Consider the following 72089-nt stretch of genomic DNA (forward strand, 5'->3'; position numbering starts at 1 on the left):
CTAGTTATTACTAGTCATCCTTGTTCCATGACTACCATAGACACATAAGGAAGTGTGAAAGGTGTGTTTTCTTCTCAGGTAAGTAGATACTTGTAGCCCTTCCACTTCAACCCATCCAAGCTAATCAACCTTTTGCTCAGTGGAGATTAGATTTTATTGGTCCCATTAATCCACCTTCTAGCTCAAGTCATAGGTGGATTTTGGCTGCAATAGATTACTTTACAAGATGGATAGAGGTAGTCGTCTTAAAGGATTCTACAAAGGCTTCAGTTGTGGAATTCCTTAATGGAATTGTTACCAAATTTGGTGCTACTTCCACTATAGTATCATACAATTATAGGAGCTCAAATTTGTGCATGGGTGATTGATCATGGTATTTACTTGAGCACATCTTCCAATTACTACCCTCAAGGTAATGGCTTGGCTAAGTCATCCAATAAGAATTTGATTAGAATCATCAAGAGGACTATTGAAGATAATCAAAGGTGTTGGTACCAGAAATTGAAGACCACCCTTTGGGCTAACAAAATAACACCTAAAAGAGTGATTGGAAATTCTCCCTTCATGTTAGTATATAGAAGAGAAGCTAGACTTCCTATCTCATAGGAGTTTCTAGTTCTTGAGTTGGCTCATCGGTTGGAACTAATTGGAAATGATGCAATGTCTATAAAAATGGCAGATTTGGTAGAGCTAGAGGAGAAACAAAATCAAGCAATACAGACCTTACAGATACATTAGCAATGGATGAAGAGGAGCTTTGATAAGAAGGCTAAGGTTAGAAATTTCAAGGAGGGTGATCATGTGCTAAAGTGTGATGTAGACAGAGCAAAAAGAGGGAGACACTCAAAATTTCATACCTTATGGAGTGGTCCCTATGTAATTATCAGTTGCAAGCAAGCTAATGCTTTTCAATTAAGCAAGCCTAATGGTGAATTCTTGCCTATTCCAATCAATCGAATATATCTCAAGCCCTATTTCTAATGGAAATAAATGTTCATGTACATAGCTAGAGTATTTTTACTTCCTGTTCTTTCCTATTTTTCCAAGTGCATGAACACATTTTTTTTGTAATATAGAATTTTCATTCCAGTTCTTTTTCTTGCAAGTTACAGAGGTAGAAAGGCATGTTTTATGGCTTATAATATGGAAAAAGTGATAAAATTTATGAGTTTCATGGTGTCAGAGACTCTATAGCCCAATGGATCTTTTGGTGGCCATTGGTCATATGCCAAGCAGGTTTGCATTCCCCTTGAGTTGCCAAATTTTTTGGCCAAAACTACCTTCTTGCTAAGGATTAGTTTCAAATATTTGAACACACCCAACGGTCACAAGATCTAATTCTATATTTTAAAATCTTGGAGCCGTGACAAGAGGGCATGGTCCCAATCTTATAATAACTCATGTATCAGAGGATCATTGGGTGAATTAAGCAGTGATAAGATACTACGAGGCTCATGTTGGTCGAGTGGTCAGGTTGTCATAACATCATAGATGGTCAAGAGATCATAAGCCAAAGAAAGATCTTGTCTAATGTTATGATAGTAGGTGACCGTAAGATTGTAAGTGCCATGAGGATATGTTCCGACACTGTGAGGGTCAACGATCGTAGGATCACAGAGTTGATTTCCTAGGTCACCAATGCTACAAAGGTAAGGTTGATCATATGATCATAAGACTATAAGGTTACAAGCACAAGTGAGGACACCTCCCAAAGTCATAATAAAGGATAGTTGAACCATAATCGTGGGATCATAAGGATCATTGCCATGGCTGTCAATATCATGATGGACTATGATTGCAAGATCATAAAGGTCAAATTGATCATGCCTTGACAATGCAAGGAAAAGATAATGGTATTGTGACCTTATGCTATAGGTGTTAAGGGCCACTATTCTATTGTGAGATTGTATGATCTTGTTGCAATCAAAAGATCATAAAGGGAATGAAGGATGGGTTCAATGCTATGAGGTTTTGGTAATCGTAAGATTGTAGAAGTTAGGGTTATGAAAAAAAGGTGATATAAAGGGTTTTGATGATAGTCAACATTTGTAGGATCATGAGTTCAGTGTTGACCAAAACATATAAAGAGCTTTCACTTGCCAAGCTAGATAAAGAGGAGCTCCCAACTAATCAGGTAGCAGGAAAGGTACAGAGCAATAATTGAATATGGTTGACCTTTTCTTTCCACCTAATTTGGCAAGTTGATAACAAGAGAAACAACTCTTTGATGATAGATTCAATCTCTTGGATCTCTTGCAACCACTTTCATCATTCCCCAAGCTTGATAAATGCAAAAGAACACTCCATCGCTATCGGTTGATCCATCTACTCAGTCAGATAGTTAATGGCCATCGTTCTTATCCTCTTAGAGATTGTTTGGTGGATAAGTGATCTTCTCACATCTAGATTTTCATTGTGATCAGATCTTTTCTAGATTTGTAGTAATTATTCTCAATAAAGTTGATTGTAGTGGTTGAATTCTATCTTAGGGTGGAAGCTATCTAAGTTATGCTTACACTATAAAAGAAAATGTTGTACTCTTTCTTAGGGTTGGATCTTCTTTATTTCTCTGTTATTGACTTGGCATGCTACTGTAAATTCCCTCCTTTCCTCTAAATTATATGACATCATCTCTTATCTCCTTCAGCCATCGATGTATTGTGCAAGCTTTGTCTACCTCTCTTCGATGTATTGTAGATAGCTATGATTTGGATTTTTGTATCTCTATTGGCCTGTGAATTATAAGAAGTGAAGCATTTATTCCTTGTTTCACTCATGTGGTTGTTTGATCTGTATATAGTTAATAGATTAAAGAAAGTCTAAATCAATATATCTTTGGACTATCATGATAATGGTATTGTGCATGCATGGGTAGAGATTGGTCTGAACACCCTATTTTGGTGCATGACCTCTTTAGAATAGATTAGTTAGTTACTTTGATGTATCCCTTCTTCCTTTTCTCTTCAAGAATAGTTTAAGTACATCCTAATAGTAGAGGAATCCAGCCTTCTTCGAAGACTCAACCTCATAGTTCAAGTCCCACAACTTGGAGGTTGTTTCCATGTTTCACAAAGTTGTCCTTAAGTAAAAACTTTGGACAAGGGTGCAAGCTTTTGTGACAATATGACCCTTTGTAAAGGGTTGCCTCTTCCTTTTCAAGTAGAGGCATATCATAAACATAAATTTCATCATCATGATCATCATCACCTATGTTGGTACCAAATGTGTCATGAATCAATGCATTTGTACCATCATCTTCAAATGTGTTTTATGGTGCACGATCATCATCTTCCATGGGAACATTATCTTTAGCTTTGATATTCACACCTCCATGTTCCTCTACTTCTACATCCATATTCTATGTGTTGTGGTGGTCCATATCATGTACCCTAGGGAAGTTGGCCTATAAAAAAATTATCAACATAAATAAACAATGATCATGATTGTGTCATCAAAAGACTTGTTATCTCTATAAACTATTAAAATGGTATAATGAACAACTTACCAATGGATGATAATTGAAACCCCATTTAGCATGACCATAGAGGCCACAAGGCCTCTTAGCTGTTTCGATGTTAACTCTTCTAATCTTTAGGCCCTTGCAATTTTTGTAAGGACAATAACATTTTCCATCACCTCTTTGTTTGAAGTAAGACCACAATCTAGCAAGTGTATTCTTATTTTCTTCTTTACTTATATTATATGACATGATTTCATAGGCTATTGAAACTTTGGTCTATACATATCACAAACCAAGCAAAATGAGGCTGCAAGTACACTGTTCATCTTAGACCTAGTTATATATAGAACTTGAAATATTATTTATGAAATGATGTTTCAATATAATATACCAAATTGAAATTCTTGAACATTAAAAATTATAAAATGAACCAAAAATATTGTACCAAAACCACCTTAGACATTAAAAATAAGATCACTAATCTATATAAAAATAGTTTGACTCAAAGAAAATTATGTGTCAAGAACTATATCAGATTATCGAACGCAAGGGAAAGAAGAATAACATCATAATTAGACACTGAAATTAGAAGTATAACAAGCAACAAAAAGTTTGATTATGTAATAGGTCTATAAAAGATTCAAGAGCTTGGATGTACAAATTCCTATTATATCTACCTATTCAACCACTAAGCTATCTAACTCACTGATTTGCTAACTAACTTCATTATTGATAATTGAATGGATATTTCTCTTTTATTATTAAGCTAAAATACAATTTAAATCATAGATTTATAAGTAAATCAAATGATGTATTGGAAAAAAATTCTACTATTAACTCAAAAATATTATCAAGAATGATCAAGAAAAGAACAATACACATGATTAATATGATTTCTAATAGATTTTCTAAGGTTTGTTGTAGATTACAATGGGCACCAATATTGACATGGTCAAAAATTCTATGAGGGAGAAATAAGGTATTGCAAAGTGAGGGCCCATGTTTATGATGAGGACAACGAGCTATGAGAGAGAGAGAGAGAGAGAGAGAGAGAGAGAGAGAGAGAGAGAGAGAGAGAGAGAGAGAGAGAGAGAGAGAGAGAGAGAGAGAGAGAGTTACCATCAAAATGTAGAAAGCTATCTTAGTTTTTAACCAATGTTTCAAATATTATTCTAATAGTAGATCACATTTAGTATGATTTGAAACTTGAATTAAAATATTAAGACACAATCTAATCTAGAAATAACATCAAATTTATTTATTTTTTGACCAAGAAATATCATATCATTAACCTTAGATAAACTATGTTATAAACAAAAATCTATAATCAAGAAAACATATATGTGAACGACATTATTATATTTATAGAAATATAATAGGGTCATCATGTTGTTTGATGTGTTTAGGTTCATCATTTTGTTTGATGTGTTTTCCTTTGGACCCAATAAGATCATTTGGACAACCAATAAAGTCCATGAGTCAACATTAGTCAAAGGCCCTAAGGGGGAGGCCACTCTTCAATAAATTTCGTCAACATTTGGAACTACTCTACAATAATCATCATTTAGAATTTCTACATAATAAGTCCAAATGATTTTTATTCTTAATATTTGGAACTAATCCTTTAAAATAATAATTAGTTAGAAGTTATGAGATGATCAAATAAGAGGAAATAGTTGAGAGCTTAGATTGACACAATTTTTAGATGATCATATGAAGTGAAATGGGTGGGTGAGTAAAAAGAAACTAGAAAGATATTGTGTATAGATGAAGGTCAAAAATGGATGATTTTGGAGTACTCGATACACACACTCAACATTTAGATGCACATCTCATCATTAGAGATCAAATGGGTATGTGGGATTATACACACAGTGAACAATAATGAAGGGAATTGAACATACTATAGAGGTCTTGAGGCTCACACTTGTTCAGGTCCATTTCAGTATTGGCCCTTCCTATGAAACTATTGTCTCAAACCTTTCTCATGAGATAATGTATTATGAGGTCTTCGTCACTGGGATGGAACCTAAACCTAGGAGCACTTGTGCACCACTTTTATCATGATTGTGACCAAAGTTAAGAGCCTCCATTATTGAGTTATCTTCTCAATCTTCTGACTTATCCTTTTGTAAAATTTGATATTTGGGTTGTGGGGAGATGTTGTGTTGACTTCTTAAATGGGTGTTAGGATAGGTGGGAAAACATGACAGGATAGGATGTGTAGAGAGGCACAAATCAAAGGTTAATATCGATGAAAGTAAATGAATGTGTATACTATCATTAATGGTAGAAAGTAAGTGAATACAAAACTAGGTTGTAGGGGACCTTAAAGGAGTTCGTCGGGCTATAGATAAGATTGATAAAGGATTATATCAATTGTTTATTGTATGTAAAGAGGAGAGAGTGAAGAGCTTGTTGTCATAACACTACATCAAATCTGTGTGCAACTAAGAACTACATTGTTCAATGCTTGGTCATTCATGACTATTTATATTCTTACCCATCATGGAAAAATCCCATTTATTTCTCATCAAATCCCCCTATATTTATAAATGAAAACCCCACAAACCATAATTTTGAAATAAAAACATAATCAGGGTCAACAAATATATTAAATGAATATATGAATGCCATGGGAATGGAAATGTTGTATAGTTGGGTTAGGAAGTTTTGTTTGTGCTACAACTTAATGATGATAGGAAGTCATCCTAAAAATATTGGGGTCGTAAATTGTTCTACTCAAGTGTGACAAGAGTTACAATGTTCTTAGGGCATAACTTATGGTATTTTTGCATAGATTTTTAGCAGTTTCAAGAAATTTCATTTTCAAATAAGATCAGATTTCAAGCTAGAGAATTTCATTTTCAAATCACATAAATTAGATTTCAAATGATTTCATTTTCAAATCAACCAGGTTTCAAATAATTTGATTTTCAATTTATTTTTTGAAGTAGTACATGTCCTTACCCAAGCAATGTCGATTCACATATGAACTTGGTGCTCAAATCCCACGTTGGCCAAAATTTTCCTTTTCTGAGTGGACAACTATGAAAATGAATGTCTTTATCACTCTTTTTTGTTAATGTTAGCATGTAACTATCAAAATTTAGGTGTCTATGTTATAAGTAGATGGTATTCCAACAATATGAAGGGGTGATTGAAGTAAAAACCAAAATGCACCCCACCATCATAAATGAACATCAAAAATTTGGGCCAAATGCAGTAGTGTTTCAACTTGTTATTGTTTCTCTATTTATGTTATGTGTGTGTGGTTAAGGGGAACACCCTTTATTATTATCTTATATAAATTCCCTTACTTGGGGTCCTAAAGTGTCTTGTCCTTTATCAAGATCCATTTTTCACCTAGAAATGGCGGGGGGGGGGGTGCTAAAAGGGTGCATTCTTGTTCTCCTTCTCTCTTTTTGAAGACGGTATCTTTGTTTAAGTTATAAGCATGCATTATTGATTTAAGGATATATCTTTGTTGTTGGAAGTAGGTCTCCTTGATCCTTGTTCTCTTTTCTTTATGATTCCACCATAGTTCTATGTAAGTAGGTATCCTTGTTCTCTTTTCCTTATGATTCCACCATAGTCCTATGTTTCCATCATAAAGAGGAAATCATATATACTTTACCTCTGTATATTATGCAAATTTTTATTTGTTGATCCTTAAGGAGACAATGATTTATATTGGACTAATCCCATAAGCCACCCTTGAATACAAAAAATTTCAAAGTATCCTTAAGTGTTAATTTTTTCAGTCCACCCCTGAGCACAAAGTTTTTCAAGATGCTCCCAAGTGCAAAATGTTTCAAGTTTCCCATGTGCACAAAGAACTATCAAGGTAGAATTGAATAACATAATGTATTTTACTAGACTGTTGATTCTCCTTCCCTCCTTTGGGACAAGTGAAACTAGAATAACATAACTTGTTAGAATTCTGTCTCTCCCTATTCTTCTATCATGGACCACATAGCATAACAAAACTTTTCTAGCCTATTTGATTTACTCTCTCTCTCTCTCTCTCTCTCTCTCTCTCTCTCTCTCTCTCTCTCTCTCTCTCTCTCTCTCTCTCTCTCTCTCTCTCTCTCTCTCTCTCTCTCTCTCTCTCTCTCTCTCTCTCTCATAGCTATGCTAGTGGGTTAAATAATGGAGTTTTGTCTTTTCTTTGATGTGTTCTCTTGCTCTTTTCAAGTGACCACTTGTGCTTTTGCAATATCTTTAAATCAATTATATATTCATTAAATACATATATTCACTTATTTGATAATAATTTGAGCTAGAAAATTTGAATTTCTATAGCATTCTAAACATTTGAATCATGACTCAGTTTCTTATACATCCAAGTATCAATTGAAATGTTTTAAGTTCATATTGAATTATTTTGATGATAAATTTCCAACAATACACATTCATAATTTTCTTTAGTATAAATGATTCCATACTTCACCTTCTTGATGGTAAGCTAGAACACCGGCCATATAGCTACTGACAAATTTCATCATTTCCTCAGTAATTCCTAGGTGATTTATGGATTTCACTAACATGTGATTTTTTAGGTTACAATTCATAACATTTTCTTGGAGGAATTGTGCACTAGGGGCTTTGATATAACCTTTTCATTTACTAATTTCCTATACTTTAGCTTACACATGCACACAACATGATATATCACTAAATTATAAACACCTATGTGCTCTACAATTTTATGATTGTTTAAAATTGGCCTTAGTGTGTTTTCATTAAGGATTGCATATTAGGACTTCATTATTGCACTTAATGGATACTTATTCAAGTATAGATCTTCTAATCTCTCCAAATTTGGAAAAATTAAGGTAGAACCTTATTTCTAAGTGCCATCTTCTATTTTCCCTCCAATCATAAAATTTGTTTCCTCTCTCAGGCCATATTTGACCTTTGATGGCATCAAAATGTAATATTTTTGTGGTTTCACAATGCACACCCCATTTCTCCTAAGAAATGGGGACCCCCTAGTAAATTTTTGCTTTTCCAAACACCTAGTCTAGGGTCTGAGTCTTTTTAGGGTTCTATCTAGTGCTTGAGTCTAGCTTGGCCCTCTACCTAAAAAACCCAGTGGCCACAAATTGAGGAATTTGGATGATAATGTGATTAGAATAGGTAAAGGGGTGCACTAGTGTACCTAGCGCACTTAATGCACCCTTCAAGATGCACTAGTGCACTATTCATGCTGGTGTAGAGCACACTTTCTTGGAAGTGTGCACCTGCATGTGTGCGTATGTGCACACCTCTAAGAGGTGTGCCCTATCCCAGGCCTATAAAAGCTCGGGATCCCCCTCCCCCCTTATGCATTTTATTCTCTCATCGATTTGATGGCGCACCTCTGCACCCTTTGAGGTGCACTACTTTCTTCAATTCCTACACCCACACACAAAAACAAGTCTAAGTATAAAGGTACACACCCTGTGTGCCCACCTTGCTCACCTATCTAAGGTGCACAAGGTGCACATTTTTAGATCACTAAGCAAAAAGAACCAAATAACTAACACCTTATGTAAGGTGCACATAGGCGCACCTTACAAAACCTAAAGCTAAGACATAATGATAATGGTGTGTAGTTACACACCTTTCCAAGGTGCACAACTACGCACCATTTTTTGGGTTTTGGTTTTAAAGGCCAAATCTTCAAGAGATTAAGGTGATCTAAAAGGTGTGCATATGTGCACCCAGTTTCTATATGCTTAAGGCCCTTTGTAGGGAAAGTGCGCACCCTACTATCTTTTAGTTAGAAAGCTTGCAAAGTATAAAGAGTACACCTAACGCACCTTCAAGGTGTGCAAGGTGCGCTAACAATTGAATACCAGAGGTTTTTATAAGGTTTTAAAGTGTTTTGTGGGTTTTTAGGGTTCTAGGTCATTTTTTTAGTAATTAGGGTTTGTTTAAAATTGTTTTTTCCACCTTTTGGACTAATGTGCTTCTATCATGTGTAGATATAATGGCTTATTCATCATCCTCCCTCACAACAAAGATTGTCCAAAGCTAGTGGTTTTCAAGTTTTAGGGTGTACCATCTAAATCTCATTTCCAAGATGTGCATTTGGAGATCTAAGACACAAAAATGGGTCATATTGATTGGAATGCATTCCTAGTTCTCTACAACAAACCAAATGAGAGGTCTCTAATGGTTTCTACACTCATCATATCGAGATTAGTAAATGCAGCTTCACACCAAGTTGATAGCGACTTTGGCCAAGAATTATGTTTTAGAAGAGAGAGTGGTAAAAAACATAATGGGAGAGATTGTTCTTGATCTAAGACCTAAGAACATTGAGAAAGTATTCCATCTTTTGAGTGTAGACCAACATATAAGATTGACATACCATCAAGCAAAAAGCTGGTATAGATATCATGAAAAAGAGGCTACAAAAATTATTCAATCATCATGTTTGATTGATAGGACACCTATGGGAAGAAAAGCTGGAAAAGTAGATATGACAAGAGGTTACATGAAGGATGATATCAGATATTCTATAGTACTCTTGAGCAAGATCATGGGATTATTAGTAGCAGGACACTTAAACATATGGATGGTACACTTCATCAAAACCATCAAAACAACAAAGATGCCAATTGACTGGGCTATAATGCTTAGTGAGAATCTGGATGAACAGCTAGTAGTTGCCAAAATTGATCTAAGATTTTATATGACCTCATACTTGGTATGTCTATTAGTAGTAAGGACTATTGATTATCCAAGGCTATTTAAGAGGGGAAGCATGCAAGATGCTAATGCTTGGCCATATGTGGTATACCCCCAACTGGTGAAGAAGAAACTATCAGATAAAGAGTATCAAATTGTGAATGATGCTTTCTTTTTGCAATAATTAGATTCATTGAAGGTGATTATGTGAAAAGGATGTTAGTAGAGGAAACAACAAGAATTGTAGAAACAAGAGCCTAGTGCATCCAATTTAAGACATTTACTTACCTAAGGGTAGTAGGCTCAATGGTAAATCCTAAGAAGCTCCCTAGATATCCATCTGATAGACTCATTTTGCTAGAGATAGCAAGGCAACTCACATTTGCATATGGAAGAGTAAGGAAATAGCATAAGAAGACTTGGGTATGGCCCATCACCATAGGTCCTTTTGGGGTTAAGCAGAAGTAGGACATAATGAATTTTGACTCAAAATGGGATCAGTAACCCATGGAGGACTATAACTCCCCTCGTCCATGTTTTGACAATATTGGTAGAGTCTAATATTTGGTGGGAAATCAATTTATGCATGAGTATTCCATATAGGATCATTGGATAAATGTGATAGACTACTATTATATCTAAATCAAGGATTATTGTAGGATGACTCTTTATCTAGCAAAGAAGGTCTTGAAGGTTAAGGTCTCATTGAAATTGGTTCAACAAGACATAGAAGAATTTTTAGATCCTTTGTACAATCAAGATAAGATATTTGATCAACTAATCGTGAATGTAGAGATTGACAAGGAGGAGAATGTAGATATCAACTACAAGGCAAGACATATTATCCAATTAACCAAAGATTGGATCAAGAAGCCTTTCAAGTTAGACCCAATACCTAAAATAATTGTCCTACATGCCATAGCCCAACCAGTAAAGGGAAGAGGGGCAAAGGTTATAGTACCAACATTCATAGCCCAAACTCCAATTAGGTCGGAAACAATGTATCAACATGATAAGAAATTTGGATACTTCAAGGCATAAAAAGGAAAGAATAAGAGGAAGTGAGATTCTCCTCAACAAGCTAATCCTGAAGCTAAAGGGACTCAAGCCCAAGAGGAAACTCAAGACCCTAAGAATCAAGAGCTAGGAAATGTAGAAGCTACTCAAGTCTGGGACAATCTGCAAGGACCACCACCAGAACAAGGGCAAGGATCAAAAGAAAGAGTATAAGAAGTGCCTCCAATTGACCAAGAAGAAGCGTAAGAAGTGTCCCTGCCTAGTTAAGAGGCTTCCCCATCAATAGCTAAGAAAGCTAAGAAGAAAAAGACTTCAATAAGGAGAACTAGGAGAAAAAAGGTGATAAGAAGGGTTATTCTTATTCCCTCAGTTCTAGAAACCATCCCCAAAGGGGATGAAGAAGATGAAGAGGATGACTTCCCTTGAGTCAAAGGACTCATCTTGTTAGGGCCACAAAGGAAGAGCAAAGAAGGAGCTCCACTATAACATCATCATCCACTCCTACACAACCTATTTAGGTTACTACTTTAGAGGATAAGTGACAATAGTGGATTGAAGAGAATGAGAATCAAGGAAATGATGAATTTAATATGTTAGATTTTGACTTCATGCCTATGGACACTGAACTTGTTGGCAATAAGATAAGAGATACACCAACAAATCAGCCTTTGGAAGGAGATTGGATTCAATCATCACCTCAACCATAAGGACTTAAAGGTGCCCTACTATCACCAAGTCAAGATTTATCTTTCTTGGATAAAGGTTTAGCCACTCCTCTCCCTCAAGTCAATGAAGAATGGGTGCAACTAGTGTAGGAAGAAGAGCTACAACAAAGACCCACCAATGAAGTATTAGAAGAAAGGCAGATATATGAAGAATCTCAACAAACTTCCCAAGATATAGAGGCAAGGACTATGGACTCAACAAACACAAAGATGCCTTATGGAGATCCTTCACAAAAAGAAAGGACTCTGAAGAGGAGTGATAAGGGAAAGGGTCTAGCAAAACAAACCCCTCTTCATCTAAGTCTCTAATGGAAACTACTCCAAGATGGTTGAATAAAGAGGTGATGGTTAGGCATAAAAGGAAATTGTATTATAGTGAGAAGGAGGGAACAAAAGAATTAGTTGAAGCCCTGAAGAAACTTGAGCTACCTACAGGTGATGCATGAACATTAACCTTTATTATGAGGAACCAAAATCAGGACTTGTTCACTCACATTTCCATCCCTCCTTTACATGCAAATACTAAAGATTTGACCACAAAAGATTATCAGATTAAAGAGGTCTTGTTGGGAAAGCCAATTGTAGACACGGCTAAATTGATGGTCACCATAGGAATTAAAGAAGTATTTAACCACTTAGAAAAGGATGAGTCTAAATTTTTGAGACTTTGAAAATAGAATGATCTTCTAAGGGGTTATTTGCATGAAGTGGTTGGTTCTTTTGACCTTGACAATTTGGAAGATACCCTTGAAGTAGCTTTAGACAAGAAAGATAAAGAGAGGGCAGTTATATAGGTGGATCCATTTTTGAAGGCTTTTCATTTATGGCGAGAAAGTTTTGAGGAAAAGGGTGTGCAGATAATACAGGGGAACCTTAAGTTATTGCACCATATACAAAATAATGTGGAGAAACTAGTTGCTATTTGGAACCAGAATTTTGGATTGATGGACTAGGTGCATACCTGGGGAAATAACCTTCGAGTGTTGCAGTCAATAAAAGGTTAGAGGTATCATATGTTGATGGATATATATATGGGGGATGAGTTAGATAAGATCCGGATTGAGAAGATTGCAACTAGTAATAAAGTAATGGAGACATTACAGACAAATATTCATAAGCTTAAGGATTAAACCCAAGAGAAAATTTTGGAAGCAAAGAAGTATTATAGTGATGCGTACCTTGACTTTTTTTGAAGATGAGTCAAGAAATAAACTCCTGCCAATGCAAATAATTGTCAAATAGTTTCAAAAGATCTTTGAAGAAAATTCGACTGATGAAGACATTAGACAAGTATTTAAGACGAATGAGGCATTACTAGAATTAGATGTAAAGCTTGAAGACTTTGCAAAGACTCGTATAGAAGTGGGAAACTATCATAAAATAGTAAAAGAAAAGTATGATGCTTTGGATTTTTTGAGGCAACCCAAGTGATGGAGATAATAGAGAAATTCAAGAGAAAACATCTAGACATAGCTCTAGTATAAAGGAGAACAAAACCCAAAAGCTAGAATTTCAGTTTTGACACTCGGTAAAATTTTGGTTTTTTTAGCCCTGTCACTAAGGTGCACCTCTCCCAAGGGGGACAAGGTGTGCCTTTCCAAAGGTGTGCTTCTCCAAAGGTACACCAAAAGTTTTTGAAGAAGTTAGAGGTGCACCGATAGTTAACTAACAGTTCCAAATTTAGAGCTCTCCATGCACCAAAAATGCATTTTGACAATAGTTTAACTCCTACAAACATCCAGAGTAGGTTAAACTTCTATTTTTGGCATCTCCAAAGACTCCTAAATCATCCGATAGCTTTCTTCTTCTTATTTCCTCAAGCTTTCTTTGTTTTAAGACATGCAAAGGCTCATGCACCCATTAAATGATATAAACAAGGGTGAAGTCCTACTTAGCACCTCCTAGAGAGTCAGTTTGTATATATTTAGATCTGTTTATTAGTTTTAAGCATATATTTGCATAAAGGAATCTCTCAATCTGAACACAAATTGAAGAGACAATTTCCTATAAATTGAGGAATTAAATATGTATTCCAAGCCATTATTTTGATGCAATAATATATGTTATTGGTGCTCTTATTCTAAGTGTAGTGACTCTTGTTGGAGTGTATTATATTTTGTAGATGTATATTCATGGAGTGTAATGGAGCCAATGTTTTTGTTGTGTTATTTTGATTGAGCGATCTTTTAATTTTAGTTTTTGTCGTGTGTTTACAAATTCCACTAATGTACTTAGTTAGAGAAGAGATCACCTATTGTTCCTACATAACTTTTTGTCTCGCATGAGCACACTTTTTGTGGCCTTGTGATATGATGAAATGTGAAAAATCTTATAGTTACTAAATTCCCATTGATGATTGCATCACTGGAATTAAGGAAGCGTTGCTCCTATTTTCATTGGTTACCTACCAATCTTTTCAAAGGCTTAACTTACAGATGTATTGTTTCCATGGCTTATGTTCATTAGGGATTTATTTTTCAAGTAATTTTCTTAAACTTCTTGTTACCTTACCTTTGTTATTTTATTTACAAACACTTGGTTAATTTAAGATTTCATATAGTTGCATAGTTAAAATTGTATTCATTATAAACATAAAAATACAAAAAAAACTATTTCTTTTTGTGTGGTTTTTTTTTTCTTTTGTCAACGAGATAGCAAGCAGATTCAACATCTTATCTGAAATTGGTCAAACCAGCAAAGGCCTCCTCATGAACACTCACATTTATCTTCTATTGAGTGGATTCTAGTAGGTCACAAGATCGTCCAAAACCTTGGAGCTGATCCCATATTAGTTTTTCAAGAGAGGAGTTTGAAAGGATTCATGTCGTTAAGCATTGTGCAAAATGTTAGCTCAACAAATCCCAACATCATAATCAACTATTTGTTCTTATCTTGCATCTCCAAGTTTACCAAGATCCACAAACCAAATTTTAGATAGCTTTAGGTGTGACAAGTCACCAGTGATGACATGTCCCTAGGGTTTTGAGTCCAAATTTGGGGTAGGGCCTTGTCTTGAGGTATTTGTGGGATTTTTAGATTTATAGTTGGCCTACTCAATTCTATCTCCCAATTTCACTATAAAAGCAACCCTCACACCTCATTTGGTATGATGAAAATAATTGCAAGGTTCAAGCCCAAATTTGAAGACATCCCATGGAGTAATGGTTTTATATTGAAGGCTACATTTACCTCTATCAAAATTATATTCTTTCTCAAGAAATAAAGCATTCAAGACACCAATGTCAACATAATATTAGAGTTATGAATTGATCATGAGGATGGCTAAGATATTGGATTGTAATCTTCCTATCTAGGGTTGGGTATGATTCCTTGTAATTTTTACACTTGCACTTCATATTTACATGTTTCATACCTTTCAAATCCCATTTTCAATTTGCATGAACACAATGAACTAGATATCATTACTAACCAACAATAAACCTTGTTTATTTCATTTGCATAACAAATACAAATAACCATAAAATTTAATTAATAAGTTAAGTCATGGTGATATCCCAACAAAAGATTAAAATTTCCATTAATGTGGAATGTGTTATGAATGCAAAATTTTCCACTATGCATAAACACCTTTGCATTAAATCCACAATTCCTTTCCACACAAGGTTAAATAACCAAAGTCTTAAGAAAAGTATAAACACAAAAATCCATGAATAAATTAATTAAAGAAGCACCCATAAAACAACAAACCTGAGCTTGCAAAATATAGAGTAACATGCAAAACCATAATTGAAAGAAGCACCCATACAAAACCCTATGGTTCCTTCCCCTAATTTGGCAATAAAAGCTCACTTGGGTTTAAAATTGCTTGTTGAGGACTCAAAAAACCCATGAACAACATTTTATCCAATTCATGGAGCATAACTGACAAATAAAAGAGAAATGGGAAGCATTCAACAATGCTAAGAGGTAATTGTAAAATAAAGAGCAGTGTATTTCACAAACAAGTGAAATACCTTAACATCACCTTATGAGATAATGTATCCATGAAGTAGCAACAACACACCACATGTAAAATAGGAAATATTTGGCCAATAAACTAAAACAAATAACATTCATAGAAGAAACTTATTTTTTTCTTTTAAATTATCGTTGTATATGATGTTGTTTAGTTTGTTGGATAGCCACAACTATGTAGTATAGTAGCAGTAACTTTGGGGGAAGATAAAAATAAGGTGCAAATCTTCGTATGTATTGTGCCTATTGAAACAAACATACAACTAAGAATATCTAAACATGTAGTAGTGTTTAGGTGTTGAGTCCTACACTCAAGAAGATGTGTGTAGACATTAGTCCATGCACAAATGCTTGGAAAGTTGGCATGAAAAAATGAACAGAAAGGGATGCATAATCAATGTAGTTGGCTGGGAGGGAAAGAGAGACAATACACTATGAGTGTGAGAAAATGGATGTTGTAGGTGGAAAGATGCTCACTCATTGGACAACATGGAAAATAGTTACTTTAACATACTACACAATGACTAAGGGTGGCACAATGGCCATTCAAATGAACAAAACATTTCACTCCTTCTATGACTCAATCTTGTACACATAATAGATTGCATCGGCATACCATTTTTTAATGTATTTATTAATTTTCTTTTTTATATAATGATATTTAGTCAATAGGCTTTTCTTGCAAGGTTTCTCATGTATGACTAGCTCAAATACATGTCTTACATGAAAACTTTCATTTCAATGGTTTTGATGGTTTTTGTTTTGAATTAACCATACGTATGACAGTCGCACAATGATCAAAAATTAGAGAACGAGTGCAATTCAATTGGCGCATATCCAATGTTGGCCACAAACTATTTTTGTTTATGCATTTCCTCTAGGGACGAGCCATAAATAATGTGAATACCACAATACCATACCATTTCACCATCACTTTGAAGACAACTAAGCTCAAACAATATTTGGGATCATTTGGAGTTGTTGCTTCTTCACATCACTTCTTTTTCCTATCCATGGGGTACAAAGTATTGCAATTGGTAGTCACTGGTAGACCAGACCATGTGCCTAGACTTGAGGCTACTATTAACTTCAATGGAGAAGCATTTGAAACCCCGAACTACTATATTATTGTAGGGTCTTTCGCTGCTATAATTTTGAATGAGATGGGGGTATACAAGAACTTTTGTTATAGGCCTGGGCATCTTCTAGTCTTTACCTACACTATGGACCTATATGGGATAAGTTTCCAAGGTGAGCCTACAAATACTAAGAAACAAGAAGAAAAGAATGGTGCAATGGTTACTTGGTCTATGAAAATTCCTATTGCAGTCACTAATTATTAATCTCCTATCTTAAAGGATTATTTGACTACCAAAAATAAATTCACAACTAATATCAAAAAATAACACAACTGTAACTTCACCAATAAAATAGGGAAAGGAATAAGAAACCCAATGAAGACAATATTTTGGACATATCGTCCCTGGAAAAAACCCTAAGGGAAAAGCAGTTCTATAGATAAGGAATTCTATTAACTTTATCAAATCAAGAGATACAAAATTGCTTGCCTCTCACTAGAAAAAATTTGACAACCACCCAATTTCTCCCACTACTATTTCTCCACTCCTGTCCCCAATGCTATCACTGCACCCTTGCTAACACTGCAAAAATATTTTCTATCACTGCAAATTCATTTTCTAACACTGCAAATTCTTCTACAACTTGTATTCTCCAAATGCCCCTTAACCCCCTTATATACTACTCCTATTAGAAAACCAACAAATGAGGTTGATTCTCAATCGATGGTTGAGATTAAAACAAATTAACAACCCTAACCAAGTTGGTTTCTAGTTGCTTCTAAAAGTGGCCAATTAATTAACAAATATTTGTCCCAACTCTAACTATCTAGTTAGTAAAACAATTGCTTTCTAAATAATAGCTCATGGATGAGCAGTTGTCCAAAGATAATAAACTAACACTCCCTCTTAGCAAGGAAGTTGGTTTGCACAACACCTAACTTATCTCTAAAGAAGATGAAATTTTCCTTCCCCAATGCCTTAGTTAGAATGTCTACTAGCTACTCCTCTGTGGCTACGTGCTATAGTTGAATAAACCCTCATTGTACACAATCTCTAATGAAGTGATATCTGATGTCTATATGTTTAGACCTATCATGAAACATTGGATTCTCAAACAACTTGATGTGACTCTAATTGTCACAGTATATCACCGTAGTCTCAACCTTTGACCAAATAAGGCTACTAACAACTTTTGAAGCCATATAGCTTCACATGTTGCCATGCTAGCTGCTATGTATGTTGCTTCTGTTGAACTCAAAGCCACAAACTTTTGCTTCCTACTAAACCAAGAGACAACTCTTGATCCCAAACTAAAACAACACCCTGAAGTGTTCCTTTTGTCCATTGTACTACCTGCCCAATCTGCATTAGTATAGCCTATCAATCTGATACCTTCACCTTGAACATATTTGATCTCATACTCAATTGTACCACACAAGTAATGCAACATGTGCTTATCCATTGTCCAGTGCATTGTCTTTAGTTCAACCACGAACTAACTAAGAGAGTTAACTACAAATGTTGTATCTGACCTGGTGTTGACCAAATACATAAGTGTACCAATTAACTGCCTATATAAGGTGGGATCTACATCCTTTTCCCTAGATCTATCTACCTTCCTCTAATTCATTATCATGGGTGTAGACATGGCTTTGTAATTCTCCATCCTGAATCTCTTCAAGATTTCAATGCAGTATTTCCCTTGACCAAGGAAAATCTCTCCATCTGTCTACCATACCTCCATGTATAGAAAGTAGTGCATAAGCCCCAAATCCTCCATCTTGAACTCTTCTAGAAGGTTCCTCTTGCAATCCACTATGAGCCCTAGTGAACCTATAAGAAACAAGTCATCCACATATAGAACGAGAATGAAAACTTCACCCCCAACTACCAAGTAATAAAGGTTAGCATCTGCCTCACTTATCACAAAGTCTATTTCTTGCAAGTATGTATCAATGTGCTCATACCACACTCTGGGAGCCTACTTAAGTTCGTACAAAACTTTCTTTAATCTGCACACGTGGGTCTCTTTATTGTGTGCTACAAAGCTTTCCAGTTGCTCTATGTATACCTTCTCCTTCAATTCACCATTAAGGAAAGTTTCCTTGACATCCATTTGATGGATTTGCCATCCCATCTATGCTACAAATGAGATCACAACTCGTATAGAAGTATATCTAGCCACTAGAGAAAATGTCTCCTCATAGTCTATTCCCTCCTTCTGAGAGAAACCCTTTGCCACAAACCTTGCCTTGTATTTCTGGATGCTACCATATGCACTATGCTTTATCTTATAGATCCAACATGATCTAACTACTATTCTATATGTTGGTCTAGGTACAACCTCCCACACATCATTCTTGTAGTGCCTACCCGTAGTTTACTTTTCATATTATATTACTGAATTCTTTTAGATCAACTTTTATGGTTATGTGTTATGATTTAGTGGTATTTGGTTACCTGATTTGATTGATTTTATTTCATACTTAATTTACATATTTGATGAGCTACTTGATACTCAGTTATTTCATGTGTTCATGTTTATTACTTTTATGATGATGCTTTATATGTTCATATAGTGATTTTAGTTGTTTCATGATGATAGTTAGATGGATGATGTATATACATTTCTCATAGTTACTTCTCCCATACTTGCATGTGTATGGTGTACATGTATGTTTTACTTTATGTTTGACATTTCTGGTGTGGTTAAAGGAGGGAGTCATAGTCACTTGCTAGATAGGATCTACATGATGTACCACTCCTTTCCATTGCTTGTTTAGTTTATATATATGCATCTGTAGATGTTCAACTTTTATGCATATTGCAGGTATCGAGCATTGACTTCCCTGAATTGCTATGATGAGCATGCCCTATCATAATATCTCAATGGTAAAGAGGAGAGATAGTTCTTGACTCCAAATCCTAAACCTAAGCTAATTTTCCTAGAATACAAGACAAGTATCCGAGTTATTTACCTTTCTGAATTTGTCAAGTGATGTGAACTTGAGATTTTGACCCTTTGAGTTTGAATTCGTATCATCTTTTAAATGAGTTTTCCTATTCAATTTGTGGGTCTACTACGATTTTCAGTTATAATTAAATCAAATAAAGATATTATTAAATAATTTATTTTAACAATTTTTAAAAAATATATATTTAATTATATTTAATTAATTGAGAAATTAATTAAATAAATTTAAAGATTTAATTAAAGTCTAAATTAGGAGTAATTATATTTATTTAATTTAATAATAATTAATTTAGAAGTTTCATTTTAATAGTGAACTCTAAACAATATTATTAGTTTAATTAATAAATATACTTTCTAAATACATCTTATTATTTAATAAAAGAGAAAGAGAAAAAATTAAATAAAGTTTATTTTAATTTAAAATGCAAAAAGTTAGGCAAGAGCCTGCAATGCATCGGTAAATTGTGAGCCTCTCATCGGAGAGGTCTTGGGTTCGAATCTACTCACGATTAACACATAATAATAATGAATTTTAATAATAATAATAAATAATCCAGGCTTCGACCATTTAACTATCCAAAAAAATGTAAAAAGTTGTATGAAATTAAAATAAATTAGAATAATAAAGAAAAGGGGTTTGTGTGTTTGCAAAACCGAAACCCTAAGGAGAAAGCTCTTTATTAAGAAATTAGAGCTCATTTCTCCACACACAGGTTTGGAGGAGCAAATTTCAAGAAAAAGGGTTTTTCGAGGAAACGGGAAATTCTTGCAATCTTTGAGCATCTATCTAGTTAGCATCAGATTGAGCTTGGAATGTTGCTTGAATTGATCACAATAATTTCCCTTCATATTTCTCTTTGTCTTCTTCGCACTTATTTGAGAATCTTGTTTTGGAAATGGCTCTATTTGAAACCCTTGTTTTTGAAATCATTGTTCTTCATTTCAAAAACATCTATGGTTGAAATCAATATGAAACCCTTGATTGAGAAATATTGGATTCATAATTGGATCAATTTAGAAAAATTATAATTTGGGGTAGGGTTTAGAAAAGAAAATCAGGATTTTTTTTATGAATTCGATCAGTTGTATTTATCTTTCCTATCATATCATTGCTAGATTTTATTTTAAAAATATATATAATATAAAATTACCACAGTAAATAAATTATTGTGATAATTTTATATTAAAATAACAATTTTATTTTTACCCAAAAATCAGGTTTTTGGAACACTATCAAAATGTTGGTTTTACGATATAAGGGAGGGCATTATTTTAATTTTTAATAATAAAAAAATTAAAAGGGATGTTGGGGTCATCACATCCTCATCCCCGAGCTACATTGTAGCTTGGCTACGAAGGTAGCCAAGGCTGACGATTGTAGACATAGTTGCTATGGTAGCCAAGGCTGTTGCTAAGTGGCCGAAAAGCCTTAAATGTATTTGGATATACATTTTTTTTTTTTAAATTATTAATTAATTTTTTTAATATAGTTTTTATATAAATTAGTTTAACTAATATTAAATGTTATTAATAATTTTTATTATGTTATTAGATTAGTAATTATTGTTATTAATATATTATTATTTATTAATAATTTAATAGTTATTATTCTAATAATTTAATAGTTATTATTTTAATAATTTAATCATTATTATTTTATTATAATAATATTTATTAAAAGATTTGGTTATAAGGTTATCATTAAATTTGAAATATAATTTAATTTTAATTTAGATAATTTTTAATGAAGTTTGGTTTTATTAAATGATAGTTCAGTTTTATATAATAAAAAATGGGGTTTTATATTTAAATGACTTTTAAAGAATTGTTGAGTCTTTTGAGGTTCTTATGGACTTGAAAACTTTGTCTAATATGACACTATAAAGACAAGAAAACTTGAACCCTGTTTATAAACCAGACATGTATGTTTTCGAACCAAATGATTCATGAAACTACTTTTAGTGTGATGCATGGTTAATTTTATTGGGTTTGGGTTTGATTTAGTATGTTGACCAATTTTGGATGTTTACAGAGGCCTAGGAGTTACTATTTTATGATGTTATTTGAGATGTCGTGGTTTATGTTTTGATCTTTGAGATATGGATCAGTGTTTATTATTTGGTGACAATCTTTTATACCTGACCATTATGATGTATTCATGTATTTCTATGATGAGTTTTCATCAATTGCTTGTTAGTCTTCTCAATTGCTTGTATAGAACTAAGGTGAATGGTGTGATTTTCCTAGTGTAACCTTTGAGTTTTGACAGTTATCTTTTGGTGCTTTCAAGTTGCTTGTATAAGAATGAGGTGATTATTGTGATTTTCTTGTTGTAACCTTTGATTTTTGTATTGGTTATCTTTTGGCGCTTTCCAGTTGCTTGTAAAAGGCTGAGGTGAAAATTGTGATTTTATGAGTTGTACTTTTCATCTATGTGTATGTTGGGAAGTCGCTTGCAATGGAGGTCAGAGCCCCAAAGAGGTTGCTTGGGTAACCCATTGTAAGTTGTTTTAATAAGTGATAACATTTCATTGAATGAGTTTTAAATAAATTAATAAGAGTTAGTATTTTTCCTTGCCAATGCCTCAAGTGCTAGTATAGGCTAGGATGGGAGAGGGGATGATTGGTTGCAACCTTGCTTCGTTAGTATGCCTTGTCTGTACGAAAGGATACTGATTCCATATAGAGACAATAGGGGGTTGGAGTCTAGAGAGGCTACCAAGGTAACCTTAGAGTCCAAAGAGTCCATAGTAGATTTCCTACTGTCTTTGTTGCCTCAAGGCTTAGATGTTATTTGTGTCTTGGTACCCTTTGAGATAGATTTCTATCAGGTATTTCCTTAACCTAGATGCTGGTTATGACTTTTGGGATTGATATCTATATGAGACTTGAGATTATCTCCTCAACACAGTGGGAGTGGGCCGTTTAGGTTTCACAAGGTCAGGTGGTAGTGTTTCTTATACCATTGAGATCCGATAGCTAGATGTACTTGTGCAGTTGTTCCTTTCATTCTGATCTTGTGATTCTGATGGATGATTATATTTTGTTGATATTTGATTATTAGAGATCTTATGAGATGATGTATTCTATTCATGATGTGTATTCTTTGAGCTTTTCATACCTTGTGACTTGTACAAAAAATGATTATGCATTCTGGTTATGCCATGTGGCATCTAATGTAATTGTATATTATTTAATTGGATTCATTATTGTGGTTATTCTATGATGTGGATTTTGTTATGTATCAGATTTAGTAGTAATAAAACTTATGCATGTGATTCAACGTCACAAAACCCTTAAGAGATGAAATCTATTTATGGATTGTTTGTATGTATGTGAGTTATTGCTTCCACTATATTATCTCTTATTGTTTTATTTATTTTTTAAATTAAGAAATTTTTGGAAAATTTAGTGAAACTTTAGGTTAATTTCTTTTGGATTCCTTGGTAGGGGGTTGCAATTCTACATAATTGAGTTATACTCCTCAACCATAGCATCTTACCATACCTAATGTCGTACAACCCCCTAATAGCTGGAAGGTTCACTATCTACCAACTGAGTAACTAATGCCACATAGTTATTGAACTTGGTTGGTTGTCTTCGTTCTCTAGTACTCCTTCTAGGAGATCCCATAAACTCTTGAGTATCCCTTTGTGTCTCTTGAACCTCACAGTTCCTACTATCAATTATAGAGGATGCAATATCAACCTCTAAGTCTTCTAAATGCATTTCCTATTGCACATGTTTCTGTATACTCTTTGAATCTTCACCACCTGAGTCTATGATTGTACTAGTAACTGTACTTGAGCTTTGTTGTCCTGGACTAGGCCTTGGAGCTTCTTTTGGCTGCTCACTCTGATCATCTACTAGAAAATCTCTGGACCTTCTAAATGCCTTGTCCTCCATGAATTTAACATCATGTCTGACTATAATTCTTTGTTCCCTGGAAGGAAAATTCTATATGCCTTTGATGTTTCACTATACCTGACAAAGTACCCCCGCTCTGTAGTCTGATCTAACTTATATGTGTATCACCTAGAATATGACAATATGCCAAACTCCCAAATATCCTGAAGTGACCAACATTTGGCTTCTTTCCTGTGAAAGCTTCCTCTGGTGTCATCTTCCTTGGCACCTTGCGTGGAACCTTGTTATGAATGTAAACTATTGTTTTAGATGCTTCTACCCATAAATAATGAGGCATGTCCTGGTAATGTAGCATAGCCCTTGCTGCCTCCAATATAGAATGGTTCAACTCTTCTCCTATAGATTATAAGGAATAGTCCACTCTCCCTTGATTCCTTCCTTGGTATAGAACTCCTAGAAGTTATTTCCTTTGTACTCAGCTCCTTTATCTGACCAAAGAACCTTTATCTTCCTTCATATCAAGTTCTCCACAAGATCCTTGAAGTCTTGGAATTGACTAACAACCTCATCCTTGGTCTTCAAGAAGTATATCTAGGTCGTCCTGGAGAAATCATCAATAAAAGTAACACTATTCATATCCTCTAAGAGAACTTTTTGACATTGGTCCACATAAATATGAATGTACTACATCAAGAACACCCTCATATTTGGTGTCACTCCTTAGAAAAGATGCTTTCACAAACTTTCCCAACATGCATCCCTTACACACATCATCATGCTCTATGGTCACCTTTGGAACACCTATCACTATCTCACAAAGCAATTTGAGTGCTCCATGATAAATATGGCCCATCCTCCTATGCCATAACTCTCCAAGATCTCTAGGATTATTGTTTTTCATGAGTACCTTAGGACTATCAAACTACAACTTATAAAGGCAACCACTCCTAACTCCAATAGTTATGGGTGACTTCTAATCCTTATGCTTGATCAACACATGTGTCCCTCTAAAAAGTACATTATATCCCCTATCATGAAGGAAAAATGTAGAAATCAAATTCATTCCTAAGTCTAGCACATACAACACATCATAAAGTGCAATTATCTTTCCACTCTCCCTCTAAAATTGATCAGTCCCTTTCCCAACTGGTTTGAGTTTGGACAAGTTTCCCATTGAGATTTGGTTATTGGTGTTCTCCTCCTTATAAGTAGAGAAGTACTCTCTAACTCTTGTCATATGAAATGATGCCCCACTATCTGCGTACCAAACACACTGTGAGGTTGAGCTAACCATACAAGCTATGAGTGCAAACTCATCTTCCATTCTACTAGAGAGTTCTTTTGCACTTGTTAAAGTTGCCACCTACTTCTTTCCCTTCTTCCTTTTTGGGCAATCACTGACATATTGACCATACTCATGACAACCAAAGAACTTGACCTTAGAAAGGTCCTTCTTCTTCTTCTTCTCACTTTGTGAATTTGATCCTTTACTAGACCTCTTCTAATCTTTCCATTTCCCTGCTAGGGAAACATCTTCTTGTTCCACCTCACTTTTTTGACTCCTATTGGCCCCATTGTCAAAACTTAGTCTAAATTCCTCTTGAGTGAAACCAATCTATTGTCGATCCCAACTTGATAAGGTATCTCGTCCACTAACAACTTGAACAAAGATAGCCCATTGCTTAGTAAACCCATTTAGGGTTATTCTCATTAGCTCATCATTACTAGGGCTATCTCCAACAACTTATAACTCATCCTTGACAAGTCTAAGCTTGGTGAGGTAACTTGTGACATCTTCTCCTTGGTTCATCTAGGTATTCTTCAACTTCTCTCTAAGAATCATCTTCCTATTGGTGGTAGCATTCTGGTACATATTCAAAATGGCATCCCACATATTCTTCATTGTATCTAGCTTTGAGATATGTGGAACAATATGATCCTTGACACCATCAAGGATTATCCTCCTCACCTTGGCATCATCCTTCTTGTATGTTGCAAGTTGTGTCACATCTATAGGTACAACTACAACACTGGTAACATTATCCTTGATACCATTCTCTTCCAACAATAAAGAAAGTCTAGCCTTCTAGATACCAAAATTTAAGGCACCATCCAATTTGTCTCAATCTCTCAAACCAGTTAAAGTCATCTCAAGGGATTAAAGCAATAATAAATCTAAAGAGATCAATCTAGGTTTTAGTAAACCCTCAATTTCTTTACCAGGGCAAAACTCTTATGCCTTCAACACTATTCTAATACCATGTGAAAATTCCTATTGCAATCACTGATTATTAATCTCCTATCTTAAATGATTATTTAACTGCCGATTTTTTTTATAGCTAATATCAAAAAATAATACAACTGCAACTTCACCAATAAAATATAGAAATAAATAAGCAACATAATGAACACAATATTTTTAGACAAATCATCCTTGAAAAAATCCGTAAGGGAAAACCAATTCTACAAATGAGAAATTATATTAACTTTAGCAAATCAAGAGATACAAAATTCCTTTCCTCTCACTAGCATAACTCTGACAACCTAATTTCTCCTACTAATATTCCTAAACTGCTATACCCAACGCTCTCATTGTGCCCTTGCTAATATTGCATGACTATTTTCTATCAACGTAAATTCATTTTCTAACACTACAAATTCTTATACAACTTGTATTCTCCACATGCCCCCCTAACCCCTTATATACTACTCATGTTGGAAAACCAATGACCAAGATTGATTCTCAATCAATGATCGAGATTAAAACAACTTAACAACCCTAACCAAGTTGGTTTCTAGTTGCTTCTAAAAGTAACCAATTAATTAACAAATATTTGTCCCAACTCTAACTATCTAGTTAGTAAAACAATTACTTGCTAAATAATAGCACGTGGACAAACAACTATCCAAAGCTAACAAACTAACATGGCCTGCTATATGCTTTTTTCCATAAATATAATTTTAAAACTGTGTTAAATTGAATTCCTTGAGATGCACTTCTTATCACTATTGCAAAATTCTCTGGTTACCTTGGTCAATGAGAGAAAATTTGTTAATTCCTATCAACGAGGAAGATATTTCTAAGCCAAGAAGAACTAGATACATCTATATTATAGTTCCAGAAAAAGAATAAACATGACAAGATGACAAGTATATACTCTAAAGTTAAATGCATGAGCAAAATGATGGAATTGATATGATCATGAAACACCTTTGTTCCTAAGACCAAATACAGTCACTATGAATTGTGGCACAAGTTGAGGTTTTGTAGATATATGTAGTTATGCTACAGATGAGAAGACGAGGAAGGCTTCAATTAGACATCTTGCAAAAACTCTAATATTCTAATCTTTATGACTGTGGCACTGGTTGGTGGAATCAAAACAATCCATTTGACAATTATGACTGTTGTTGCTCATTTACTATCAGAAGTTGCGTAGTTTGCAATACCTCTGTTTTCAATCTAGGAAGCAACACCTTGCCAGTCGTATGGGTTTCATCGAATTGAGAATCTAAGGGTACTAGTGTCAATTCAACTCATTTGACTTCTCATAGGGGTTCTTGTCCAGAGTGCTATTACATCCTATGCTCCACGATAAAGTTTTTAGATCATGGTGCCCTTTATTGTTGATATTGCTACAGTTGGACTTGCTGTAAATATTATATCGCTTATGTCCCCCATTTTCATTACCATTACTGTATTTCTTTTACTAATAACTTTTCATCAAAATTGTTTACACTACATTTTATTTTGATATTTGCCCATATATTTTGTGTATCTTTCATCATTTGTTTAGGAATATACTTTTTTGTTGCATAATGCATTTTGTCTTTTTTATTATTTTTATTACTTTTAGAATTTTAGTGGTTCAATACCTTTTATTTAAGAAATGTTAGCCTATATTTTTAATATATATTATGAATGTTATTTTATGATTATTATCTCTATAAATTTATTTTATAATCTATTTTTAATTTAATTTGATATATATATATATATATATATAGTTTGTATTGTTGTTTTAATTTATGCATTTCAAATAAGTTATAATGAAAATATCTTCTATTTATCAATTGTTTTCCCTACATTGTAACATAAAATATTTTGATTTACACATTTCACAATAAATAGAAAATTGAAGATTTGAATATGTTAAAATTATTGATTATTATAGAAAGGATGGAAAAATCATATTTTTTATTGTGGTTATATAGATAAGTCTCTATATATAATTTTTTAATAAGATATATTCATTCTACAAACTAAATGTTTAGGTAAAATAATATAAAGAAAAAACTTAAACAAATTATTCATACATTATAAGGATGCCATCTTGAAATATATCTAATAATAATAACTTAAAAGTATTCAAAATAATGAATATCATTTCAAAAGGATAGTAAGCAATCCTTTAGCCTTTTTCATTCTTTGATTTGAGGAGAGATATAGTTAAACATGTAAAAAGAATGTAAATTATAATTAATATTTAATTATTTAAATTCTTATGTTAATTAAAAATTATTTATCATTACATTACAAGTAATTGAATTATTTTACAATTAATATCATAGATAATGTTAATATCATTTATTGATGAATGATCCTACATAATTAATTATAAAAAAATGTGTAACATATTATTTGTGAAAAAAATTGACAAGTTCGAATATTTACATATACAACATTTGCTAATATTTGAAATTTATTATTATTATTTTAATTGACACTTCCACAATATCATTTCTTTTTTTGATAATATTGTTTTCACTTCTACACCTTCTTGTGCTATAGCTAAGGCCCCGTTTGGTTACGGGAATACCGGGCGCGGAATAGGGTTTTCAGCGCCAAAATCAGGTTATGGAAGAAAATGGTGGCGTTTGGTTCATCAAACGCATAACCCGGTTTCGGGTTTCGTCTGCCAATTTCGCTCGAAAATTGGAAGAAATTTCTTCCAAGAAATAGGTGGAAGTTGAAATGAAAACCAGGTTTTGGGTTTTTATGAATGCGTTTGAATAAATCGTCGGGTCCGCCGAATCCGCCTTAGGTTTTTGGAAGAACAAATTGGGTTTTTTGGAAGACGACGGTTGTATTGTTTTTGTGCTCTGTTGTGCGAAGGCGAGGGTTTTTGGTTTGCTGCGTTTGTTGGGCTTGTGGGTTTTCTGTGGCCGTGGTTTGCGAGGGTTTCTGGTTTGTGGGTTTTTTGTGGCCGTGGTTTCTTGTGGCCGTGGCGTGTGGCTGTGGCATTTTCTGCGATTTCTCTTCTCCACTTTGAACAGCGGCGGCGGTAAACGGTTCTCCTCTCACACCCACCTTTGCATACTGGATTTTTTTAAGTTTTTTTGGTTCATTCAAACATAACTGTTTGTTTCAAATATGTTTTTAAAATAGTCAATATGTGCTCACTAATAAATTCGAGTATAGTGCTGTGAGAGATCAATACCAGTGAAATGAAAAATTAAACTTTGTAACAATTTCTGGGTGTTTGTTTTAAATCTGTTTAGCAAAATAGTCAATATATGTGGTAACTGTTTGTTTCAAATCTGTTTTTAAAATAGTCAATATGTGCTCACTAATAAATTCGAGTATAGTGCTGTGAGAGATCAATACCAGTGAAATGAAAAATTAAACTTTGTAACAATTTCTGGGTGTTTGTTTTAAATCTGTTTAGCAAAATAGTCAATATGTGCTCACTAATAAATTCCACTATAGTGTTGTGAGAGATCAATACCAGTGAAATGAACAACCAAACTTTGTAACAATTTCTTGCCAGTAATGAGTTCTAGTATGTTGTTGTGAGAGATGAATGAAATACCATTAAATAGAGCCAAGTCATAAACTTGTGCTCACTAATAAATTCCAGTATAGTGCTGTGAGAGATCAATACCAGTGAAATGAATAACTAAACTTTCTAATTGTTTCTTGCCAGTAATGAGTTCTAGTATACTGCTGTGAGAGATGAATGCAATACCATTAAATAGAGTCAAGTCATAAACTATGTATGAATCAACTATGTATAGATCAATGTCAATCATGGCTTTTATCTATACATAATCAATATGTGCTCAATATGTGCTTAATAATGAATTCTAGTGTGTGCTCATGTGATTACCTGTATATATCATAGTGCCAATCAAGCAAAACATGGCAATCATGGCTTTTATCTATACATAGTTGACCTATACGTAGTTTATCATGGTTCAAATCTGTTTAGCAAAACAGTCCAATATATGCTGTAACAGTTTGTTTAGAATCTGTTTGACAAAATAGTCAATATATGCTCACTAATGACTTTCAGTATAGTGTTGTAAGAGATCAATACCAGTGAAATGAACAACTAAACTTTGTAACAGTTTCTTGCCAGTAATGAGTTCTAGTGTACTGCTGTGAGAGATGAATGCAATACCATTAAATAGAGCCAAATCATAAACTATGTATAGATCAATGGCAATCATGGCTTTTATCTATACATAATCAATATGTGCTCAATAATGAATTCCAGTATGTGATCATGTGATTACCTGTATATATTATAGTGCCAATCATAATAGCAAAACATGGCAATCATGCTTTTATCTATACATAGTTGACCTATACATAGTTTATCATGGTTCAAATCTGTTTAGCAAAATAGTCCAATGAGTTCCAGTATAGTGATGTGAGAGATCAATGCAATACCATTAATCAAAGTGAATCATGCCAATGAAATGAACAACTAAACTATGGATATATCAAGTATGTATTGATCCATGCAAAATCATTCAACATACTTATGAGGTCATAAACTATGTATAGATAAAAGCCATGATTTCAAACTATGTATAGATCAATGCAGAAAGAAACTCTATTCCTATTGCCAACTATGTTACTTTTCATCTTCTAAAAGACGAGCCTCAATTTCAGCGGACCCGACGATTTATTAAAACACATTCATAAAAGCCCAAATTCAAGTTATAGTTTGTACATGTGTATGTGTACATACATACATGTGTGTGTATGTACGTACACACATACATACTTGTGTGTGTACGTACATGCATGCATACATACATGTGTGTGTCTACCTACATGCATGCATACATGTGTGTGTGTGTACGTACATACATGCATACATACATACATACATTCATGTGTGTGTGTGTGTACATACACACATACATACATGTGTGTGTACGTACGTATATGCATACATACATGTGTGTGTGTGTACGTACATACATGCATACATACATGTGTGTGCACATACATATATACATACATGTGTGTATACATATAGACAAATGGAATCAATATTATGCTTTCATTGGTATAGATAGATTACATGGAGTATAATGACACATTGTAATTTGTTCTTTATGGGCTTATGATCCTCGGTAGTTGGTACTCCTTGTTGTATTTGAATAAATAATTGACTTCTTAATGCAATGAGGCTAGCAAATAATCATGTTGTATCTCGATAGGTGATAGTTGATATTTCATAACTGATAGTGTTTAAATTGTCCACATTTCAGGTCACTAATGGATCCTATGGAGAGTATAGAGGTCCAAGGAAGCATAGTTAGGAAGACCACATACACCCGCATTCTCACAATTCTTTTTGCTTTTGTTGGCATAGCCAAAGTACTGGTAGCCCGAGAAGGTAGTCAAATGGGTAAACGAATAAGAAAAGGAAATTTCTTTTGTAGAGACATTATTCATTCGAATGAGGTGGATTGTCATGATCAGATTCGGATGAGTAGGGCAGCCTTCTTTTCTCTAGCTCGTATTCTGAGGCTGAAAGGAAGCTTGAGAGATACGATCCACTTGAAGTTAGAGGAACAACTAGTGATGTTCCTCCACACCCTTGGGCACAATCTAAGGAACCGCAAGATTGCCCATAACTTTGGGCACTCAGGAGAGACAGTCAGTCGGTACTTCCACAAGGTTTTGATGGCTATCTTAGCCCTTCACAGAGATTACTTCATACCACCTAGTCCAGGCACTCCTCCTGAAATTAGTGGGAAGGATCGTTTTGAACCATTCTTCAAGGTAAATCACACATTATTACAAGTTTATTGTCTAGAATGTTGTCCTTATCTTATTATTACTTGAGCATACATTTGATCAGTGTATCATATCCCACAGGATTGCATTGGAGCCATCGACGGTACCCATATTCCAGTGCGAGTTGATGTCGACATACAGGGTAAATATCGTGATAGAAAAGGGAACCTATCGCAAAATGTTATGGGTGTCTGCTCCTTTGATTGTAAGTTTCAGTATTGCCTTGCTGGTTGGGAAGGCTCTGCTGCAGATAGCCGTGTTCTAGCCTCAGCTCTATCTAGATCAGATCCACTTGTAGTTCCCCCTGGTAAGCCAAATCACATTTTAATATACTCAAGGTTATGCTAAATGGTTCAAGTATTGACAATATACTTTCTTTATATAGGAAAATATTATCTCGTGGATGCTGGATATCCAAATGCACCTGGATTTCTCGCTCCTTATCGGTGTACACGCTACCACTTGAAAGAGTGGTCAAGAGAAAACCCAATAAACTCTGCACATGAGTTGTTCAACCATCGACACTCCTCTCTTAGAAATGCAGTAGAACGTACATTTGGTATTCTGAAGCAGCGTTTTCCAATCTTAAGACATGCAACGTCTTATGATATCATGACACAATCCTATATTGTTTTAGCATGTTGCATACTTCACAATTTCATTACGATAGAGGATGGCCTTCCATCGGAAGAAGCTATTGAAGAGGAAGATGATCGTGATGGGATAGAGGTGCCACTACTTGAGACATATGGGTTGTCTCAGGAGGATAGAAATGAGTGGGCCCAATTTCGAGAAGATATAGCAAATAGGATGTGGGAAGATTATAGATCTCGAGAATAAATGATTTATTAGAAGGCAATGTGCTTTATATGATTAAATTGATGTATGCATATACAATGATGGTGTTTGATTTCGTTATTCTGATATCAGTCTTTGCTACATTCTAATTAAATAAAAAGAACATTAACTTTCAATTTCACACCTACATTATGTACAAAAATTGTTGATCATATCTGCAATACACAATTCAACTTGAAATATAGATTACATTGATTTAAATGCAAGAAAGCACAATTATTATACATCTTTGCATTGAGAAAGTACAATAACATGCTTCATAATGGGGCTCATGACTATTTACTTGCCATTGATATCACCATTTTGTCTTACTGGTAGTTTTTTTTATGTTGATGTGTTATCATCAATTATTGCTTAAAATGTGTATCATCTTCAGTTAAATTCTTTCAAGTTTATTAAATGTTAGCCTCATTGCATTAGGATGTATTAAAAAATGATATTTAAAGTTTATCATCTTCAATTTTAAATGAAATACAACAAGGAGTACCAAATGATGAAGATCATAAGCCCACTAGTAAGAAGAGAACAACGAATTCGTTGAAAATCCTATTTTTCTGATGTTACTGCTTGCTGCATTCTATTTAAATTTAAAGAGCAATAACTTTCAATTTCAGTCGTATGATTACTTTAAATCGTAATACGTTTACCTATTCAATATGTTAGCCTTGTTCCATTATGACATATTACAAATTGATAGTTAAAGATTTTCTATGTCAAATTTAAATGAAATACAGGAAGGAGTACACAATGGCATATACCGAGCTCATGATGAGCATGGATGGATCTGATCATGTGAAACAGATGTGTTCTCCCATTACTTTGAGTGATATAGATGGATCCCTCGCTGTGAGCAACAAATCTTCTTCTTCAAAGAAGAAAATGTGGACAAAATCGATGGAACGCAAGTTTTTAGACTTGCTCCTTGAACAAGTCCATCTCGGACGGAAAGGTGAAGGTGGGTTTAAAAAAGAGGCATGGACTGTGATAGAGAGGACATTCAATTCAGCGATGAACTCGAATCTATCACGAGATCATTTTAAGAATAAGCTAAAAACATGGAAAGTAGGATATAAAGTAATGAAGGACTTGAAAAATACAAGTGGGTTAGCTTGGAATGAAGAAACTCAAACTGTGGATGCTGAGGATTCAGTGTGGGATGACCTTTTGAAGGTAGGATCATCTTTGTACTCTTTTCATTGAAGAAATTTTTCCTTCTTATTTTAATAATGAAAAACTTACAACCTAATCCATCTATTAATGCTTATATGTAGAGGAGAGAATTCAAAAATGCAAAAATGTATAAGAGGTCACCTTTCCAATATTTCAATGAGTCGGCTGTAATTGTTGGTAATGACATTGCTGAAGGGTTCGCATCTACAACACCCCTTGATGCTGAAGAAGGGCACCCTATGAACGATGCATTTAATGTGCTTGATGAGGATGATACCAATTGTGGTACACCTCTTGATAGCCAACCAGATATTGATGAAGAGTTATATCATTCCAATCAGTCAAGTGCAAGTGCTAGAGGGACTCCTCCACCATCATCATCAAGGAGGGGAAAGAGGAAGAAGACATCTTTGGCTGCATCATTGGATGTGATATGCGAAACTATGAAGGAACTGAAAGATGGCCTCATTAAGCCTTAGATTGTAAAAGTGGATAAATCTGAAGATGATAATATTTTGACTGCTGCATATATTGCTCTCAAAGCTGTCCCTGAACTGAGTCGGGCAATTTTCGTGAAAGCACATGATACCTTCGTGCTTCAACGTGAAAGAGCCAAAGGGTTCTTGATGATGGATGAGGTGGAGAGAGTGGAGTGGATTGCAATGACATTTGGTACCATTTAGCTATTTCAGCTACTGACTGGATTGCAATGACTTATGCTGCATGATTACTCTATTCAATGGTTTTGCATTAATCTCTAATAGCACTAAACTAAAACTATATTAATCTCACATCACTATATTGGAACTCATTATTGAGCACATTTTGACTATTTAATTAGTGATCTCTCACAGCACTATACTGGAAGTCATTAGTGAGCATATATTTACTATTTTGTTAAACAGATTCTAAACAAATTGTTACAGCATGTATTGGACTGTTTTGCTAAACAGATTTGAACCATGATAAATTATGTATAGATAAAACCCATGATTGTCATTGATCTTCCATGTATCCATACATAGTTTATGTGTTGGCTGTGTTTAATGGTATTGCATTGATTTGTACATAGTTTATGATGTCATAAGTATGTTGAATGATTTTGCATGGATCTATACATACTTGATATATCCATAGTTTAGTTGTTCATTTCATTGGCATGATTCACTTTGATTAATGGTATTGCATTGATCTCTCACAGCACTATACTGGAAGTCATTAGTGAGCATATATTTACTATTTTGTTAAACAAATTCTAAACAAACTGTTACAGCATGTATTGGACTGTTTTGCTAAACAGATTTGAACCATGATAAATTATGTATATGTCAACTATGTATAGATAAAAGCCATGATTGTCATTGATCTTCCATGTATCCATACATAGTTTATGAGTTGGCTGCGTTTAATGGTATTGCATTGATTTGTACATAGTTTATGACGTCATAAGTATGTTGAGTGATTTTGCATGGATCTATACATACTTGATATATCCATAGTTTAGTTGTTCATTTCATTGGCATGATTCACTTTGATTAATGGTATTGCATTGATCTCTCACAGCACTATACTGGAAGTCATTAGTGAGCATATATTTACTATTTTGTTAAACAAATTCTAAACAAACTGTTACAGCATGTATTGGACTGTTTTGCTAAACAGATTTGAACCATGATAAATTATGTATATGTCAACTATGTATAGATAAAAGCCATGATTGTCATTGATCTTCCATGTATCCATACATAGTTTATGAGTTGGCTGCGTTTAATGGTATTGCATTGATTTGTACATAGTTTATGATGTCATAAGTATGTTGAGTGATTTTGCATGGATCTATACATACTTGATATATCCATAGTTTAGTTGTTCATTTCATTGGCATGATTCACTTTGATTAATGGTATTGCATTGATCTCTCACAGCACTATACTGGAAGTCATTAGTGAGCATATATTTACTATTTTGTTAAACAAATTCTAAACAAACTATTACAGCATGTATTGGACTGTTTTGCTAAACAGATTTGAACCATGATAAATTATGTATATGTCAACTATGTATAGATAAAAGCCATGATTGTCATTGATCTTCCATGTATCCATACATAGTTTATGAGTTGGCTGCGTTTAATGGTATTGCATTGATTTGTACATAGTTTATGACGTCATAAGTATGTTGAGTGATTTTGCATGGATCTATACATACTTGATATATCCATAGTTTAGTTGTTCATTTCATTGGCATGATTCACTTTGATTAATGGTATTGCATTGATCTCTCACAATACTATACTGGGAGTCATTAGTGAGCATATATTTACTATTTTGTTAAATAGATTCTAAACAAACTGTTACAACATGTATTGGATTGTTTTGCTAAACAGATTTGAACCATGATAAACTATGTATATGTCAACTATGTATAGATAAAAGCCATGATTGCCATTGATCTTCCATGCATCCATACATAGTTTATGAGTTGACTGTGTTTAATGGTATTGCATTGATCTGTACATAGTTTATGACATCATAAGTACGTTGAATGATTTTACATGGATCTATACATACTTGATATATCCATAGTTTAGTTGTTCATTTCATTGGCATGATTCACTTTGATTAATGGTATTGCATTGATCTCTCACAACACTATACTGGAAGTCATTAGTGAGCATATATTTACTATTTTGTTAAACAGATTCTAAACAAACTGTTACAGCATATATTGGACTGTTTTGCTAAACAGATTTGAACCATGATAAACTATGTATAGGTCAACTATGTATAGATAAAAGCATAATTGCCATGTTTTGCTATTATGATTGGCATTATGATATATACAAGTAATCACGTGAGCACATACTGGAATTTATTATTGAGTACATATTGACTATTTTGCTAAACAGATTTGACACAAACAGCCAGACACTGTTACAAAGTTTAATTGTTCATTTCACTGGTATTGATCTCTCATAGCACCATACTAGAATTTATTAGTGAGCACATATTGACTATTTTGCTAAATAGATTTGAAACAAATAGTTACCACATCTATTGACTATGTTAAGCAAATAGCAGATAGAAATAGAACTATGATAAACTATGTATAGGTAAGCTATGTATAGATAAAAGCTAGTGATATACTTGTAAATTTCATTATTGAGCACATATTGAGCACATATTGATTATGTCTAGATAAAAGCCATGATTGCCATTGATCTATACATAGCTTATGAATTGGCTCTATTAATATGGTATTGCATTCATCTCTCACAACACTATACTAGAACTCATTACTGGCAAGAAACTGTTACAAAGTTTAGTTGTCCATTTCAGTGGTATTGATCTGTCACAACACTATATTGGAATTCATTAGTGAGCACATATTGACTATTTTGCTAAACAGATTTGAAACAAACAATATGTATGTACACACATGTATGTATGTACGTACATATTTATGTCTTATGTGCATATGTATGTACACACATGTATGTATACATACTTGATCTATGCATTGCATTGATCTCTCACAACACTATACTGGAACTCATTACTGAGCACATTTTTACTATTTTTCTAAGCATGTATGTATGTTTATGCGTATGTATGTATGTACACACATGTATGTACGTATGCATGTATGTATGTGCATATGTATGTACACACATGTATGTACGTATGTATACAAACTTGATCTATGCATAGTTTAGTCATCCATTTTATTGACATGATTGGCATTGGTCAATATGCAGGATAGTTGTTCATTTCATTGGCATTCGCACGATTGGCATGTGAAGTCATTCCAGATGGTTAATTGGCTTTGTGTAATGGTATTGCATTGATCTGTCACAACACTATATTGGAAATCATTACTGAGCACTTTTTTTCTATTTTGCTAAGCATGTATGTATGTATGTGCGTATGTATGTATGTAGGTGCGTATGTATGTACACATGTATGTACATGTGTATGTATGTATGCATGTGTGTATATATGTATGTCTGTGCATATGTATGTTCACGCATGTATGTACGTATGTATACATACTTGATATATGCATAGTTTAGTCATTCATTTCATTGACATGATTGGCATTGGTCAGTACATAGTTTAGTTGTTCATTTCATTGGCATTCACACGATTGGCATGTGAAATAATTCCAGAGGGTTAGTTGGCTTTGTTTAATGGTATTGCATTGATCTCTCACAACACGTAGTTTATGATCTCGTAAACGTTTGGTATAGTTGTTCATTGCATTGTTAATTAGAGTTATATTTGAACCATACATACGTGGAATACACAAGGAGTGGCAAATGATGAATGCTCAATTGTAGAACTTGAAAGCATATAGAAATGTGATTTGCTAGATGATTGTATAGTTCATGATTATGTCCTATGTTATATCTATAGTCCTAATTTTCTTGCATATGTTTTTATTTTTTTGTCTTTTTGTCCCTATTTGATTTCCTATGTATGTTTTCGTTGACAAGATTATCAAAAGTATTGAGGATTTTTGGTAGATGATTGTACAGTCATGATTATGTCCCATGTTATATGTATATTCCTAATTTGCTTGGATATTTTTTAAATTTCTTATTTTTTTTTCCACAGTTTGGTTTCCTATGTACGTGCTTCTTGACAAGATTGTCAACGGTATTGATAAAGTGTCTTTCTCTTGTATTTTTTTATTGCTCTTGATTTGCTAATATTGCAAGACCACACATGCTGATAAAAAATGAGCTATCGGATGATTGTTTACTGTGTTTGTAAACGATCAATATTTCTGATGCCACTCCTTGGTGTATTCCATTAAAAAAATAATCAAGTTTTAATTTTTCAATCATGTTTAGTTCATATATGCAGGATTGACCATCTAACAACACAAACAGTAATGGGAAGATTGAGCAGCATGAGAGGGTTGCCGTCGAATGTGGGGCATAAGGGCATACATCGTGGATTTCTCAGTGTTTTCGTATGTAACGGTGTGTCGTCGAATGTGGGGCATAAAGGCATACATCGTGGATTTCTCAGTGTTTTTGTGTTTAACGGTGTGTTTTCACACCACCATCAAATCATGGATATTGTTCTATCAAGTTAGCAAGTTTTCATATTGTAGTAATTATGTGAAATTCATTATTAGAATTTCATGATGTTAAAATATGATTTATATGATTAATGATTTTCATGATCTTTTTTTTAAAATTGCATGTAAAATCTATGTTGCCAAAATTCCACATTTTTTAAGAGCAATTATTAACAAAGCATCATTTTTCTTATTAAAGTTCTCATCAAATGTTTAATGTATGTGAATGTAAAATGGTATATTTTTTCCTATATAATATTTCACGTAAAATTTAGTTGCATATTTTGTTGAATAATTAACTAACTTAATAAATTTATTAAAAGGGAGAGATACATAGAGGGGCAGAGAGTGCGGGATAAGAAGGGGGGACGGAGGGACAGAGGGAGAGAGTGAGAGAGAGAGAGAGGAGCTTGTGTTTTCCTGCATCTGTAGAAAGGTGTTTGTTGATGTGTGTTTTATGACTCACCAAACAGTAGAACGAAATACTGAAATATCTTATCCTCTCTTGAATATATATCTGTCTATGACCTCATCAAGATCTTCAAATGTCTCCTCCCTAATTGAAAGTATTTTCCAAGTCGAAGATAGCTAGCAAAATCCTTTTGGTCTTTTCCTCCCTCCACAATATCCTTGTGTGCATAAACTCCATTGAAAATGTTCAGTGTTAGAATCAAGTGAGTAGGCCCTTTCAAGCATGGACGGATAATACTCTCCCCTGGCTCTTTATCTGTTAGGAACTTAATGGTTTCATTCTCTTGTTCACTTCGTGAAATGGAATCCTCTTCCGCAAAATATGGATCCTTAACCTCCTTATCCTTATCCTATGCACCCTGATAGTTATCATTCTTTAGTGAACTCTCTTTGCAAGTTAACTCAACTAGGTACTTCACTTTTGTCATAGTTTTCACCCAACAGGTAAGGATGCTGCCTTCTGCAATTTTTTCTAAAGGATCTATATCTAGATCATCAGAAAGCTCCTCTTTCAATATTATTCATGTCAAGCTTGATTCCAGATCACAAATTATACGATGATTTTGGACTCTGCGGGGACAATTTTTTCCATTAACAGGGTCTCTTCATTTTCTCCAGTCAGCAGATAAAATTCCTCATCCTGGGATGGCTCTTTATATGGCGATCTCAAATCCTGAAATCCATGTAACAATTCACTCTTTATGTCAGCAAGGGTTTCCTGCTTTTTATTGGATGTCCATTGCTCCACACTTCTAGCATATTCATCAATATCAAGGGCATTTAACAGATCAGGATATTTTTGACATGCTCAACAACCATTTCTTGTGTTTCCTCATCCATATCATCTATATCATGTCCAGCTTCTTCACAATATATATCCTTAGCCATTTTCTTGGCAAATTCATATGACTTTGGATGAATTCTAGTATCATCCAATGGATCCATAACATGGTTTTCGGATGCTGCTTGTCCATTCCCTCTAACCCATAAAAAAACCAATAGCATTTATAAAGACAAGTGGCTTCATAGCCTCTACAGTTGGTTGTTGTAACTATTACCTGCTCAACAGCTTCATACTTTTCATCTGGAGTAAGGAAATGTTCCAGTGAATGAAGCTTCAATGATAATATTTCTTTGCCAAGACTATATAATGTTGCAACCATGGCCAATGGATTCTGAAGATACCGACCAAGAGCCACAACACGCCTCACAATCCCTCTCTGTGTCGGCAACTAGTCTTAAGAGATGCGAGAATTCTCATATAGTGTAGGCAATAATTCATCTGCATAAACAACATTTATTGTGTCCAATCCTTCTGCCAAATCACGTGGATGAACACAAACATAGGGAGGGATAGGAGAGGACACAAACACACATATTTAGCGGCTAAGTCACAAGGTTCAAGTTTCAATTCGAGTTCGACAATTATGAAGTTCGGATGAACTTGACAATAAATTCAATTCGACGATAAATTTGTCTTACACAATTTTTCAAAAATATATAATATATATGATCACAATTTCCAACAATGGGACAAAAAATAACTTCGTACAAATGATTGCATGTATGATTATTTTTAACTTTTCTTTGCTAATAAATAGAATTAAAATAAAAAATAATAATCATTTTATTTATTATTGACTAACAAAATAAAACTGTGAATATTCAAGAATAAATAATAATAATAATGTAGTCTAATTATAAATAAATTAAATCATAAATATTAATACTTTACTCATTCTAATCCTTGTGTTTCACTAATTAAATAAGATTAAAAAAATTTACATCAAATTCCAATTCCAATTAGAAAATGAACAACCAAACGCAACAAAAAGATATTCCTAGTCATATTCTGTTCCAATTCCAATTTCTAAATTGGCAACCAAACGCAGAATATGGATTTGAAAATTCATCTTCCGTGTCAACCAAATGGTCCAACTATCTTCCTAAAATACATAACCAAGTTTTCGATGAGGAAAATTCATCTTCCCCAACCAAACGGGGCCTAAGCTTAGAATTATTTTGGAAAGACATGGCATTTGAACCCCTCAACTAAACTACTTTAGCCCCGATCCAAGGAATAACGATTCTCTTCAATAAAAAAAAAAAAAAAAAAAGGAATAACGATTCCGAAAGAAAGTCTTCTGTCTATTAAAGTTCAATGGATAGATGAAATTAAATAGAAGCATTGTAAATCGCAAGAATTGGAACTTTTTATTTACCAGAACAAATAATGTTATTATTACCCAGATTTTCTCCCCCGCTGGAACAGAGACGAGAAATTGAAAAAGCGAAGAGCTCAAAAAGGGTTTGAGAGAGAAGACAACCAGGCTCTCTGATATACGATGGCCCCGAAGAGAAAGAGAAAGACCCAGCAGGGCGCTTATGGTAGAAAGAAGAAGGAGTTGCAGCAGGAGGAGCGCGAGGATGAGCAAGACCAGGGAAATGAGCCAGAACAGGAACAACAGCAGGAAGAGGCTGTTTTGAAGAGGAGCTCGAGCTGTAGCAACAGTGATCAGGACGAAGTCCGTCTCGTAACGACACCACCACCAACATCAAAAACTACCAGCCCACCCATCATCAACATCATGTCATCCAACAAAAAAAAGCCCAAAAAAGGTATGATTGCTGACACAATTGCTTTTCTTGAACGAAACATGCAACCAGTAGTTTTGCCAAACACCCTTTTGGCCGATTTGTCTAAACACGAAGGGCTCTTTCAGAAATTGGGTTTGTGGGAGTTTGCGAATTTGGATTTTGATTTAGAACCTAGTTTAGGTGACTTGGCTCAGCTTGTTGGGACATATGACCCGAGGGGTCGATTTAGTATTGTGAAGGATACACGGATTAAGATCAGCAGGGCTGATCTGGCGAGGAGTTTGAGGATTTCTTACAAGAAAGAGAAAAACTCTAGTTTTCTTGAAATGCCTGATTTTGAGGGCACTCCTAGTTATTCAATCAAGAATTGTGGTGCGGAGGGGATCAAGGCTGCTTTGTATTTTGTGTCTTCTAGGGTCTATCCTTGTGATGACCCAAGTTTGATCTCAGAGCAGATGGTGAGCCTGATAGAGAAGGCTTTGAAGTCGGAGCAGAATATTGATTGGGCTAGTCTGATCTGGTCGAGGGCAGAAAAAGAGCTCTTACAGGAGAAAGACTTGGTGAAGTTCTATTATGCCTTGCATTTCCAGGCGTTGATTAGAAACCAAAGGCCTGGTTTAGTGTCTAAGGGTCCGACTGAAGCTGCGCATGGAGAAGATGACTTTTTCGTCTCGAGTTCAATGATCTCTGAGGGTTTGGGTGCTGCAAATGTTGACAATGAGGGTGATGCGCCCGAAGATGAAGAGATTCTTGACGAGAAAAAGAGTGAGGAGGGTTTGCAGCATTATATAGAAAACTCAGAAAAGGGTGATAAGGAAGTAGGCGATATGTTGGACCAACAGAGGGTGAAAGATGTTTTGGACCAACAGGAGGTGGGAGATGTGGTGGATCAACAGGGCGTGGAAAATGTTTCGGATGACCAAGGGGTGAAAAGTGAGTCGGATCAACAGCGACAGGATGACGTGTTGGATCAGCAGTTAGAAGAAGAAAATGAAGGACTTGGGAGCGTGAGGAATGATGAGGACAAGCACATTGGTAGGGGATTAGTAGGGATCACGCTTCAGCCATGCAACAATATTGTTGAAGAAAAGAGAAAAACTGATGAAGATAGTAGAGTTACAAGAAGATTGCAGGAGAACAATAATAAGCTGGATGGGCCAACTGAAGCATCCTCGCACAGGGAGCATCTTGTTAGGCCTCCTGCAATAGATAATGAACTATCAGAGCACGAGAAGGGCAGTATGTCTAACTTGGATGTCTGCCTTGAAAAGACTACGTCACCTGGGCAACCAATATCTGAATTTGATAATGGTTTAATGGCCACAGCTGATGCTAATCTTGAGAAGACAGTTCTGGCAGAGTCCCAATTTTTAGATGGAGACAAAACCACAATGTCGAATTCTACAGTTTACCTTGAGAAATCCGTTCTAACAGAGCCCCAACTTATAGATGGAGATCAAAACATGATAATGAATTCCACAGCTCATCTTGAAAAAACTACTTCAGCTGAACAGATGATGTTTGAAATGGGAAAATGTATGGCTTTGAATCCAGGTACGCATTTGCCAAGTTCCACATCAGCAGAACAGCTGATGATGTCAGAGCTAGAGAAGGGTATGACCTTGAATTCAGCTTTACATATCCAGAGGGACCCTTCACCTGAAAATCTCATTTTGTTTCTGAATCAGGGCCCATCCCATTCGGGAAATGTTAGAAAGAAGGAAATAGATGAAGATAATGAGTTTCATGGTGCTCCTGAAAAGAAGCATAGGTCTGATCTTCATTTGAGTTTTGGTGCGTGCATGGAAAATGTGTACGAGTACTTGCAAAGGGCAGAAAATTGTTATATGAATGAGAAGCAGACACTCACTCAGAGTGCAAGTGTTGAGATTCAAGAATTGTATCAGCAGTTGAACCAGAAGAATTATACAATCCAACGGTTGCAGATGAACAAGCATGAAGAACAGCAGAGAGCAATAGAACTCTCTAGGCTTAAAAACAATTTGCTTCTCACAAATAAAACATTTTTTGGCTACACAAAGGCCTTGGAGGAAGCACAGGATACAATTAACCACTTGAGAGAGACAATTCGACTACAGGATTCAACCATAGGGGACTTACACCAGCAGTTAGAACAGAAGAATACACATATGGAAGAACTAGAACATTATTTCAAAGAGCATATTGACCATTTGAATCAATACATTAAAGAGATGAATGAAAAGTTACTGAATGATCTTAACAAGGGTATGCATAAACAAGCAAGTCTGGAAGAAAAATTAGACATGCTTAAAGCTCAGATTGAGAAACAGAAACCAGAAATTGAGAAACCACAGCCAGAGGTTCAGAAAGAGCAACCAGAGCCTGAGAAAGAGCAACCAGAGATTGAGAATGAACAGCCAGAAACTGAGAAAGACCAATTAACATCCCCAACTTAGAGCAAAGTATTAGGTTCCTTATGACTGGATGAGATGGGATTTTAGAGAGAGAAGCATAAGCAATATTCAACATATCAAAAGTATGCTTGTTACTTCTTAAAATTATATTAACTGATAAATTAATGTTCAACTTATTAAGCAACCTTTGTCCAGAGCTTCCTTACTGTTGTACATTTTGTAATTTTGAACTCTGAGATTGGATGATCTCAGAATCGCTGCTTCACATTCAGGTAGTCTTACCTAAGCTGCCTGTTTTAGTTTCACGAGGCATTTTGAAACTCTTAAACAGGATATTCTGGTATCAGTTAGAACTGGAGATTGCAGTAGTTTATTACTGTACGCAAGGTGGTTCAAATGAATGGAAGAAAGGCTAATCCTTTCATTTTTGGTTTGCAAATGGCTCAGAATTATTCAAGTCCAGATCTTTAAACTTCACGCTATACTGTGTTTGCTTCTTTTTTGTGTTACACAAACTATGGTTTGAGAACTATAGGTTTGATAATTATTTGTGACTCCTGCATCTTGAAATGTGGATAGTTTAAATTCAGCTTGTTTAAACAAATTACAGCTTAAAAACTATATATGTAGGTGGAATAGAGCAATTAGTTGGACCATGGGCTTGTGGGGATCAATGAGCCAAGGCTTTTGGTTCCGGCGTGATGGTAGCTTTGTTGCTGGTCTTGTGGGTAGTTTAAATTCAGCATGTTTAAACAAATTACAGCTTAAAAACTATATATATAGGTGGAATAGAGCAATTAGTTGGACCATGGGCTTGTGGGGATCAATGAGCCAAGGCTTTTGGTTCTGGCGTGATGGTAGCTTTGTTGCTGGTCTTGTCTTCCCCATAATCATTCAAGACTACTCTTCTAAGATCTATAGGACTGACAATTGTCTGAAAACCATTCATCTTGGAAAGATGGTAGTTTAGTTTTATATGTTTGAAGTTGATTTTTTTGTGTTGCATTTCAATTTACAAGATTCCAGCTCTTTCAAAATGTTATATATATAATTAAGAGCAAATATTTAATGAATGTCTGTATGAAAGTCATACCCATGCAGTGAAGATGCCTTGAAAAATAGTCAATTTAAAAATCGCCTAAATGTTCACTGGGGCATTGCTAGAGCAAGTCAATGCTAGTTAGAGTGATTACTAGTTGATTTTGTGTAAAGTTTTGGTCAGTTATTTTTCACCATGTGCATACATTTTTTTTGGTTCTTCAATGAAATTTGTTATCACAGCCAACAAAAAGTGATTTGCTAAGGGCATGCACATACAAGCCTTGTTTTAAATTAAATGTACTTCATTTGAGCTGTATTTCTTGACCTGGATTTCAGTGTGCTTACAGTTATCATGATGGTTGTCTTGGAATACATGCTAGTTTATAAATGAGGCATATTGGAAAAAATTAGGCTCAAAGTTTCTGGTTGATAATGGAAAAACTTCGGAGTATAGAAGTCACTATTGTATTTATGGGGAATGTAATGCCTCTGTTGTTTTTTAAATTATTACGGACTAGCTGATTTGTGACATCTGATATTTTTATTATCTCTAGCGCAAAAGTATTCATGTATGCAGTCAGCTGTTGTGCATACCACAATAAGTTGCTTTCTTTCCCAGTTTAGTACAGTGAAAATGAATGCGTGATCTGGTATCATGGCAGGACAATTTTTTGTTTGCTGCTGCTGTTGGTGCTAGAAATGATGTAATGACAGTAAATCTGTTTAAAAAAACATTGGAATTAGCTTCGTAAAGGTTGTATGAAAACCGAACCTTCGTTCTGGAAGATCTTTGGAGTAGTGCCCATGTTGAAAATAAAATAGGATTACAATTGAATTCTGTCTCAAAGAAATGCTTTGTTGAAAAGAAGAGTGTTCCACACCCTTGATATTTCTTGCATCGAAAGGATGATAAAAAATTTCAATGGTAGTCCCTTAGAAGTGATTTTTTTCAGTCTACTAGTTTAAAATCTTAATGGCAATCCCTTAGAACTGATTTTTTTTTAGAGTCTACTAGTTGATATTAATCTTTAGTTCCTTATAGTCCATTTTCGAGATCCCTCTTGATTATTGCCTCTGGACTCCTTAGAATTCATAAATTGTTATTCTCTTTCTTCTAGTTAAAAATTCAGTTTGCCAGTTTCTGACTTTGTCACTGCTAAACCCTTACCATTCTGTTTTTAGTAAATAACCTCATGACGTATGAAGTTTCTACTATTGTCTCTATAAATATACACCTCTCAATTTAAGCTTTGTATATCTCTAATTACAGTGATAGCACAATCTCTATTATGCAAAGGGGTATATTTCTACATTTGCTTCCATACCTTGCAAGGTGTATGCTGATATATACGTCTGATTAACTTTCTCAATCACTCAGTTGATGCTAATCTTATGGTGGATTACTTATTGGGGATTAATTAGAAGTGGGACAGCAAGCAGGAGGAAGTCAGATGCTTTGAAGACAAAAGCTTCAAGCAAGGAGAATGCCTCCCATTGACAGTTAACTATTGTCGAGGGAGCTTTAAATAATGTAATGTAAATACTAAATGGGCCCAAGGACTATTTGTTAAGCAGTGATGAATGCTAGGTTGGTACAAGACCTAGGACTGACAGGAGGAATTTTTTATTGATAGAAATTTATAGAAGGGAAAAGAGTTCTCTGAAGAGGATTCTTAATCTCCTTTACTGAAGACATTGTGTTTGTTTTATGTCTAAGATTATTTCATTTGTGTGGCTCTGTGAGGTCTGTTCTGATATTTCTATGATTTAGCAACTCTGCACACTGTTTTTGACAATGGTGTATCACTGTGTAGTGTGTCTTATGATGCCATAAGGTGGGATGGTGAGTCTTTGACTGCCCTTGGATCCTGATTTGTTTTAACTTTTTTATCATTATATTGTGGCTACATTTGCCACAACCATAGTCATTTTATGGCTGCTGATATCATTTTGACATTTGTTGACTTAGAGATCCATGGTATCATTCACATGAAGATGCATGGGTTATTACAGAGGGCATCAGAGTGTAGGAAATTGTGAGGAAGCTCAAACAAGTAGTTGTTGAATATTTTATCTTAACCTGCAGTTGCTTATGTATATGAAGGTTATTATCTTGTGGAATTCATAATGCACTTTATCAATTCCAATATTCTATCAGTATAGATAAGGTACATGGGTAAAAGAGAAAATTGGCAAGATTAGTTATAGTTGAGGAGAGTGGAAATAAAAATCAAATTTGTTGAAACTGTTAAATCAAGATACTATACACAACAGTAAAACGACTGTAAAATGGTAAGGCCCAGGAAGAGAACTGAGAAAAGTCACAGCTCCACAGTTTGATGGTAAAACAAGTAGGTTATAGTAGAATCAAGTTTCTTGGAGATAGAAAGGTATTTTCTTTGAGTGATGTTTCAGTATATAATTCAGATTTGCAGTTTACCATTTGATTGGTCAGCTCCTCTCTTCTGTAACTTAATAAAGAATTTATTCTACAGTAACTATGGTACACAAAATTCAAATTTACAGCATCTGATGGAGAATTATGGGTAACAATCTGTGTATTGGGAGGTAATTTTGATAAATAATTGGGTTAATTGGGAGATTCATGTAGGTGCAAAAAAAATAAAGATCCATTAAATGTAAGAAAAAGGAAGGGAAAGGATAATAATTGTAAAAGCTTACTAGTGTGAGGAGTCATGGAAGGTAGATTTGTCAGTTGGGAAGATCACTTTGTAAAGCAAATGCTTTCTGAGTGTTGTGTTGGTTTCAATAAGACAGTACATGTGATTTTATGTGATGCATTTGGTTTCAATGGATTGTTTATTTATTATGGGGTGCGCTATCATCTTGTTAAGGCTATAAGGTTTATTTGGATGGCTCTTTTATTTCTGACAACACTAGAAACGTATATTTTTCTCAAGCAAATCTCTTCCATGTTAGCAAATCAATATTTGAGGAATGTGATGATGGATTTATGTATTATGGGGCACCTAAATTGGATAGGGATTATGATTGTATTGTAGACTGACTGCTAAATAGCAACCCAGTTATATAATATGACACCATTGGAGCTGGTAGAAATTATAATAGGCAGATTTTGTATGCAATGTTGAAAGTCACTGTACAGTTTTTATTTGGTCTTCTGACTACTCCAGTGGGTAGAGGTTGTTTGACTATGCAGCTTTGGGAATTGGTTGACAAGGGCATTATCTATCTAATGTGGTATACAGTATACCTACTATGGGGAATCTAGTGCTGTCTGCTCCTAGGGAGAAAAGGAAAGGAAAGGTGTTTTATAGTCCTCAATCCCAGCTGATCAGTTCTTGGGCCCGTAAAGAGCGTCCTGCATTTGCATTCTGTCATTTCTTATTTTGAACCAAGCTAGACTTGGGTTATGATATTTTTTTGTGACCGATCATATGTTATAATTTTGTGTTGGCATTTTTATGATGCACCTAGTTACAATATATTCTTTTGATCGCACAGCTGATGTTGATAGTGGGTTTATTTGTTTATGAACTTGTGAAATTCGGAATTTGCTCAAACCCTCTTTTGAAAAATTGGTATTTTACTTGTTGGGAGAGATTTTGTTACCAGATTTTAGTGGGTATTGGCTCATTGGAATTGTGCTGGAATTGCTTTGTTTTGTTGGCGACCTCTTTGGCTTTTGCAGACTGTTTGTTTCTCTTTGTTTTGTTTTCCTCTACATACTGAAATAGGAAACTATTGCCGTTGAGTTTTCTCATTGCTTTGTGCTTATTGCCATTGTTTTATTTTGTGCTTCGTTGTAGCAATGAGAGGAGCTTATCTAGTGTTTGAGTAGTGGGGTGGAGTGGCTCCCCATGGCGAATTGGGACATAGGGCTTGCCAGGGTAACCCTTGGGGTGTTGATAATAAGAGTGACAACTAAACAAATGAAGGGGAATAACATAATAACAAAATATAAGGTACACCTTTAGCTTGGCCGTGGCCATGCATGAATGTTGATTGAAGGCTCAATAGGGATTCCTTAATGAGAGGACTTCTTGAAGTTGCATGGGCCATTTGTTAGCAGAAATGCTGATTATATTTCTATGGGGGACTATATTAGCATTGCTGAAGACATGATTCAAAGCTTATGTGTTGCATTCGAGACTATGTTTATCATTGACATCAACATACTGGTTATTCTGTGAAGATAAAGAGTTACAAAGGTAAAAGTGTTTGGTGCAATTTGAGGATTGAAGATCAGCTTAAATGTGCACTTGAGGTTATGTTCTACTGTATGTTTGAATGCTATAGCTAAGAACACATACAAAAATATGAAGACTAGACATAAGTATGAAGACGACGTTTAGACAACATTTACGAGGGGGTATTGTTGTTTTCATTCTATCTCCTCATCGAGTTGGAATTGGCTTAAGCGTATTGAGACAGAGTTTAAAGACATGTTAGAGATGCCTTGGTTCAGAGGGCATAGTCAAAAGATCATTGAGTGAAAAGTCTTGAAGATTGTGTGCCGACAATTTGCTTGTAATCTTGAAAAGATGTAAAATTATGATGTAACATGTATTGTAATATCTTAAGATGGTCCTATGTTATTATTGTAAATTGGTGAAGTCTCAAGGTTGACTCAATGGTTATTCTTTAGGACTTGGTATTAGGGAAATATTATTTCCTTGTGGTAGTGTGATTTGTGGTTTTGATTAATGAGATCGTTGTGTGAACTTCAATGTGAATATCTTTTGATCAAAACAAAGATTGGTGCGGTTGATGCATGGTGAGCTTAAAAGGAATTGATTTGGCTAGATAAGTTGCTAGTTGAACAATTGTTATGTGATACTTGTATTATTCATGAAGAATAATACTATGGCTATTTGGATAGTGGGTTTAGTTGTCCTCCTATCATCTCCTCAAAGGGTTGACACAACTCCTAACAGGATTGAAATCTCTTAACATGGATTCAAAGTCTCCTAATAGGGACTCATATGTACATATGGTATTTCATTGACTCCTAACAAGGTCCATCTTTTCACAAGGAACTTCAATATTAATACATCATCTTGTGGACATCATTCTCACTGGGGTACATATTTCATAAAAGATAGTCTGAAGTTTGATAATGTTAACTATGATAGCTGGAAAGAAAAGATGAAGACACACATGCTATGCATGGGTTTAGAATTTTGGACGGTTACTACAAAGACTATAGCTGTGATTGAAGAAGACAAGCTTGAAGGTTGCGAGGAAACATAGAAAGATCTATTCATGCAAAATATGCTTGCTAGACAAGCATTGTTATCAGCTCTTCCTAAAATTGAATATGGAGAGGTAAAATCTTTAAGACTTGCTAATGAGATTTGGAAAGCTTTACAAAGTACATTTGATGGTGATAAACATGCTAAGGAGGCTAGATTACAGAGTTGGATATGTTCATTTCAAGATGCTAAGATGTTGGGAAGATGGAACTATAAGAGGATATTTTGCTAGAATATTAGAGATTGTCATAGGAATAAAGAATTGTGGAGGAGAACAATCAGAAGATGAAGTTGTATGGAAAATATTGAACACATTGACACCTGCTTATAAACAAACATCACAAATGGTTGAACAAGTTATTCCTTGCCCACCTAACTTTACAAGAGAGACTCTTCTTGCAAGATTGTAGACATCTTAAATGTGGATGAAACAAAGTGGAGAATTGCCTAGAGTAGAGACTATTTTTAGTGTATAAAAAAGACATACCTATGTTGACAAGAAGTGCAAGCACAAGTGGAGAATTGCCTAGAGTAGAGATTGTTTTTAGTGTACAAGAAGACATACCTATGTGGACAAGAAGTGCAAGTACAAGTGGAGACTATGCTAGTAGCAACCAAACAAAAGATTGAAGGACTTGCCTTGCTTATGAAGATCAAACCTAAAGGTAACAAAATTCTTGTTTTCTGGACATGTAAAAAATTTGGTTATTATTCTTCTAAATGTCCTAAAAGAGAAGAAGTTTAAGCCTAGAAAGCCCTATAAATCAAGTGTACATAAGGATTGCTTTGATGTTAATGAGGACGGTGAATTTGATATCAAAATGGCAGAGATATTGAATGATAGTGATGATGAGGATGATGAAATTGGATTTGTTGCTATTAAAGAAGAGAGCCTTGAAAAAAAAGAAATAAAAGAAGAAAGAGCATTAGTATCACAAATTGAAAAGAAAAAGGTTGATTGGAATATGGATAGTGGTTGTTCCCATCATATGATAGGAGACATGAACAAATTTGTTGATTTCAATAGTTATGATAGTGGAATAGTTGGAAATAATGCAACATGCCACATAAAAGGAAAAAGATCTATTACACTTGATGGAAAGACTTACACTAAAGATGTTTATTTTGTAGATGGTTTTAAACATAATCTTTTGAGTGTTGGACAACTTGTTGATACGAGATATTAGTTGTAGTTCATAAAGAAAACTTGTATTATCAAGGATAATAACGGCACATTGATTGGCACTGATACACGAAAAAGAGGTAATGTATTTCAGTTGAATCTTACTAAAATGACATGTTTAGTTGCTAAGGTGGATGACAGTTGGTTATGACATAAGAGATTTTGTCATATCAACTTTGATAATATTGTTAAGATTAGTACTACATTTGCAATTAGAGACTTGCCTAAGATTATGAAGTCTACTAACATGATGTGCATAGAATGTGTTGGCAAAACATTAAAAAAAAGTTCTTTTCCAAGCAAAAGGTTTACTACTTCAGCAAAGTTGGAGATTGTTCATAGAGATTTGAGTTGCCCAAAAAGGATTAGAGCATTCTATGGTGAAAGGTATTTTATACTACTTATTGTTGATTTCACTAGAATGATGTGGGTTGCATTTCTTAGAGACAAATATGAAGTTTTTGAAAAATTCAAGATATTTAAGAGTAGAGTTGAGAATGAATCTAGTTTGAAGATTAAATACTTGAGATCTGATAGAGGAGGAGAATTCATTTCAAATGAGTTTAACATTTTTTGTGAAGATAATGGTATAAAGAGAGAACTTTCAGCCCTTAAGACATCAGAATAGAATGAGATAGCAAAAAGAAGAAACGAATTAATGACTGAAGCAACAAGAGCACATATGCTAGAAAACAATGTATCACATATCTTTTGGAGAGAAACAATAAATACAACATTATATACTATGAATATAGTGCAGATCAGACAAGGCACTGGTAAGACCTCTTATGAACTTTGGTTTGGACATGCACCTACTTTGAACTACTTTAGAATCTTTGGAAGTAAATGTTATTTTAAAAGAGATGATATTGGAAAGTTTGATTCTTGAAGTGATGAAGGAATGCTTCTTGGATATTCGTTGAAAAACAAAGCATATAGACATTTTAATCAGAGATTGAAGACTGTTGTTGAAAGTGTTAATGTGAGAGTTGATGAAAAGTTTAGAATTCAAGAAAGGGTACTTGATTATAATTCGATGAGGAAATTAATCAAAGACTAGGAATAATATGTTGAGCAGGAACTATTTTATGAAACTCACACTGATTTGTAGACTAAATTAGAAAGAGAAAAACATAGAGAAAAACCTAGACTAGAACTTAGATAAGATAAGATAATATTAATGTCCAACAAGAGACCACAACACGGGTCTATGGGATTGGGAGCTTACAACCAAGAAGATAGGACCAAACAAAACACCAAATGATGTAGACAAAAGAGCAAGTACAAACCTAAAATAGAAGATGAAGAAGAGAGCAAGAGTCATCCCGAATGAGATTAGGGATCCTTCCTTGAAGAGAAGAAGGACAACAATGAATGAGATGGATGGGGGCGACCAGAGGCTCTATTTTGTCATTAAGTGCTATTGCAGGAGTGTCATTGGCGAGGAGGAACACTACGGGGTTTCACTGATCTAGAGTGGCCGGTGTCATGGAAACTATATGGTCTCTTCGTACCTTGGGTAGGAGATAACGGTGAAAAGAAGGTCATGATAAATTGTACCTGGGTCTGACCCATGGGGAAAGATAGCTGCAAAGTGTGGTCACAAAGCTATATGGATTCAAGAAGAGAGTACAAGGCAACAAGGATCTATGTACTTGATGAAATATGAGAAGGAACTGCACTCTCTAAACAAACAATAGAATCTCCCTCTGATCTCGCAGTATATGGGGCATCTGAAAAGGAAATGGGTCTCAGATTCTACGTCTGCCATGGTACAAAGTCTACAAACCCAATCCAGAGTTGGCGAGAGCTCACCCTGAAGGAGCCAAGAGAGATACATAGGGCATGGGTCTACTATCTATGCAAGTAGTCAAGGCGACAAATGATCTCATCTCGAATATCGAAGGAGTGTTTGGCATAGAATGCCATCCTCGGGCGTAAACCCCCTAAAGGATCCACCCAGGTCCAGATAATATAATCTTTGTAGATGTCAAGTCTAACATATCTGTTTAGTGAGAACTGGTAGGGAGGGAGATGGTTGATGTTTATCTCAACTGATCTCAGTAGGATGGTAGCTTGAGCATACCAATAGCGGGCCCTAGAGGCGGGATTAGAGTCTATAATAGCAACTGAGGAGCAGTATGCCAAATGAGGGGGAAGCCTATGGCTGACCAAATTCTATTTAATAATTATTTGTAAAAATTATTTAATAATGATTTTTGCATTTTTATTTATTTAAAAAATGACAACAAAGGTCATTTTGTCGGCTAGTTAGCCATTGGCCAGTGAGGGTATCTATGTCGATCGTCAGCAGAGTCCGCAAAGCCACGAAAGTGGTGGAGGAACTAGATCAAGTAAAAAATGGTTGTCAATCTGAAAGGGTGGGCACCAAACTCAGCCAAAATAACACTGTGCATGGTGGATCTCTAGCATCAGATCATCCGACAAAGGAGAAAAATCTAGATACATTCGATTGAGGCCCAATCTAAGTCTAAAAGGGAAGACTCCTATACCACCGAACCATAGAGCATTGTTGGTCTGACTAAGGAATCCATGAGGGATAACTTAGTCGAGGTGTTCTAGAGGTTATGTGTAAAACATTGTCTCTCAAGCATGGCAAGGGAACCCAACGCTTTGCAAATCCGAGGTTGAATGGCTGATCACAAGCTGAAATGAGGCCCAAAAAACTTAACCCCAAGGTATGTGTAAGATGAAGCAATCTCAACTTCCCAACCCTGTGGAAATAGAGATGTGAGGTCTTTAGACGATTAAAGACCATAACACGGGTCTTCTCAAGGTTCACAACCAACTGTCTCAAGTCAGAAAAAGATGCAAGTCTATCAAGGAGCCTTTGAAGCCCCTCGGTAGAAAAAGCTAAAAGAGCCACATGTCAGCAAAAAGGACGAAGATCAATACCTAGTGTAGATGGCAGTTGTCACCCGAGGATGAGAAGTCACTAAGAAAGGCCTCAAGCTCGTCAATGTAGATCCTGAACAAGGTGGGTGAGAGTGGTCAACCCTGCTTCACCCCAATAGCGCTCTAGATAGGATCGAAGAGGACCTCGAGGGTGCTGAGTCTACCAACCACCTTCTCCTATAACCTCATGATCACTGTCAGTAAGATCTCGAAAATACCAATATCTATAAGCCTCTGAGAAAGGGTTGTATGAGGGATGGAGTCAGAAGCCTTACAAAAGTCTACAAAACAACAATAGACTTTCGTCTTGCGGTGGCATGTCTCTTCAATAATAGCTCACAGTGTGAAAATCTGGTCCATGGTCTAGTAGTTTGCCCAAAATCCTGCCTAACCCTTGGCCCTGCACCTGCTCATGTCAAGCTCTCTAGATAATATGGTATTCAAATTTATGGCATAGAGTTTGGCAAAAATCTGAATTGAACAAGTGGCATCTAACGTAAAAGTGGCAAAGAATCACCCACCCAAACAAATCATTGGGAGTAAGGACAAAGGAGCTATAACAGAGAACAAGGTACATGAAGAACTATATTCAATTTCTCAAGTTGAATGAGTGCTGATGAAGCTTTTAAATATGATTATTGAATAAAAGCTATGAAAGAGGAATTAGATCAGATTGAAAAGAACAAAACTTGGGAATTGGTTCTTAGATCTAAAGATAAGAATGTTATTGGAGTTAAATGGGTATTTAGAAACAAGATAAGTGAACAAGGTGAAGTTGTGAGAAACAAAGTGTGGTTGGTATGCAAAGGATATTCACATGAAGAATTGATTTTGAAGAAACCTTTGCTAGACTAGAGGTAGTAAGAATGCTTTTGTCATATGCAACTAAAAATAACTTTAAAGTTTATCAAATGAATGTCAAATCAACTTTTCTAAATGGAGAACTAGAAGAAGAGTTATACATTGAATAGTATGATGGTTTTCTTTTGACAAATAAAAAAGATATGGTTTGCAGATTGAAAAAGACATGGTGTAGATTGAACAAACACTTAGCCTGGTATGCGAGATTGGATAAACACTTGACAACTTTGGGATTTGTGAAACGTAATATTGATAGTAACTTGTATTTGAGAAAGAATGATAAAGGCTTACTGTTTTTTGTATTATTTCTAGATGACATTATTTTTGGATGTAATGATGAAGCAAGTGAGACATTTTAAGAAGAAATGAAGAAAGAATGTGAGATGAGTATGATTGGAGAGATGAAATACTTATTGGGATTGCAGATTGTACAGAATGAAGATTACATTTTCATATCACAAGCTAAGTATCTTAAATATTTGTTGAAAAAAATTGGATTGAAAAGTTGTAAACATATTGGAACACCTATGGTAACTGGATGTAAGTTACCTAGCAAAGACGAATCCCCTAGTGTTGAACCAAAAAAAATATAGATCTATGATTAGTGGATTGTAGTATCTGGCTCATACTAGATGTGATATATCTAATATAGTTGGAATTGTGGCAAGATTTCAGGAAAATCCTAAAGAGACTATAATGTCCCCATCTTTTTAGCAACTAAGTGGAGTTCTTAGCCTTCACGTTCTCCAAAGGATAAGTGGAGAAATAAGGGGAAATTGATTAAATTAATTTCTTGTAAAGTCGTTAAATAAATTAAAATTAAAAGGTGACTTTATATTTAATTAATTATTGTATTACAAGGGAGAAGCTTCTAGGGAGTGCATTAATTATTGAGGGGGAAGCCTCTAGTAATTTAATTTTCTAGAAGCACAATTAATTATTGTATTGTAAGGGAAGAGTTTCTAGAGAGTGCATTAATTATTGGAAGGGGGAAGCTTCTAGTAAATGAAATTAATTAATATTTTATTTCCTTCTAGAAGGGTGAAGGAAAAGTATAAATAGAGGTGGGAGCTTCATTGTTTAGCATCAGATGATGGTGAGTTGCATTTGATAAGAGTTTGGAGGTGTGAGTTATAGATTCGTTCTTGGCATTAGAGGACATCTATCCTCTCTTGTGACATTATAGACGTCATTCCCTTAGAGTTTGGCCTTTGGAATTCATTGCTATGTATTTGATTTTATTAGTTTGAGAACTAATATTATTGCAGTGGTTCAATTTTCAGTTGCATAAATTCCTTCTTGTTCATGTTATGTGGTTTTAAATCTATGCAAAGACATTAAAATCACTATTAACAGTTGGTTTAGTTCTTGGGCATTTCCAGGGTGCCCATTATAGTGGTATCAGAGCTTGCCTGCAAAGTGTTTCGTGAAGTTATAACCAGTAGGTTCCCATTACAATGGTATCAGAGCTTGCTTGCAAAGTGTTTCATGAGGGTATAATTGGTAGGTGCCCATTACAGTGGTACCAAAGCTATAAGTCCTTCCATCTTGTGGAGGTCTTATAGGGAATTTGAAACAACATTTATGTTTGAGCATGTGACAGAGGTTTTATAATTTCTGCAATACCAGAGCAAGACAAAGTAGGAGTTTAGACTTGCACAGCGAACGATCTAGTTCATCCGTGCAGAGAGACATACAATCCAGTCATACAGACACAAAGGATATATTCTTTAAACAAGACAATAGTATGGGTGACCGAGATGATAGGGATACAAGACTAAGTGGAGGCAGGAATTCTCATCCAAATCAAGAAAATGTAATGTTCAAGTTACTGGATACATTAGAGGAGGGGCAGCGTATGAAACATGAGCAAAATAGGTGAATGGATATGATGTTGCAGCTCATGGCTAGACAGATGGGCATCCATATTAATCCAGGTGATGCCAACAATGGAAATAATAACAATGGGAGAAACAACAACAATAGGGGCAATGATAATGGAGGCCGAGGCAACAACAATGGTCCTGAGAATAACATTAATAATGGACATGGTAGCAACGGGAATGAGGTTGATAACTATAGACATGTTGCACGCCCAGCTCAAATAGCAAGCTTGAGACCTCTTCTACCCACCTTCCCACCCAGAGATCCAGTTCAACTAGTTGATGAACTGTAGATTATGAAGTTACAGGAACAGTTCAGGAGGGATTGGGAGGTTAGTGGACCGAAGTTTTAGGCAGATATTTTCCTTAGAGATTATATGGACTTGAGGATGAGACACATGCCTAGATCAAGAGGAAGAACTCAAAACCTTGAGCTGAGAAAGAAAGTTGGGAAACTTTCTTTACCTTATTATGATGTTTCAGAAGATGACTGCACGAGCTTGGATGCAGAAGATAGATACATACTTGCAGCTGAATCCTATGCCTGAGGAGGAGGCTATAAAGCATGCGGCTATTCACTTGGATAGACTGGCGCATGAGTGGTGGCACCATGGCATGGTAACCTTGGGACATAATTAGATCACATCTTACGAGGAGTTCACTGAGAAGCTCATAGAGAGATTTGATACCAGGGATCCTATATTACAGTTTAAGGAGTTGGCACAACTCAAGCAATGGGGATCAGTTAAGACGTATATCAGTGAATTTCAGAGATTAGTTGTGTTGGTCATAAATATTTTAGAGAGGAGGTTAGTAGTGTTGTTTATGGATGGACTCTCAAATCCCTTGCAAGGTTGGGTCAAGGGGCATGACCCAGCTATGCTACATGAGGCCACTAAAAAGGCTCATGACTTAGCATCTTCTTCTAGGATCAAATTTCAACATAGGGATTCTTATATGAAAAAGGACAAGGAGAAGGACAAAAAAATTTTCACAAGGATGCTCAGCCAAAAAGAGATAAGTTGGATAATGACACCTTGAATGATTTGAGAAAGAAGAAGCTATGTTAGATTTATCTCATAAGTGTCCTCTCAAGGCTAAGGCAAATCAAATGGAGTATTTCTCAGCAGAGGAGTCATAGTCAGAGATGGAGGATTAACACTTTCATTCAGATGAGGATAGCACTACAAAGGAGAGCAACATTCCTAAGGATGAGAAGTCATTAGCACGATTAAGGGGGGCTCAAAACGAAATCACATTTAAGGTCAGGGGTACTATCCAAAGGTAGAAAGTGTTCTCACTCATTGACACTAGGGCTACAAATAATTTCATAGATGCACAATGGGTAGCCAAGAGAGGTCTACAAATCGAGGAGCATGTCGAGTTTAGAGTCATGGTAGCTAATGGTGACAAACTATTATGCACTTGGAAGATATCTAATCTTCACATTAGGGTTGGAGATGACTATGAGATGGAGGATGAGTTCTATGTGGTAGACATGGGAGACTATGATGTTATCCTCGGTATGACATGGATGGCCTCGCTAGTTGAGTTCACACTCAACCTAACAAAATTGGAGACAAGGTTTCAACATGAGGGGAGAATTGTTGTACCTAGAGCACTTTTAGATGGGAGTTGCAGAGCAATTTCCCTGAGGAGAATGTAGAGACTCTTTCAACATGATGACATAGATTGGGCAACAAAATGTTTGACTATGCCAGCTTCACAGGAGCCACAAGTGAAGAGTCATCCACCAGATATCTAGGAGATACCTGACAGGCACACTAAAGTATTTGGCAAGATTCCACATGGGTTCCTCTTGACAATGGGATAGAGCATGTTATTGAGCTCGACGAGGGAGCCAAACTAGTTATGATTACTCCCTTATTGTCATCCTAAGAAACACAAGGATGAGATAGAGAAGGCAATTAAGGAGTTGTTGGAGATGGGGCATAAAAGGCCTAGTAAGAGTCCCTTTTCTTTAGCAGTAGTGTTGGTAAAGAAGAAGGATGGAACGATGTGCATGTGCATTGATTATAGGGTATTAAATCAGAAGACCATTAAGAACATATATCCCATCCCACGAATAGATGAGTTGATTGATGCGTTACATGGTGCATGCTTTTTTGCAAAGATTGATCTAGGGTCAAGGTATCATCAGATTAGGATGAGGGAGGAGGACATTGAGAAGACAACTTTTCGGTGTCACTATGGCCACTTTGAGTTTTTGGTTATGCCATTTGGGCTAACCAATGCCCCTGCTATGTTCCAGAGTTGCATGAATCAGGTATTTATGGAGAAGCTTAGGAGATTTGTCTTGATTTTCTTTGATGACATTTTTGTCTTTAGTAAGACTTGGGAGGAGCATTTACAACATCTTGAGATGGTGTTGCCCACTTTGGAGAAAGAGTCACTATATGCCAAGGAATCTAAGTACGAGTTTGGGATGACTGAGCTACTATATCTTAGGCATATCATCAGTGTAGATGGAGTTCAGGTAGATCCCGAAAAGATTAGGGCTATTGTTGATTGACCTAATCCTATGAATCTTACACAGCTTAAGGGGTTCCTTGTTCTTTGCAGGTTTTACAAGAGATTTGTTAAGTGATTTTCACAGATTGTTGCACCTTTGACAGACCTTACCAGAAAAGGGGCCTTTGCATGGACAGGGGCAGCTCAGAGAAGCTTCAATCATTTCAAGAAGGTGATGTCATCATGTCCAGTACTAGCTCTACCATATTTCATGAAGCCATTTGAGTTTCATTGTGATGCATTAGGAGATGGGATTGGGGCAGTCTTGATGCAGGAGAAGTATCCCATAGTTTTTGAGAGCAGGAAGCTTCGTGGAGTGGAGAGAGGCTATTCCATCTATGATCGGGAGATGTTGGCTATTATGCATGCATTGGCTAAATTTCGGCCCTACCTAATTGGGGGAAAGTTTGTTATCAAAACTAATCACAGCAACATCAAATACTTCATGAGCCAGTGTGATTTGAATGATATACAATAGAAGTGATTATGAAGTTACAAGCTTATGACTTTGACATTGAGTTTGTCAAAGGTAAGAAGAATGTGGTAGCAGATGCTTTATCCAGGAGACCTCATATTTCTACTCTAGTTGAGATAACATGAGATTGGAGAAATAATATTACAACAGAGTATGTGAGGGACACTTGGGCTTTTGGAGTGATTCCACACACTATACAGGATGATCATTATGTGGTGATGGATAGATTGATTGAGTTCCAGGGTAGGATATATTTGATTCCTTCATCACAGTTTAGGGAGGTAATATTGAAGGCATTTCACGATGCACCTACAACTAGACATCTAGGGGTCTTTAAGACCTACAGGTAGATCCACAAGTAATTCACATGGAAAGGGCTCAAGGATGGTGTTCAGAAGCATGTCAAGGAGTGTGCATTTTATCAACATAATAAGAGAGAACACACATATCTTGTAGGGTTGTTACAACCTTTACCCATTCTGGATAGGAAATGAGAAAGTATTTCTATGGACTTCATCACCGAGTTACCACGAGTACAGGGGAAAGATTGCATCTATGTGATAGTTGACCAACTGAAGAAGTTTTCTCACTTCTTTGCTATTCCATCCACTTACACAATAGCATAGTTGGCTAATCTTTTCTTCAGAGAGATATTTAAGTTACATCGGCTACCTAGTTTTATTGTCAATGATCAGGATAGTAAATTTATGAGTACATTTTGGTAGGAATTGTTCAGGTTGTGTGGTACAGATCTTACAGCTAGCACAAGTTATCATCCATAGACAAATGGGCAGACAGAGATTGTGAATAAATGGATGGAAGGATATCTGAGGAACTATGTGACTACACAACAAAGGGCTTGGGTCAAATGGCTACATATGGGAGAGTACTATTACAACACCACTTATCATATGTTCATCAAGATGACTCCATTCATGGCACTATATGGTTATGAAGCACCTAGTTTCATGGATCTGGTTTGGGGGAATAATAGAGTGCCCAAAGCAAAACACTTCTTGTAGGATAGTCAAGATATTTTGGAAGTGCTTAAGGAGAATATATAGCAAGCCAAAAATCAGTAGAAATTGTATGCTGACCAACACCAGATAGAGCACAGCTTCGAGTTGGGGATATGGTTTACCTGAGGCTACAACCATACATACAGTCATCATTCAAGAAGAGCAGAGTAGAGAAGTTGAAGCCTAAGTTTTATGGCCCCTACAGAGCGATTCACAAGGTGGGTGAGGTTGCTTATGAGATTGAGCTTCCAAAGGGCAGTCAGGTGCATAATGTGTTTCATGTGTCTAGGCTTAAGAAAGCCATCAGTTAGAGAGTTGTGCCTTCTACAGAATTGCCACCATTAGACAAGAAGGGAAAGCTTGTATTGATTCTTGAGGCTATTCTAGATACTAGGGAAAGGACTCTGTGAAATAAGTTGATTAAAGAATATTTAGTCAAATGGAGATACCTACCAGAGGAAGATGCTACTTGGGAGAGTGAGCAGGTGCTACAACAAATAGGACTGAGATTGCTTGAGGAAAAGCAATTTCAAGGAGGGTGGACTGTAATGTCCCCATCTTTTCAGCAACAAAGTGGAGTTCTTAGCCTTCACGTTCTCCAAAGGATAAGTGGAGAAATAAGGGGAAATTGATTAAATTAATTTCTTATAAAGTCATTAAATAAATTAAAAGGTGACTTTATATTTAATTAATTATTGTATTACAAGGGAGAAGCTTCTAGGGAGTGCATTAATTATTGAGGGGGAAGACTCTAGTAATTTAATTTTCTAGAAGCACAATTAATTATTATATTGCAAGGGAGGAGTTTCTAGAGAGTGCATTAATTATTGGAAGGGGGAAGCTTCTAGTCAATGCAATTAATTAATATTTTATTTCCTCCTAGAAGGGTGAAGGAAAAGTATAAATAGAGGTGGGAGCTTCATTGTTTAGCATCGGATGATGGTGAATTGCATTTGATAAGAGTTTGGAGGTGCGAGTTATAGATTTGTTCTTGGCATTAGAGGATGTCTATCCTCTCTTGTGACATTCTAGATGTCATTCCCTTGGGGTTTGGCCTTTGGAATTCATTGCTATGTATTTGATTTTATTAGTCTGAGAACTAATATTATTGTAGTGGTTCAATCTTTAGTTGCATAAATTCCTTCTTGTTCATGTTATGTGGTTTTAAATCTATGCAAAGACATTAAAATCACTATTAGCAGTTGGTTTAGTTCTTGGGCATTTCTAGGGTGCCCATTACAATGGTATCAGAGCTTTCTTGCAAAGTGTTTCATGAAGTTATAACCGCTAGGTGCCCATTACAGTGGTATCAGATCTTGCTTGCAAAGTGTTTTACAAAGTTATAATTGGTAGGTGCCCATAACAGAGACACATTATGCAATAGTAAAAATAATTTTTAGATATTTGAAAGGCACACCTGATTATGGATTATGGTATGAGAAATTACGTAATTTCACTTTTTGTGTATACTGATGCTGATTGGGAAAGAAGTGTAAATGACAGGAAGAATACCAATGACAAAGCATTCTTCTTGCAAGGAAGATTGGTTTCTTGGATGAGCAAGATACAAGATTGCATTTCACATAATACAACAGAAGCAGAGTATGTAGCGACAACAAATAATTGTAATTAAATTATTTAAATGAAGCAAATGTTGAAAGACATTGGGATAGAGTTCATTGAACCTGTTATCTTACATTCTGATAATACAAGCACTGTAAGCATGTCAACAAATTTAGTGTTATATTCAAAGACAAAGCATATAACTTTTAAGTATCACTTTTTGAGAGAGAAAGTTGCAAAAAAAGAGAGATTGGATTATGTTAGCGCAAAGGAGTAGATAGCAAATATATTTACAAAACCTTTGGCTAATGACACATTTGAATATTTGAGAGGTAGACTCAGGCTTATGCCCCAACCTACTTCAGAGTAATTGATGTAGAGATTGCATCAGTCCAATTGGTAGTAGAGCACTATTATTATATGGACTAGATGCTTGATGCTTCTCTGATTGGGGAGTATTTGTGTTTGAGCTAAGTCATTAAAGATTCTTAGTATTGGTTTTCAATAGTGTCTTTGGACACTGGAGCTTGAACAAATTGTTTTGGAAATTATTGAAATTTGAGAATTGACAAAACAATACTTTTTTCATTGATGTCAGGGGGAGAGATGAATACATGAAAGAAATTATACTTGATATATCCTTTGGGGGAGAAATGTCTATACAAAGGAGATATGGTTATGTATGGGGGAGATTAACAACTTCCTTGTTGTTATGAATGTAAACATATAGATGACATTCATGAGCAGAACAAAGACAAATGAGGGAGATGTATATTTGGTATTCATGGAACTTAGATGTTTTTCATCTATGTTTCCATCAATTCCAAAGGGTGAGGTTGTTAGTATGAATGTTGATGATATTTCTATGGGGGAGTATATTAGCATTGCTGAATACATGATTCACATCTTATGCATTGCATTCATGACTTTATTTGTCATTGATGTCAACACACTGGTTGTTAAAGAATACTAGCAAAGTTACAGAGGTAGAAGTGTTTGGTGCAGTTTGAGGATTGAAGATTAGCTTTTGCACACTTGAGGTTATGTTCTACTGTATGTCTTAATTCTACTACTAAGAGCATGTATGGAAATATGAAGATTAGGCAAAGTTATGTTTAGACAACATTTTTGGAAAGCGGGTACTATTTTTTTCATTCTATCTCCTTACAAAAATGGAATTGGCGTAAGTAGTTTGAGATAGAGGTTTAAGACATGTTAGAGATGCCTTCGTTCAAAGGGCATAGTTGAAAGATCATCAAGTGAATTTTTTTGAAGACTATGAGTCAATAATTTGCTTGTAATCTTGAAAAGATGTAAAATCATGATGTATCGTGTAGTGTAATATCTTAAGATGGTCCTATATTATTATCATAAATTGTGAAAGCCTCAAGGCCAACTCAATAATTATTCTTTAGAACTTGGTATAAAGGAAAGATTATTTCCTTGTGCTAGACTGTGGTTTCTAGCTTTGATTAGTGAGATCATTGTGTGAACTTCAATGCAAATATCTTTTGATTAGAACATAGATTAATGTGGTTGATGCACAATGAGATTAAAAGGAATTGATTTGGCAACATAAGTTGTTGGTTGAACATATGTTATTTCATACTTGTATTATTCATGAAGATTATCACTGAGGCTATTTTCACAATGGGTTCAATTGTCCTCCTATCAACTCCTAACAAGGTTGACACAACTCTTGACATGGTTTGAATCTCCTAAAAGGAATTCAAAGTCTCATAATAGGGACTCATATGTATTGATTGCATTTTATTGACTCCTAACAGGATCTATTCTTTCACAAGGAACTTTTATATTAGTAGATAATCTTGTGGGCATCATTCTCACTAAGGTTTTCCCTCTGATCAAGGGTTTCCCTAGTTAACATATATGGTGTCATTGTGTATGATTATATTTATATGGTTGTTGCATCTATTGTTTACATGTTTCAAAATTAATAAAGATATTGAGAGTTGTTTTAGTTGCATAACTGATTCACCTCCCCCATCTCAGTTATCTTGGTGGACTTTACTTTCTAACATAATCACATGGCATGTGATGACACTCCCACTCTTTATATATACTTATTTGTGAGATTTCTTGGGGCTATGTCATGACACTACTTGATTATTGCATTGTGGTTTTATGCATCTTCATATTGAGTGTTCTCTATGCTTCACTTATTGTGTGCGTGTCTCATTTATTTGCAATTCATATATATTGTTTGTTGTGAGTCTGAACATATGACCTTTTTGCATTTGGTATGCATAGATTTTTGTGAGTGCAAACTTGTTTTATGCTTGCTTCCTTGTTTGGGTTATCGTGTGGCTATCTCTATGAGAATTTTGGGGTGACCTAGAGGGTGTCACATGGTCATGTGGCATGACAAGCTATTGTTGGGGATTAATGCACATGAGGTAGATTGGATTTAATGACATCAACATTGAGTCCCTAAGCACTCCTCTTTATCCTTACTCTCCCAACTTCATCTTTTGCATTCATGATTGTAAAACTAAGATTAGGTATACAATCATTTTTGTATTAATGGTTAACATGTGATTTGGCTACATGTTTTTTGATTAAGGAAAATAGGATTTAACTGGGCCCTGAAACCCTTACAATACATAGAATAGAAAGAGCATAATGCTTAAAGTATCAAAAGAATCTAAAAGAAAAACACTTCCCCGAAACTTAAAAGATAAAACCAGTAAAAAGCGAGGGAGTCAAGACAAAAAATTAAAACTAGCCAAAAAAAGCCAGAGCACTTAGGAGATATCTCTTAGCATTAATGTTGCACGATTTCTAGCTCCGTCAGTTTACCAGTCACCTCCTTCATGTCTGATAGTTCGTGGTTAGGTTCTAGGGTGTCTTTCTTCCTCATGTTGGATCTGGCGTGCTTCCTCAATCTATCATCAGGGGTCCTATCCTTAGCACTGTGGGGGGCTAGGTCATCCTCCTTATTGTTTCTTTGCATATTCTCATTGGCCTCTTTGAGAATACTATAACTATCCTTTCACAAGGAACTTTTATATTAGTACATCATCTTGTGGGCATCATTCTCACTGAGGTTTTCCCTCTAATCAAGGGTTTCCGTCGTTAACATATATGGTGTCATTGTGTATGATTATCTTTCTATGGTTATTGCATCTATTGTTTACATGTTTCAAAATTAATAAAGATATTGAGAGTTGTTTTAGTTGGTTTAATAGGTAGCTCATTGGAACTAGTTTGAAATTTTGTGGCATTTTGAGGAACTTTCCTATCCTATTATGGTTTTGTCGAGACTTCTGCTAATGCATAATCATGGAGTGGTCATCACGATATAATTATGATGGTTGTAATAATAATAAAAAATTGTGCATGTTTTATCCTTAGCTCCTAAGTTTCCTTGGTGGAGCTTTACATATTGCACTATAGCTGATGTTGTAGTACTGAGATTTCTAATTAAGTGTTTCTCACAAAGATGATTTTTTTTATGGTTGGTTGCTAAACAACTTTGTTTCTAGAGTTGGTAATAGATTTTTTATGCATGACATGATTTGGAATTTTGCAAGTTTGTGAGAAACCAACCCAAGTAGCATGTGGTGGTACCTCTTAGTTCTTTACACCTTGCCGGAATGGACTATTAACCCCATACACAAGAGCATTTTGAGAAGGTTGTGGATTGATTAGTTGTATAATGCTCTCGTTTTGAGCATTTGAAGACCCTTGTGTAGTTGTGTGTGTGTGTGTGTGTGTGTGTGTGTGTGTGTGTGTGTGTGTGTGTGTGTGTGTGTGTGTGTGTGTGTGTGTGTGTGTGTGTGTGTGTGTGTGTGTGTGTTTTAGTGACCATAGCTGCATTGTTTCTTTGATAGATCATATAGTTTTGATGATTATATCTTATCATGGCTGCTTGGTGATCCTTGAGTGGGCCATATGCTTCGTGTTTCTTATGAGATACGATGATTAATTGTTTTCTTCAAATTACCTTGAGTACATATTTATTGACTCTTGATAATGTATTAAATCATGTTGGTGTTGCATGGAATGCAAAAGAACTTGAATTGATTTCTTGTTTATTAGATTTTAGCATATGTTGTTTACATTTAAGCACATTTTTCTTTAAAAAGTAGTAGTAATGCATCATTAAATATATAAAAGGAGCATTCCAAGTGTAAAATAATCATACTAGACCATTTGGGTAAATGGCACAAGTACTAGAAATTGCATTGTTGTTTTGATCTTGTTAGTAATAATATATTTAGTAATAATAGGCATCACATAGAAGTTTGTTGAAAATTATTTGCATCAAGTGTTTGATCTTGAGTATCATTTGCATCTACCTTGCATAAAAGAGGGATTGTATTGTATGAAAGTTGCAAATGATTTGAGTAAAAATCATAGTTCACTTAATCAATTAAATATTAATTCCAACCCATTCTATGAGTACACTTGGCTAAAACAAATGAGTTAAATGAATTAATAAATCCTAATTTCCCTCACCAACCAATAGGGACAAGAATTTGACCAACCAATGAGATGTAAAGACATTGCTCACAAGGATCACCAAAATCTTTGTAATTTTAGCCACTCAAATTGACTTTGTAATCTTAACCACTCAGTTTAAATGGTTGTCCCTTCATCTGAAATCATTTAAATAAAATTTATTCAACCATGATTAATTGACTTAACTTCGACCCTACCCCTAAGTCTTGGAAAAATCTATAAATACTTAGCATTTTCACAACAAATCATCCATTATTGTTAGCATCAAAACTTCAAAAATTATAATTGCATAACATTATTTAGCATAATTAAGATTTTCATAGCTTAACTGTGTATTTTTAGCCTTAATTCTCACATGAGTCATGCTAGATCATTAAATTTCCTTTCTAGAAGTTGTCACTAGTGTGAAAATCTAAAAGCATAACTAGTCCTTTTAGTGAGGAGTCCATGGAATAATTTTCAAGCTTTTAATTTGAAATTTGCATCTTTTTTCTCATCACATCAGTATCAAATTGATTGTTTAAAGTAATGTTTCATAAAGGTACATTACTTTCTATTCAAAATGGTGCCCACTTTGGGGCTCTAGACCTCAAATTGATGTTATTTAATCTTAGAATTGAAATTTTACATCAATATTTGTAGGAAATTTGAAATGTGCAAGTCTGGTAGTGCTTCTGATTATACTTCTGCCGCATTTGCATATTTTTTGACTTGTTCCAATTATTCCACAATGCCTTTGATTCACTTAACAACACCTTTACCAAAGCTTTGCAATGCATTTACATTTTCTTTGGTGCATCCAAAGAAAATTCATTTTTCTTGCTCTATCTATTTGTATAATTTCTACATCAAAAACTAATTTAGTGTGCTTTTTCCTATCTTATAACACATTCTATTTTTTAATAATGCATTTAATTTTTTGAATAACATAATTGTAAATTATTGTGCCATTAAATATTTTAGTAACATGTCTAATTGAATGTTAAAATTTGAATAACTTGATGAAAAATCTAATTTTATTTGTAGATGACAAGCAATGCGAAGTGCAAAAGATGAGAATTAAGTTGCTAGGGTACTACAAAGAGAAAGAAAGGAGGCAATTGGCTAGGTATGCTCAAAGAATTTATTATGCAAATTTTTTAGAAGAATTTCTAGAGGAATAAAAAAATATTTCTCATTCTCTTAGAGTAATATAACCATTAAAATCTAAATATCATTCTCTAAATTGGATATTACTCCATAGGCTAGTTGTATTTGTTTTAGATTTGATTTCAATAACTTTTCCTTGGAGTGTGTTGGACTAATGCCTATGGAAGGGGATGGTTAGGAGAAAGAAAAAATTGCTAAGGTAAGAAAAATTGTAAATAAAAATATCAAAATAACACCTAGCCATAGCTAGCTACAAAAAATGTAATATCTATCCCTAACTTGCAATTCCCTTAGATTATAGCATTTACTTAGAAAATCTAACATTGAGTGTAAAATTACTTTTAGATTCCTAAATATACATTATGGATATGCTCTCTCCTCACTTAAGCATTTGAGGTCATTTTGCGACCAAAAATTGCGACCAAGTTGTTTAAATGGGCAAATTTTTGTTTTTTTTAATAACTAGCCCGTGTTGGTCGCAATTGCAACCAATTAGTTTTGTCGGAATTGCGACACACAGGGAAGAATAAAACAAAAAAAAAGGGCAAAACATTTCATTTGGTTTTTTTCGCGAGGTTCATTTGGCTTTGGCGTGAGCAAGGGTCTCCATCAACATTGGCTTTGCTACAGATCATTTTCATTTGGCTTTGGCGCAAGGGTCTCCATCAACATTGGTGCGAGGGTCATCAACATTGGCGCTAGGGTCTCCATCAACATTGGCGCGAGGGCACGTCTGATCTGGTGCATTTGATTGTAGAAATTTTGAGAGCACGTCTAAAATTTTGAGTTCCATGTGATTCCATTACTATTACCATGTTTGTGGTTTGGAGCAGCAGTTAATGGATTCCTAATTTCTGATTAGGAATATCTGTTTGGGTGCATTTCATTTCTATTTCCATTTGAAATTACTTTCAAACAGTCTACTGCATTATGCTTTGACATCAGTTGATGGGTTTATGATAGTTTGCATTCATATTAATTGGTTATTGTATAAAATTAAAGTTGGCTCAATGTTTTGATTTGTATAGGCATAACATTCCACTTATTCTCATTTGTGAAGGAACTCCAACCGATCATAGTACCATTTTTATCACTAACCATTTATATCAGATAGTGATAAAAATGGTCAGTGGGTCATTCAAAACAGTGGCTTTTCAAAGAAACAACTTTTATCTTTGAATTTTTGATATTTTACTTGAATTAGATGGTTGCATAGGCATTTATAGGAAACAACATTACATAAATCTTTGAAGAGATTGCTTCTCATAGTATTAGGGAACAAATGAGTTGGGTGGCAGGCCACAACACTCATAGTTGAATGCCATTTACACCGCACATCTTTTTCCAAATCTTTTATTCAACAAGACCACATCACACACCATAATAAAAATGGACCTTCCTGAAACTTATTCAATATCTCAATTATATAGCCCATGCAAGACATCGTTTAACATCACAGTCAAAATGGTCATCATGTGGTCAATCTTTCAACTTGTTATCGTATACTACGGGTATGTCTATTAAGGGAATGATTGGAAAATTGCACAAAAAAATGTAATAAATTGTATAAAACATGGGTGAATACATAAATCTTAAAATGGTGAAACTAAGGGTAGAGATTTTAGGGAGTCAAAGACATGTTTAGTGACATGATTAGCTTCTGGCATAGATCAGATTACATAATTAGGGATAAGGATTGTAGTCTGTAACTCTTTTTTGGGGCATCTTTTTTATGATATGCAGTGTATCATCTCATTAGATTCTTCACTCATACTATGCAACTTTCCACGAACTGCCTATTTGGATTATGTTCATGATCTCAACTATTAGCGGAAACTCTACACACTTTGTCTTCTCTTGACTGTGTAGGGTTCTAGAATTTTGAACACTTTTGATCTCCTTACGGCTTGAAGAGCCTTATCTTTATCAGGTCTTCTTCCTTTGAAATGGATGTTGTCTAAATTGACACTGAGTTTCTTATCAAATGCAATTTGCTACTTTGCATAATTCACACTAATAGAAACAACAACACCAACTACTTGTTACTCTGCAAGGAAAAAGTGAGCATCTTCTGCACCCCTTTCACAACTTTCATGCAATCTTTTGTGTCTGTTACAAAGTGCACTCCACATTTAATGATTCATCTTGATAGAAGTCCTCTCCTTGGAAAATAACAAGCTTTTTCATTCTTGAATAGGGCTTGACTACTATTCTATTTATCCCAAGAATGCCATGTAAAACTCTCTGCCATATACTGACATATTCAGGCTGTATTGTGTTTTTTAATGGACACTTTTAATGGATTTCTACCAAGTCACTACTTTAAGAATATGCTCTCTTTCATCAAGATTACTTTCTAGGACAGTTACTAAACTTTTTATGTCAATACTTCAGTTAGAAATATGTTTTCTTGTTCAGCAACACAAAATCTGCCTTGCCTTCATAATTTTGTAAAGTTCTATGATGCTCATCTTGCAAAATCAACCTTGACATTTTTTAAAATTCATTGAAACATAGTGCATATTCCTTGTTTCTTGTATCATATTTCATTATTCCACAAAGTTTTGCTCATGATCAAATCATACAATTACATAGCCTGACAGTTCCTTAAATCAAATTAGCATACATATAGAAAAAATGCACGGAGATGGTAGGTTGTGAAAGCAATCATATAGGGCTGCAACGTGGGCAACCTGTATTAATCCTTGAAACCTGCCATCTAATTCTTGTCATTTTATCTGGAGAAATCTTTAATTCCACCACCTATTCAGAATTTGTAACTGCATGCCAATCAGGACAAAACAAAATTCTTAATAGAAAGTAAGGTCACTATGGTAACATTTTTCAATGCCAATTTTATAAATTCAATTGTGTTTATTTTTAATTTTAAGACTTTAGACTACTCATTTGTTTTTTCAATTTAAGACTGCCAAACACTTCAGTCATTCAAGTTCCTCAGTATAGCCACCCAACATAGACACAAATCTATAAGTACAATGGACCAGTGAAAATTTGAACCTTGATGACAACCTCACCTATCTATTTTGACCCAGCTCTAAATAGATCACCACAATGTCAATTAATATTTACTTTAATATATTTTTATTATAGTAATATATTATAAGAAAAAATTAAATCTTTACAAAAAAAAATTAATACCAAAATATTTCTTATGAAAAAGATATAGGCTAGTGTAAATGCAAAAAAAATTAACTAAATTTTTCAGATGTTAAAACTAGCATATATGTGAATTTAAAAGATTTATTTATATAATCTATTAATATTTTCTTTAAAATTTATCTCGACTCCAAGGAAAAAGCTAAGGAGTGAGCAAACATAAATTTG

At 34.9% G+C, this 72089-nt stretch overlaps 2 protein-coding genes across 2 annotated transcripts; both read left to right on the top strand.

Annotated features, from left to right (window-relative positions):
* Nucleotides 1–31223: 31223 nt before the first annotated feature.
* Nucleotides 31224–41745, top strand: LOC149549875 (uncharacterized). The gene is made up of 3 exons (XM_089794391.1): nucleotides 31224–31804; nucleotides 31901–32126; nucleotides 41657–41745. Exons 1-3 carry the CDS (start codon nucleotides 31295–31297, stop codon nucleotides 41743–41745), a joined length of 825 nt encoding a protein of 274 aa, XP_089650517.1. The 5' UTR covers nucleotides 31224–31294.
* Nucleotides 41590–44839, top strand: LOC149549876 (uncharacterized). The gene has a single exon (XM_089793087.1). The coding sequence runs from the start codon at nucleotides 41752–41754 to the stop codon at nucleotides 44440–44442; it is 2691 nt and encodes an 896-aa protein (XP_089649213.1). The 5' UTR covers nucleotides 41590–41751; the 3' UTR covers nucleotides 44443–44839.
* The last annotated feature ends 27250 nt before the right edge of the window (nucleotides 44840–72089 follow it).

The sequence above is a fragment of the Cupressus sempervirens genome, chromosome 7 (genome assembly GCF_028749045.1).
Source record: "Cupressus sempervirens isolate cs-2001-9-10 chromosome 7, ASM2874904v1, whole genome shotgun sequence".
In the NCBI taxonomy this organism is placed as follows: Eukaryota; Viridiplantae; Streptophyta; class Pinopsida; order Cupressales; family Cupressaceae; genus Cupressus; species Cupressus sempervirens.

What these genes read in the sequence shown, in the direction of transcription:
- LOC149549876 (XM_089793087.1), top strand. Translation starts at nt 41,752, where the DNA reads ATGGCCCCGAAGAGAAAGAGAAAGACCCAGCAGGGCGCTTATGGTAGA.
- LOC149549875 (XM_089794391.1), top strand. Translation starts at nt 31,295, where the DNA reads ATGGATCCTATGGAGAGTATAGAGGTCCAAGGAAGCATAGTTAGGAAG. An exon ending in GTTTTGAACCATTCTTCAAG is followed by an intron (nt 31,805 to 31,900) that starts GTAAATCACACA and finishes CATATCCCACAG; the next exon opens with GATTGCATTGGAGCCATCGA. An exon ending in TCCACTTGTAGTTCCCCCTG is followed by an intron (nt 32,127 to 41,656) that starts GTAAGCCAAATC and finishes ATTATTACCCAG; the next exon opens with ATTTTCTCCCCCGCTGGAAC.